This window comes from Triticum aestivum, chromosome 6B, assembly GCF_018294505.1.
Source record: "Triticum aestivum cultivar Chinese Spring chromosome 6B, IWGSC CS RefSeq v2.1, whole genome shotgun sequence".
NCBI lineage: Eukaryota > Viridiplantae > Streptophyta > Magnoliopsida > Poales > Poaceae > Triticum > Triticum aestivum.
Genome location: NC_057810.1, coordinates 571,574,410 through 571,646,498, shown reverse-complemented (window position 1 = coordinate 571,646,498; position 72,089 = coordinate 571,574,410). Strand labels below are relative to the sequence as shown.

Sequence of the window (72,089 nt, the reverse complement as noted above, 5' to 3'; positions counted from 1 at the left end):
GAAAACTGTGAAAGACCTAGCTATATATACACACACATAGAGGAACATCGATTGTTGCGCATGCACGTGAGAGATAAAGAATGCCCGATATGATGGAGAGGGGGAGGTGTGCGCGTGTGCATGCATGGGAGAGCGACCTGAAGAAAAAGATTGCATGTGTGCGATGGATAATGCTGACTGGTAGTGTGTGTGCATGCATGCACGAGAGAAAATTAGTGGTACAATTATAAAGAGAAGACGACTGTGTGGGTGTAAAATACTAGGTGAGGTCATAATCAATGTAAAGTTGAATTCAAATATTTGAATAAGAGATCATGATGTTTGAAACCCATGCATGCATGAATACAACTGAGATATGCGCGGTGTGATTTGGAAACGAGCATGTTGTACTGTATACACACTGAACAAGGTCAGAATGGTTTGAATTTGAGATACCGATGGCAGACATCGTTTGGCAACATTGCATTTGTGCATGGACACTAATTGGAGATGATGGGTGGCTTTCGCATCACATATCTATATCTTTACCCCTATATATATTATATTTTATATTTTTTATATAGTGTATAGAAAACTTTAAATTTGAAAGATGGTCGTTGGATGAGGCCAATCCGATGGTACAGAGATGGCAAATTTGAGCACTACTAGCCGTTGGATATTATCTAGATTCCACCAGATTTTGCCACATGTACAATCTAGAAGACTCCATGGTTGAACTTAAGCATAATGCACAAACCTCAAAACACAAGCACTTCTTCTTTGTTCTAGAATCTTCCGTGTCAGAATTGCCCAAATATTTTTCTACATGATTTGCCATTATTTGTTTTTACTTTATGCCTTACAACGCACAATTCAATGAATCTTAAAATAGATTAGCTTTCTTATAAAAACTAGATGATTTTGAATGAAATGAACTATAAGAATTAAACGAACATCTACATCATGCATATATGACTCAAAGCTTACATGCTATAATGTGGTATTTATTCATAATTTGGTTGCCAAATCTCATGCGTGCAATGCACGTGTACCTTACTAGTCTAAATGGTGTTTGTGTGTGTGTTGTGCGTGTTAAACACATTGTATGTAGTATATCATACATGGTTTAGATTTCGAACATCTAGCTAGAGCATACATGTACTATGATTTTAATTCAACATAAAATGGATGCATATATTTGAATTTGAGATTGTATGTACATGTAGTTCATATTTATATAGGAATTTACTTCTCCTATATTCATGTCATGTGTTGTGAAGATAATATTTAGATGGTTGTATAACTAACCCGAGTACAATCCCATTCAAACAAGGAAAAAGTACTCAAATTTAGTCCATATGCTAGACAGCACACATTGTTTTTTTATTGTTGAGGGAAGTGCAAATTGTTTTCGTACTGTACACGTTATGTTTATTGTCTCTTTTATTAGTTTTTTTGTTGTATTTGAATGCATTTCTAGTAATATAGTAAAATGGGACATGGCTCTCTCTAGTGATGAGGTGTGAATTGTCTTTTTTTGGGTACACGTTAAGCTTGTTCTCCCGAAATGTCAAGTCACGCCTTGTTATGCCGAAATTTCAAGCTAGCGTCTCTGTCTAACATGCTGCGAAACTCCCGCCTCTTCAACCCGTGCCTTGTTACCCCGAAATATTTAAGATATATCTTTGTCTCGTTGTGCTCCAACAACTCCCTCCATCTCAACCTGCGCCTTGCTATTCCAAAATTACAACATGCGCGAAAACTCCCACCTCCTGTGAAATCCCGACACGCGAAATGCCCGTGATACCCCTAAACCGAAAGAACCGCCTCAAATTGGTGGGGGTACTTTCGTAACTTACCCCACATTTTGGACAAGCGCGTCCCTAAGCCATGGTTCTCCACTCCCATCACATCCGCCCACCCATTCTTACACCAAGGCCGCGAAAACCCACAAAGCCCACACCCTCCTCCGTCCCCGGAGCCTCTTCCTCGATGATGTCGTCCACAACAACACCTCGACGTCCCCCATCCACTATACTGGATGAGGATTTGTCGTTGATCTCGTCGTCCCATCGGTTCAGCCACCCCGTCCTCCACCTCCAAGGAGTTGCCCCAACGTTCCCCTCATCTTTTGCGCCACCTCCATTCCCACATCGTCGTCTTCACCTACACCACCGGAAGAGCAGCATCATCACTGTTTCCTCGGATGAAGTTGCAGCCTAATCAGCGCCACCAAAGAGGTTGTACACTAACTGCCGCATTTTCTTCTTGATTCAATCTCACGGTGCTGCCGGCGCTCGGTCCTGAGCCGACACGGCGCGGCTCCATCCACGGCGTCGTCGCCGGCCACTTCCTCCACGGCGTCGCTCCCTCGGCGGCAACGTCCACATAAACCAAGGACTATCTCATACCAGCATGGTGCATAAAAGAAAAGTGAAAACTAAATGCAAAAGATGCTCCAAGAGATTTGCACATATCGCATGAACGAAATGAATCCGACAACATACCGATACTTGTTGAAGAAAGATGGGATGCCTTCCGGGGCATCCCCAAGCTTAGATGCTTGAGTATCCTTGAATATTTACTTGGGGTGCCTTGGGCATACCCAAGCTTGAGCTCTTGCCTCTCTTCCTTTTCCTCATATCGAGACCTCCTCGATCTTCGAACACTTCATCCATACAAAACTCAACAGAAAACTCGGTAAGATCCGTTAGTATAATAAAGCAAATCACTACTCTGGGTACTGTTGCAAACCAATTCCTATTTTGTTTTTGCATTGTAGCTACTGTAATATAACTTTTCCATGGCTTAATCCACTGATAGAAATTGATAGTTTCATCAAAACTAGCAAACTATGCATCAAAAACAGAATCTGTCTTAAACAGGACAGTCTGTAGTAATCTGAACATTCACCATACTTATAGTACCCCAAAAATTCTTCAAAAATTAGGACAAATAAACAACTTGTATAGAAATACAGTGAAAAAAGTTTCAGAACCATTTAACATTCCGGTAAAAAATGTAAAATTGCGCACTACAGACAAAGTTTCTGTCCTGCACCGCACAAACCAACAAGCATTGTAAACATCCTAAAGGCAAGCCTTGGCACATTATTTTTATAATACAACGGAATTGTACAAGGGGATAATTATTTTTGATGAAAAGTTTCTGTAATTAAGATTCACAAAGTTGAGCATGAACAAAGTTCAAGGAGCTCCCCCACTTCAACAATGCTTGTCTTTCTCACTTTCACTTTCCTTTTTGAAAAGTTTTAGGTTCCCCTCTTTATTTATTTTTGTATTTAAACTTTATGAAAGCACTCAACAAAAATAAATGACTCTCTAAAACTTCCGAGTTGTCTCCCTAGCAGCGCTTTAAAGCCATTAAGCTAGGCATATAGTGCTCAAGTAATAGATCCACCCGGATCCCAAGGTATATCAAAGCCAATTTTAATTAACAATGATTTGTGATTTAGTAGTGAGCACAAAGTAACATATATCATGCAACAACGAAGTCTAAATCTCTTCCTATGCATTGGCATGTCATAAAAGAACAATTCATGCACACATAGTAAAGGCCAATGCATAGTATAAACAGTTTCTTGCAATTTCATCGTGTGGGAAACATAGAGAGGTGGAGATATAGTTCCTATCTCATAATAATTGCAAGTAGGAGCAGCAAGCACATGCATATTATATCTATCAAAATCATCATGTGTAGTAGTAAAACGCAACCCATCAATATAATCCTTAATAAGGGCAAACTTCTCTGATATAGTGTAGTAGGGAGAATTCAAAAAGATAATAGGACTATCATGCGTGGATGTAATAGCAATAATTTCGTGTTTAACATAAGGAACTATAGCAAGTTCATCTCCATAAGAATAATTCATATTGGCATCTTGGCCACAAGCATCATCAAAAAGGGATATTTCAAAAGGGTCAATAGGATCATAACAATTATCATAGCATTCATCCTTCGGTAAGCACGAAGGGAAATTAAACAATGTATGAGTTGAAGAGTTACTCTCATTAGAAGGTGGGAACGGGTAGCTAATCCGCTCTTCCTCCTTTTGTTCTTCGCTCTCCTCATCATCGTTTTCATCCAATGAGCTCACAGTTTCATCAATTTCTTCTTCCATAGACTCCTGCAAAATATTAGCCTCTTCTTGGACATCAGAGACTTTCTCAATAAACGCATCAATATCGGCATTCTATTCATAATTCTCATAGCAATATTTGAGTATAGCTAAATTTGCAGGTTTGTAAATAGCATCATAAAGATTTTCACACTCTTAAAACAAAGATTCAATTTCATAAGCACCCATAAAAGCAACGAATTCTTCTATTTGTTCCACATCATAGTAATCATATATACCATTAGCATAAGAAGCTAAGGTTTCATTATCATTAAATTTGCATGAAAAGGGAAGGTGTGGAGCCTCCATCCTAGAGCAACAAGTATAATCATATCTCAAGCATAGTTGCCTAGCATACCAATACAACATATAAATTTGATCCCATAATAGTTTCCCTTTTTGTGTCAAGCGATAATCCCTAAAGTATTCACGTTGATCCAACGTGCCTCCCATAACATAATTGAATGGGGTTTTCTCAGGATTATTAAAGTAGTACATAATATCTTCCACATAATGATCATCAAGGGTTTTAGGAGGTTCCCCATTTCCATATCCATAACTAAAGATAGAGAACAACTTAGAACAGCAAATAAAAATTACTTAGTGATAAAGCAAACAAGCACACACGAGAATATTCACCCTACGCTATGACTCCCCGGCAACGGCGCCAGAAAAAGGTCTTGATAACCCACAAGTACAGGGGATCAATTGTAGCCTCTTTCGATAAGTAAGAGTGTCGAACCCAATGAGGAGCTAAAGGTTGAACAAATATTCCCTCAAGTTCTATCGACCACTGATACAACTCTACGCACGCTTAGCGTTCGCTTTACCTAGAACAAGTATGAAACTAGAAGTACTTTGTAGGTGTTGTAGGCTAGGTTTGCAAGAATATAAAGAGCACGTAAATATAAACTAGGGGCTGTTTAGATAAAGACGCAATAAAGTTAGTATAGCAAGTGTGGAAAAGTGGTGGTAGGAGTTGTGAAATTGTCCCTAAGCAATTGACTACTTTACTAGACCGATAGCAAGTTTTATGTGGGAGAGGCCACTGCTATCATGTCATCCCTGACTTGGAATTCTATGCACGTATGATTGGAACTATTAGCAAGCATCCGCAACTACTAATGATTAAGGTAAACCCAACCATAGCATTAAGATATATTGGTCCCCCTTCAATCCCATATGCATCAATTTCTATGCTAGGTTGAGCTTCTGTCACTCTTGCCCTCCAATACATAGTCCTATCAACATACAACTAACCCTATGGTTTGATCCACGCGCGCGCTCATATGATGGGCACCAAAGGACGGCAACATAACCACAAGCAAATTAAACCAATCATAGCAACTCACCATTACCGATAGGACAACGAAAATCTACTCAGACATCATAGGATGGCAACACATCATTGAATAATAATATGAAGCATAAAGCACCATGTTCAAGTAGAGGGTACAGCGGGTTGTGGGAGATTGGACCATTGAATATAGACGGGGGAAGGTGATGGAGATGTTGGTGAAGATGACGGAGGTGTTGGTGTAGATCGCGGTGATGATGATGGCCCCGGCGGTGTTCCGGCGCCACCGGGAGAGAGGGGGAGAGAGCCCCCCTTCTTCTTCTTCTTCCTTGACCTTCTCCCCAGATGGGAGAAGGGTTTCTCCTCTGGTCCATGGTCTCCATCGCGTGGGAGGGGCGAGAGCCCCTCCGAGATTGGATTTGTCTCTCTGTCTCTCTCTATTTCTATGTTCCCAGATTCTGGCCTTTCATTGTTTCTTATATTCCCCGAGACCCGTAACTCCAATTGGATTGAAACTTTAAACACGATTTTTCTCCAAATATTAGCTTTCTTGCGGCGAAAGAAGGGCAACAACCGCCTTACGGGGTGTCCATGAGGGTCAGGGGCGCGCCCCTGCCTCGTGGGCCCCTCAAGCATCGTCTCACGTTGATTCCACTTCCAAAAATTCAGAAATATTCCAAAATAAATCTCCATCTTTTTTATCCCGTTTGGACTCCGTTTGATATGGATTTTTTGCAAAACAAACAACATGCAACAAACAGGAACTGGCAATGGGCACTGGATCAATATGTTAGTCCCAAAAATAGTATAAAAATTTGCCAAAAGTATATAAAAGTTGTATAATATTGGCATGGAACAATAAAAAATTATAGATATGATGGAGACGTATCAATGTTTACATAGACAGCATGTATCTGAATTATGGCATGCCAACCCATTTTCTAAAGACATAATATAGTTATATCATCTCATCATGTTTACATAGTCATCATATTTTGAATTATGTCATTTTATCCGTGAATTATATCATGCCATCATGTTTCCATCGATGGCATGTTTGTGATTTATGGCATGCCAACCACTTTGATAGACACATCGTATAGTTATATCATGTCATCCTATTTACATGGTCATCATATTTTGAAGTATGTCATTCTATCATGTTTAGTTAGCCATCATACATGTGAAATTGTGTCATGCTATCCTGTTTAATTAGCCATCATATATGTGAAATTATGTCCTGCTATTCTGTTTGGTTAGACAACATAAATGTGAATTTTTCATGCCCTGTTTTCTTCCCTACTATCCATTGCACCTGTCTATCTTACAATGTCTGTACATTCAATTACTTTTCTTGTTTATCAGCCATTTCAATTGGAGGGGGTGATGGCAGTATCTATATGAGTAAAAACACGGTCTTTAGAAAAGATCGTGCTACCTGTCGATGCAGATAGAACCACGGTTGTACTTGCCCAAGAACCAGCCCCACCACACATAACCCAGACTCATGCAGATTGTACCCCTTCCCAGTTGGACAGAGAACAAGCTACACCCCTTCTAACCCCAACCCCAGCAGATAGTAACCCAGTTCCAGTTGACACAACACCGTCTCCACCACAGAGCACCCAAACACGAGCAGTTAGTAAGGCAACTGCAATGCCCAAAGCACGAGGACCGCCACTCCAAACCCCAAGTCAACGCTTAAAGCAGAAGAAGAATTGTTCTCAGGTCAGGTTCCGTAGCTATGGTTCATACTACTTTGCTCTTGCATCATTGTATTTACTCATACCAACTAATTTCAAATTTGAAGGATGCAATTGAAACTCCAATGGCGCAACAGGTATGTTTTAAACATGTTTCTTTAACGTGTTTGCTGTTGTAACTTGCTCTATGTTGATTTAAGTTTCAATTGAATAAACAGTTATGTTCTCATGCCATGCACATTACAAGTGTTGTTATTGCTGTGTAGTTTTCCACACTTATATTTTGTTTATGCTGCTTTGTCTTAAATAGATATGATTTGAACTGTGTCTATCTTGATTTGGCAACATAAACTAGAATGATATAGACCATACAGTGACCATACTACATAGATATATGTTTGTTTCATGTTGTTATCATGTCCACCTTACTACTGAACTGGTTTACCAAAATGATTTTCATATACTACACTGTAAACATGTGATGTGTTTGTTTGTTTCTCTTTTAGAACGCGGATAAAATATTGGAGAAGAGTACCTCGTTATGCAATGGTAAAGGAAGTAATGCAGATAAGGTTCAAGATAGTGAGACATCCCTGTTGGTCTCCAAGAAAGCTGATAAAAACTATATTGAAGACACTGAGACAACCCCAAACTCTTGTCTTGATGTAGTGTTCGAGTTACTGGCTACTACTGCTGGCACCAGCTCTTCGAACACGCTGCCTGAATCAGTTCGGCTTCTTGAGTCTCAACTTCAAGTTGAAAGATATCGATCAGATGTTATGCGACAGGAAGCCGAAGGACTGAGGAAGTCCCTGCAGAATTCAGATGCATACTTTCTGGTGCAACAACAAGTGCTGGAGGATTTAAGCGCCAAACAAGAGAAGGTTAATAAGCTTGCTAAGCATCTTGCCAGCATTATGGGTACCCGGGATATTGTTTCTTGAGCTCTTCTGAAGTGGTTTCAGTTCTGGACTTGTTTTGCTGCGGCGTTTATTTGCACTGGTCGCCAACTTTGACAACCAGTGTATATGATATGCTGCTTTGTTCCCTATATTTGCACTGGTGGCGAACTTTGATGCCCAGTGGATGTAATATGTGTAATAGCCGTGATAGCCTAGCGTAAGTTGCTTGCTTATTTATCTCCTTATTGTCTTGTTTATTTGTTTGCTTGTAGTCAGTGCAGTTCTTTTTCCGCGGTTTGCTAGTGGCCGCAATAACCTATTTTTTAAACTAGGCCACAATAACCATGGGCTACATATTTACTGTAGTTACCATGGGCCTCCTACGGGCCGTAGAAACAATGGGCCTTCTAAGGGCCGCAGAAGCAATGGGCCTTCTATGTGGCGTAGAAACAATGGGCCTTCTACGGGCTATAGACACAATGGGCCTTCTACGGGCCGTACCATCAATGGGTCTTCTACGGGCCGTATGATCGATTGGCCAAACATGGGCCAATAACAGACCGTATTATGGTCGTAAACAGGCTAGAATTGGAATCATCTGTTCATGGGCCGACCATAATGGGCCCTCGTTAATCGGCCATATTTGATGACGCTATGAAAATGGCCCAACGTATTAACAGGCCACAAACGGGCCGACTGTAACCACGGGCTGAATTTGGCCCACAAGAAGAAAATGACAGTAACGGGCCTTAAGTAAACGAATGCTGGAAATGAGCCCAAGAATAAATGGGCCCTGAGAAGGCTGAAAGATAACATGGGCTAGAAACGGCCCAGTGGAATAATGGGCCGTTAATGGGTATAAAGTGATACACTGTTCATTACGGGCCAGTTTCACCACGGGCCGTTAATGGGCCAAGAGTTACAAAGGGCCTCATATGAGACGAAAGACGTCATGGGCCATACATGGGCTGGAAGTTAAGACGGGCTAGAATAATATTGGACGGCCCAGATGGTGCTACTGGGCCTAATTCAGATAGGTCATAACGGGCCTTGGGTTAGCGGCCTGTAAATGGGCTATATGCGAACAGGTCGTTAATAGGCTTTCCGCGGGCCGGCCCGCCACCTTTTAACCAAGTCAAACGGGATGGTCTTTTCACACGAATGGGCCTCTGTTGGGCCATGCCATGTGTCGACGTATCATAGGCGCCTTCGGTCCAATGAGTGGATGACATCTGTCCCAACGGTGAGCCGACACGTGTTTCCTCCAGCCAATGATGATTTTACACGTGGAAAATCCCCATTGGTCGGGGCTGTTAACGGGTTATTGGATCCAAAACCGGACCCGATAGCTTAAAGGCGAGCCGTTACGGTGGATGCCACGTGTCGGTCACCCTTGACGAAAGCACTTCTATGATGCGTGATTTATCATCATGGAAGTGGACACTTCCGTGACGATAATTTTAGTAATGTCATGGAACACTTCTACGACAGCACAGGTATGACTATCTTGATTCTGTCATAAAATCGTCATGGATGTACATGCATGACAGAAAACGTGACCTACTGTGACAAACACGTATCATCACGGAAGTGTATTTTTTTGTAGTGTGTGTAGTGGACATCAGGGCCCTTGTGGGTTCTCTCGTCCTCCCGCGAAGCTTCTAGAGTCTCTTATTATCTAGAAAAATTGTCAAAAAGTTTCATCATGTTTGGTTTTGTAGGTATGGATTTTGTGGAAAACAAAAAACAAGCAAAAAAACAAGAACTGGCTCTGGCACTAAATTAATAGGTTAGTTCAGAAAAACAATATAAAATGGCATATAAAACATACAAAAGTGATAATATAATAGTTGATAACCTCCTTTAGTGATCCAAAATGGAGCAGGAAGTACCCTCGCCTTTTCCCCCCAGAGATGACACTAAGTTATCGAACCCACGGGGTGGAGGCCCCTTTAAGCTAGGGTCTCTAGCAAGCTTTCGTTAAAGAAACAATTCTAGCTTTTCATCGGATCAAAATCAAAACAACCTTGAGTTGAACGCTTATAATAAAAATAGGTATGGGTATGAGGTCTTAGTGCTTACAACCATGTATTTGTGTTGGGACCAAATATGATCTTAATTTGTGCACTGGAAGATACCCATCAAGATGTGCTTATTTCAAACCGAAGTGGGGGATGTGTCCAAATTAGGTCTTGAGGGGCATGCGCCCTGCATCAAGAGTCAGTTGTCCAACCGAAGGCCCTATCCATCTCGCGGGGCCTCGATAATTAAGATTGCATTAATCAGGCAAGATGTAGGAACGAAGTATGTCTACCAGATGGGGGTGAATGGGAGATTTAAAATTTCTTTCGGAAACTCCAAATCTCTTGGAACCCAACAACGGAGTGAATGAAAACAGAGTCCAATGAGCGAACAAAAACCAGGGAATGAGAACTAAAGCATGCATCCAAATGAATTACATGACTAAAACTTAACATGCATCACAGGGCGAATGTAAATAAGGAGGGGCAGATGTAACTAGTGATGCTCGATGGCGACAGGCGATTTTGTAGATGCTACTTCTTGAGTGTGCGTTGGTTTTTCCCTTTGAAGAGGAAAGGGTGATGCAGCAGAGTAGAGATTAGTATTTCCCTCAGTTAGAGAACCAAGGTATCAATCCAGTAGGAGGCACAATCAAGTCCCCAATATATGCACCTACACAAACAATCAAACACTTGCACCCAACGCGATAAAGGGGTTGTCAATCCCTTCACGGTCAATTGCAATGGTGAGATCTGGTAGAGATAGATATAAAATATTACTAAAATGTAAAACAAAATAAAAGTAAATAAATTGCATCAAGGTCTTTTGGATTTTTTTGGTTTATAGATCTGAAAATATATGATGGAAAATAGACCCGGGGGTCATAGCTTTCACTAGAGGCTTCTCTCTTGAAGGAAAATAATACGGTGGGTGAACAAATTACTGTCAAGCAATTGATAGAAAAGCGCAAAGTTATGATGATATCCAAGGCAATGATTATGCATATAGGCATCACATCCGAGTCAAGTAGACCGAAACGATTCTGCATCTACTACTATTACTCCACACATCGACCGACTCCTGCCTGCATCTAGAGTATTAAGTTCATAAGAACAGAGTAACGCATTAAGTAAGATGACATGATGTAGCGGGATAAACTCAAGCAATATGATGAAAACCCCATCTTGTTATCCTCGATGGCAACAATGCAATACGTGTCTCGCTACCCCTACTTTGTCACTGGGTGAAATCACGCAAGATTGAACCCAAAGCTAAGCACCTCTCCCATTGTAAGAAAAACCAATCTAGTTGTCCAAACCAAACTGATAATTCAAAGAGAAATACAAAGATATCAAATCATGCATATAAGAATTCATAGAAGATTCAAATAATATTCATAGATAAGCTGATCATAAATCCACAATTCATCGGATCTTGACAAACACACCGCAAAAGAAGATTACATCGGATAGATCTCCAAGAACATCGAGGAGAACATTGTATTGAAGATCAAAGAGAGAGAAGAAGCCATCTAGCTACTAGCTATGGACCTGTAGGTCTATGGTAAACTACTCACGCTTCATCGGAAGGGCAATAGAGTTGATGTACCCTCCGTGATCGATCCCCCCTCCGGCAGATCGCCGCAAAAGGCCCCAAGATGGGATCTCACGGGAACAGAGGCTTGCGTGGTGGAAAAGTATTTTCGTGGACTCCTCTGATGGTTTGGGAATATTTTAGGATTTATAGAGCTGAGAGGGAGGTTGGTGGACTCCCGTGGGGGCCACAAGCCAGGGAGGCGCCCCCCTAGGGCGCGCCCTGGAGGCTTGTCGCCTCCTCGGGACTCTTCTGACTTGGACTCCAACTTCCGTGGGTGTCTTCTGGTCCAAGAAAAATCATCACGAAAGTTTTATTCTGTTTGGACTCTATTTGATATTACTTTTATGTAAAACTCTAAAACAAGGAAAAAAACAAAAACTGACACTTGGCTCTAGGTTAATGGGTTAGTCCCAAAAATAATATAAAGTAGCATATTAATGCATATAAAACATCCAAAATAGGTAATATAATAGCATGGAACAATCAAAAATTATAGATACATTGGAGACGTATCAGTAGACCAGCTCGCCCTTCTGCAAAAGGACTACGCCTGGTTGGAGGGTGTTGTGATTGAACATGGAAGATAAACTCTCTTCGCCCTATTCTCATCAATAATTGATTCGTCAATCAATGTCAATCACTCGTGGTTGATGCTTGAGGTGATATCGGAACCTTTACAGACTCTTCGAGAACCACAATTACTTGTGGTCTCTAAAGAACTTGATACCTAACTGTCCATAGAGTTCGCGACTCTCAAGAGTAATAGGCGGGGCCTATTGGACTTAGATTCGAGTGATGCTAAACCACAACCTAATTTTTCGGCTTTGAAGTTTCTCTCAGTGGATTTTCAACTCAAATCACCCGGGAGAGAGGGTGCTCACACAATCTTCTTGGAATCACATGGAGCAGCCAACGGACAATGTAATGCTAACTCCTCGGTCTGAATCAAATCTCTCGTAGCAAAGAACAACATCATCTCTGGATGGCGAGTATTTATTCGGAACACAACGAGATTTCTCTCAACTTACATAGGATTTGGGTTTAGCATCAGAGAATCATAAGTTTCAAACACTATACGCCTCTTAATAGTATGATGGTCCTATCACCTACAACTCAATAAAGAGAAATAAGACCAACGAAACAAATGCTACATCTTTGCTTCGTCTTCAACTTCTCAGTTGTAGTCAATTTCTTTCGACAAACATTGAACCAATTGCTTTGCGTTAAAAAAATTGGGGTCACTCTCGACAGGCATAATCTTTGGTGATAACCCTCACTCCCACGCAGGAGATTATCTTTGGAGTTTGTACCAAACTCCACATACTTCAGGGACCTGTTACTTTGTGTGCACTAGCAAAGACATTAGTCCCTCACTTTTTATGATAAAAAACTCCAAAACATAAGAATGCAAATTATTGCACCAACAATCTCCCCCTTTTTGAATGATTGTTGACAAAACAGATAATCATCAAAGTAAGGATAGATAAGCGAACATGAATTGATCGAGAGTGAACAAGTGTTACTTTTCTCAAAGATGAAATAGAGCCCCCCCTAGATGCATGCAGGGATATAGATTTGATGTTCAATTTCCTGCAAGTGTTACTGTACATTTAGGAGGGAAATTTCATTCTATCGAGAATAATTTATTCATAATATCCAAAGATAGCACAGTGCGATCATTCGTAACTTCTTATAACTTTACCACCTGCGAAACAGATTCTTCAAGAGATATTTTCTTATGTTTTTATCTTGTCTCACATGCACTTCATCCAAATCTAGAAGTAGCGAGAACTTCTAGGCATAATTTGTTGACTTAAGTGATTTTCTTAGGTTGATGAACCGATCTTGTTGAGACAAGTATTTTTTATTACTTGTGTTACTAATCCTTTGTGTTACAAACAAAATGAAAAAAACATAAAAGCGCAAAAATATTCCGTTTCCTTTTTAGTTTTTCTCTAGCAGGTTCTATTGGAGGGCAACCACCGGACCACAACAAGGAGACCACATGAAGCAAGATCTACGTCTATTAAAAAAGAGGTCATATATGCACCTCAACGGTAAAAATTTCCAACCCTTGCTTAGACGTAAGCTTGGGGGGTAACCACTTCTCGCGCTCTCTTTTAACAACTGCATTTTCTTTTCACTGTCGCAATTTCCCTTAGTTTAGTATTGCAAAGTTCTAGGCGTGGGGAGATTACTTTTGCATGTGTAGTGTCTTGTGAAATGCTCTTGATCATATGGTTTTTGTGCATTAGTGTGTCCTGCTATTTTGACATGCTTGCTTTGCATTTGTTTTACTTGGATGTGGAAATATTTTTAGTGATGTCAATCACATCAGGAACCTCCACCAAGAATGCATTTGTTGCTCATGAAGCGAATCGTCGTGCTTGGAAGAGCCTCACACCACTCTGCTCTCAAGATGACCTTGTTGCCGATGGCTTCAAGGAAAGCTTCAAGTTTGGGTCCAAGCCCCCAGCAACTGAGAAGTGGTGTGCTATGTCATCTATTGAAGACTCAGATTACTCTTCTCTCGCACCCACAGTTCATGCTCTGGTTATTGATGAAGAGGATGATGCCACTTCTGCAGTATTAACTTCACTGCAACAAGATGCTGCGCCAGACCCTTCTGCACCGCCCAACATCAAAACATCGACCCCGCTGCACCAACATCTTCACAACCGCCTTTCGAGTACGCTTAGACGCTCTATGTCTTCAAACCTTTTTGGTCATTTGATGACAAAGGGGGAGAAGCATACGAGTTGATAGTCTTCAAGCGGGCATATACTGGGCTAGGCCTTGCTTATTTTGTTAAGTCTCCAACTCTCGTTCGTGAACATTTGCTACTTTGGATTGTAAACTTAAGTCCAGATGGATGTTAATTTGCTACATTTGTCACTTTTGTTTCTTGCGTGTTGCCTAAGTTAAATTATTGAAAGTGATAGTTATCGACTAGGGGGGGGGAATAGGTGATAACTAGCATGTTCAATAATTGAACTTAGGCAACATGCAAGAAACAGAAGTGGCAAATGCAGCAGACGAGTTTACAGTCTTCAAGCGGGCATATTGGGTCGGGCCTTGCTTATTTTGTTAAATTTGCAACTCTCATTCGTGAACATTTGCTACTTTGGGTTGTAAACTTAAGTCCTGATGGACGTCTGCAACATTTGGCACTTTTGTTTCTTGCATGTTGCCTAAGTTAAATTGTTAAAACTGCTAGTTATCGACTAGAGGGGGTGAATAGGCAATTTTTATGAAAGTCTTCAAGATAGGCAATGTCTTCGAAGACGCGGAAACAAAACAGTAACTAAACAGGATGCAACGGAAGATAAACTACACTAGTCATGCTAGAATGTCAATGAACAATACAAGTGATGCACGAAGTCAATTAGCAGCTAGGTAGAACAGATCATATTGGGAAGATAGTGTGAAGACAAATATGTAATTAGAGAGAGTGTCTTCACACAATGTCTTCGAATAGAACAAGCATGCAAATACTTCACAAAACTAAACAGTAAGTAAAGGAGTGAAGTGCTAGAAGCAGTTGCTCGGTGAAGACAAAGGATTTGCTAGACTAGTTCCAGTTGCTATGACAACTATACATCTAGTTACGGAGGCTGAGATTGAACTCAGAATACCACGTCTTCACCTTGTTCCCCTTGAGCTAAGACCCACAGATCTCACCCGATCACTTAGGTAAGTCTTCAAGGTAGACTTCCAAACCTTCACAGACTTCGTTCACCGCAGAACACGACGCCTAACCGACTGGAAGATCACAGTCTTCAAGTGTAATAAGCCTTCGGTCCACGCGGAACAGAAAGACTTCAGTGATGCTCAAAACAATTTGGGCTCTGGGTGTTTTGGGTTTGTCCTTGCAAGGATTCTCTCTAAAAGGCTTTAGAGGTGGGTTGCTCTCAAACAATAAAAGTCGTGCACAAAATGAGAGCAGCCACCAACTTATGGTGGAGAGAGTGGGCTATTTATAGCCAGGAGGCAACCCGACATGATATGTCCAAAAAATGACCCTAGGTCAATGGACAACCACCACGCGTCGAACGGTCAGATTTGAAACACACGCGACAGCTTAACTTGGGCTACAAGAAAAGCTGACTCAACCAACTATGGAAGATGTTTTCTCTCATATTCTTCGCTCGAATACATTGCATTTTAGGTTGAGCATCACGCGAGTTTTCTGAATTTGATTACCTCGATCCCACTTAACAATTCGGTGGTTCCTATGACTCAAGCAAGAAGAAAATATAATTACCAAAAGATTATGTCTTCGCGCTCCATTGTCTTCAAGTGAATGTCCTGACAAGTCATTATCTTCAACACGAATGTCTTCGCGAGCCACCATTGACTTCAATGTCTTCATACATTTGTAGGGGTCATCTTTGATGGGTAAACCAAATCAGTAGGGACTTCTACCTGTGTTCTCCTAGGAATCTCACAAAAACATTAGTCCCTCAACCAATTTTGTCGTCAATACTCCAAAACCAACCAGGGGTTGCACTAGATGCACTTACAATGTCCCCCTTTTTGGTGATTGATGACAAACTGGTTGAAGTTTTCAACGGGGATAAAAATATGTGACAGTTAAAGAACATGGTCATTGACTACATAAAAAAGGGGCGCCCCCTGAAGATGTGCACAGAAGTAATTTTCTCCTGAATGCAAATGCACATGGCAGGTTTCCCTTTGTGGAGATCTCCCTCTTCTCATGAAGTCAAATCATAGTGCATGCAAAGAATACTTTGAAGATAATGTCATGCATAATGAGAAATGGGCGTCTCCAGAATGACTTCATGCGCACAAAATTTAACTTAGTAACAAGGGACGTAGAGTTGAGTGTTGAAATCAAATAGGACTAAAGCGTTCCAGGGAGTCTGGATTCCCCACTAGTGTGCGGTGCCTAAACACAATTCTACGTTGGATTCCTAGGCCACTTTGCATATTCTTATTTGTGAGCAGAGTCGATACAGAAACATGCATACACGCGGCAGCCCCATATCACATACACCACCACCGTTCTTCCCCACTCTGGTTACCAAACGATTATTGAGGGGGAAAATGTCCTAGTGGATGCAACCTATGGGTGGTCTCTGCTTACCCCCTGCTGCGATGATCCGTGACAAAGGGAGATAGGCCCTATCACGTACCTACCTTCGTGATCAGCCGGTTCGCCAGCAGTAGCAACCTTCCATCCAAAATTGGCATATGTTGGATGATCGACTTCACCCAACATCAAGAAGACTATTAACATAAACATGCAAAGAGGATATTAAATTCTAATACCAAACGATCTATTACACATTAGAGTTCCTCCATATCCCTAAGAACTATAGGGACTACTCACACATCAAGAGCACGAATGAGATAGTGTGAATAATGATGAACATAGAGATCCCACACAAGCAACACGAGATTGAATCCACTCCAACTAATGTATTACAAATAGATGGGGATGAGATGGTGATGATGATGATGATGATGATGATGAAGCCCTCTTGATGTGGAGTGACGGGGACGAAGCCTTGGATCGGTTCCTCCTCACAAGCCTCTGGAGGCTAGGGTTCTCTCCTCTCGATGTGTTTTGTCCCTATTTGTGTCTCTGATCCCTGATCTGACTTCATGGGGTGGAAGCAGTGGATTAGGCGGCAGTGCTGGCACCCTCATACAACCACTCATATGAGTGGGTGTGCTTGTATGAAAGTCCGTATTTGGCTCCGGAGGCGCCGCATAAGCTTCTCCTTTGGTCCCTTTGCTTCATTCTTTTATGATAGTTGATTATCACATTAAATAACGTGATTCCACCACCATTTCCTAGGATTCCTTCCATATAACCTTATTTGCTCTAGAAGAAGTTTCCTGATAAATACTAACTAAAAGAAGTGCGTGAACACGGTAAAACTCCACAAAGCCTACCATGTAGCCATGAAATAGCTATCACAAACATCACATAAATTGGACTCATCATGTAGTCATTAAATGCCCAATGCTTTTGTCTGATTATTGTTATCTTAATACCAAGGCAACCCCGCGCGACGGATAGGGCCTTCGGTTGGACAACTGACTCTTGATGTAGGACGCGTGCCAGTCAAGATGTAATTTGGACACATGCCCAAGTTTGATATGTAGCAAGCACATCTCGATGGATGAATTTAGGGCACAAATTAAGATCATAATGGTCCCGACACAAATATATGGTTGTAAGCATAATGCTGGGAAACGTAGTAGAAAACAAAAAAAACGCCTTATGATCATGGTCCCGGATCAGTATGAAGATGCATACGTTAGATCGGATCGTTGCCAACTTCGAGATGTAGCAGAAGAAGAGTTGTTGTAGATCATTCTTGAAGTCCCTCAAACTGTCCACGACGATCCTTCAAATAAAAGACCGAAAGCACAACCTCTCTACAGATTGCAAGCGTACAAGTTTCAAGACCCGACAGTGTTTCATCGTCCAGAGCTAATCGTCTCTGAAGAATTGGAGGAGTGAGAAGAAAACCTCATGGGGCTTCTCTATTATGAGGAATAGGGAGAATTGGAACTACTTCAAGTCTAGATCAAAAATTAGAACTAGAGAGAGAGTGGGCGCCTGAGATCAAGGGAGAACTTGTATATCTCAAAGGGGGCGGCCCCCTCACATATATATAGATGGAGGGAGGGGATAGGCTGACTTGGAGGAGGGAAAAACCTCCCTTGGGGCGTGTCCAAGGTGGAGGAGTCCTCCTTCAACTCCCCTGTGCCCCCATCAGCTTGTCCAATAAGCTAAAACGGGCGCCATCCTTACATGGGCATTCAAGGCCCATTAGCTCTCCACTAATAGGCCAATTGATATTTCCCTTAGCCCATTGACTCTAAATAAATTCTAGGGACTCCTATATCATTATATAAATCTTCTATTATTTATATTAGGTCCTCGAAAACAATTTCCGCCTATATATCATTTCCCGGTATTCCCCGAAACTCTCTCGGTAACCCCGAAAATCTTTTGGTTTCTCTCGAAACTATTTCTAATATTCATGAAACTATGAATATTTGCTCATAACTCTTCCCTACTAACACTCAACAGAATATGATTCCCTTAAGCTTGTGACCCAATAGGTTCGGTAAAACATAGACATGAATGGAACTCCCTTTCATTCAATGACCAATAGCGGAACCGTGGACATCCATATTGATCCATATGAATATACAAATGATATTTGAGTGAACCTTCGGTTATCATGTGACATTCCCTTTGCTTACCAGTACTATACAAAACCCGAGGTGAGATATATCGGTATCCTTTTGAGTCATTCTTATGCTCACTATACCAGTCTCCTGTTACTGATTTTGTTCTTCTTTCTCGTTGACATGTTTGGCATCATTGTGACCTAGTCATCTGTGTCTAGCCAGGCTATGATGGATGTCATCACACCGAGAGGGCCCTAAGAATATCTCTCTATCGTCGAATGAGCAAATCCCACTCTTGAGCTATCTAGTCCCTTGTCGAACTTTCCGATTAACCTGTAAGTTGTCGATATGATCACTGTGTTACATATGACGTTTGAGCAACCCCAAAGTCCATCGCACGGTAAGAAGTGACTATGTTACTCTCATGGTCTAAGAAACTAAAGCATATGTTAACTCTTCATGTTATATCGATTGACTTGTGACGATAATATCTCAAAGTATAACAAATAAGTTGGGTCAACTCAATATGATTGTTCTTCTAACGTCATACTCTCAATGTTGTTTTGGGACTACCGTTACACTAAATGATATCCCAAGATCTGAAAAACATACTATAGGACCTTGAAGTATGTCTAGAAGGGGGGTGATTAGACTACTTGACCAATTAAAAACTTATCCTTTTCCCAATTTTAGAGTTTGGCAGATTTTAGCTATCTTAAGACAAGTCAAGCAATCATCACACTATTCAAGCAAGCATGCAAAGAGTATATAGGCAGCGGAAATTAAAGCATGCAACTTGCAAGAAAGTAAAGGGAAGGGTTTGGAGGATTCAAACGCAATTGGAGACACGGATGTTTTTGGCGTGGTTCTGATAGGTGGTGCTATCGTACATCCACGTTGATGGAGACTTCAACCCACGAAGGGTAACGGTTGCGCGAGTCCACGGAGGGCTCCACCCACGAAGGGTCCACGAAGAAGCAACCTTGTCTATCCCACCATGGCCATCACCCACGAAGGACTTGCCTCACTAGCGGTAGATCTTCACAAAGTAGGCGATCTCCTTGCCCTTACAAACTCCTTGGTTCAACTCCACAATCTTGTCGGAGGCTCCTAAGTGACACCTAGCCAATCTAGGAGACACCACTCTCCAAGAAGTAACAAATGGTGCATTGATGATGAACTCCTTGCTTTTGTGCTTCAAATGATAGTCTCCCCAACACTCAACTCTCTCTCATAGGATTTGGATCTGGTGGAAAGAGGGTATGAGTGGAAAGCAACTTGGGGAAGGCTAGAGATCAAGATTCATATGGTAGGAATGGAATATCTTGGCCTCAACACATGAGTAGGTGGTTCTCTCTCAGAAATAGTAAGTTGGAAGTGTAGGTTCAGTCTGATGGCTCTCTCCACGAATGAAGAGGAGGTGGAGGGGTATATATAGCCTCCACACAAAATCTAACCGTTACACACAATTTACCAAACTCGGTGGGACCGATTCAACAGACTCGGCCGGACTGATTTAGTAAACCTAGTGACCGTTAGTGATTTTCGGTGGGACTGACATGCAACTCGGTGAGACCGATTCGGTTAGGGTTAGGGCATAACATAATCTCGGTAAGACCGATTACACAAACTCGGTGAAACCGATTTCGGTAATAAGCTTTCCAGAGAGTTGGTCAGGTAAACTCGGTGGGACCGATTTGCTCTTTTCGGTGAGACCGAAATGTTACAAAAAGGAAACAGAGAGTTTACATTGCAATCTCGGTGGGACCGATCGCTCACTTCGGTTAGACCGAAACGTTACGAAGGGAAACAGAGAGATTACAATCCCATCTCGGTGAGACCGAGATCCCTATCGGTAGGACCGATTTGCTTAGGGTTTGTGGCAGTGGCTATGACATTTGAAATCGGTGGCGCCGGATTGGAAGAATCAGTGTGACCGATTTTGGCTTTGGGTTTAGGTCATTTGTGGATGTGAGAAAGTAGCTGAGGGTTTTGGAGCATATCACTAAGCACATGAAGCAAGAGGCTCATTAAGCAACACCTCATCCCTCCTTGATAGTATTGGATTTTCCTATGGACTCAATGTGATCTTGGATCACTAAAATATAAAATGAAGAGTCTTGACCTTTTGAGCTTGAGCCAATCCTTTGTCCTTAGTATTTTGAGGGATCCACTTTCATCATCCATGCCATGTCATTCATTGAGCTTTCCTGAAATAATAGTCTTGGAATAGCATTAGCTCAATGAGCTATATGTTGTTATGAATTACCAAAACCACCTAGGGATAGTTGCACTTTCACATACAACACTTGAGCTAGTCCTAGAGGTGAGACTAGGAATTAGGTTTTATCGTTTATCATTCCACACATGCTAATGATTTTTTCGCTGAATCACATATTCCAGAATCATAGTAGTCATAACATACAATATAAACTCTTAATTATAAAAGCGGAAATAAATAATACAATATTATTGCCTCTTGGGCATATTTCCAACACATATGTCCTCATACACATGCCTATTTTTATTATAAGTGTTTCTAGTGTCAACTTGATTCTAATCCGATTAAAAGCTAGAATTTATTTTTCTTGCAAAAGTTTGTTAGAAACCCTTGAATTAAAGGGTACCGTCCTCTCATGGGTTCGATAACTCGGGGTCAGGGGAAATGTGACTCCCCACCTCGACCGTGCACTAATCATACACGCAAACATGCACGATCAAGGCCAGAGACTCACGGGGAGAGATCACAACACAACTCTAGACACAAGCGAGAGTCCATTCCTCTCCTTTACCAGATCACTAAAGGGACTAATTACTAGACTATGAGCAACTCTATTTTGACTATATTCTACTTTTAATAGAATAAACACTCGAAAAACTAGCATCTTCTTAATCTCCATAATCAGAAGACCATGCACTGACCGGTTGAGTGAGTCGTTTGTCAAGGTAGCAATGGCATTTTAGCTATCAGAATCATTAATGATAGGCAACTCTGATTGTTGCATGCTCAGTGGGAGACCTTCAAGTCTGGCACTAATATCAACTTCAAGGGCATCTTTGTAGTGGAATAAGTATCAGTATGCCAAGAAAATAATTGTGCCATTGTTGTCCCCGAGGATCATACATGCACCTATTGCACCAGTATCTTGCACGAAAGAACTTCCGATGGACAATTCCACCCATCCGGACTCAGGCCTCGACCATGGGGGGAGGGGTGATGCCTTTGTACTGGCCCAGGTTTGGGCAGCAAGTCACACACCAGAAACTTGCCCTTAAGAGCATCTACATTCGGGTGCCTCAAACCCCCCTCAAACGACCAGGCGGACGACCCCGTCAGTAATCGGTCAAAGAAGTGACCTAAACGGGCGCCTCAAACCGGCCTCAAACGCCTGGGCTAACCGGCACCCCTCATATCAATTCCAAATATAGGGCGGACATGGGGAGGCCCGGGCGCGTTCGCCAAGTCAGACCTGACAACCCGACCCCAACAAAAATTGCACCAAATCCCCCTCCGACCTACCTGATTTCACTTGCTCCTCTCCTCTCCCTCCCCCGCGCCGGCCTTCTCCTAGCTCCACCGCCACCCTTATCCGTTGTCGTTCTCTGCCTCGGCCCCACCAGCACTGGCATAACAGTCCTCCCATCTATGTTCGCTGCCGCAGACATCGTTGTTGGCCCGTACGCCCATGCGGTATGTCCGACAACTCTCGATTGCACCTTGCCCTTTATGTGTTTGACACATTGCCTGACCAGATTTTTCGGTGGTTTTTTCATAGGTAGGACGATGGATGTTGATGGTTCGTCGGACGAGCAATATGGACCGACTGAGCTTGGTGAAATGATTCAAAAAGAGTTCTCGTACTTAAAAACTCTCTCCCATTGAAAGTAGGGGCCATCAATGCTCGCTCTTTGAATGATATGAACTCATGCCCTTCACAATGCGAGCATTGATGGCCATACTAAGAGAGAAGCTTATAGCTTTTGGATGACACAACTATTTAAGCCGGCTGCGTCGCTCCTCACGCGGCAAGGTGGGACTAAATCCCCAACCTGGCTGGCACAACACAGATGTTACATCCACAGTGAAAATCTTAAGTACGAACAACTTGCATTTATGTGCATTGAACTATTTGTATTTTGCACGTGTGCACCGGAACAATTTAACCAAAATGATCGACATGCACGTATCTGCATGTATACCTGGCCATACCTCAGGCCGGGCCGGGCTTTGGGCCGGGCCGGGCTTCGGGCCGGGCCTAGCCAAGCCCAACGCAAAAAACCCAGGCCCGGGCCTGGCCCGGCCCGGCCATCGGGCCTGTTTTCTGGGCCCGAGCCTAGCCCGAACACGTAAAAGCCCATCGGGCTTCGGGCCGGCCTGGCCCGACCTTCAGAAAAACGTGAAAACGACAGGCCCGGGCCCGGCCCGGCCCGGCCTTTGGGCTCAAAATCTAGGCCCGAGCCCGGCCCGGGGGCAGCGTCAGGCCAGGCCGAGTCGGGCTTTTTCGGGCCGAGCCGGGCTTCCCATGACCGGGTCTATCTGCATGTATTTAATATTTTAGAAATATGGTTTATGAGTTGTCGGATTACATGTAGACGCGCCCGCGGACGTATAGGGACCCGGATTTGCAAACCGTGGGTGGGCGTAGTTGTTCTAATAAATCTCTCAACGGTCTGCATCGTAGCTGGTTGAAACGAGGATAGAAAAATACTGTTACTCCCTCCGTCTAGGTGAGTAAGTCATCTTAGGTTGTGCATCGTGGCCAAGGAGGGGAAAACGAGAAAACTTAATGTTCATTTGCTAATTAATAGCATTGCATGCAATGAACTGACCACTGCATGTCGTGTTTGATAGTCTCAAGTCATTAAAAGCATGCACACCTCATATCTCTTATTGGTTGATATGTCAAGAAACAAGAAACGAGGTAGAATTTAATGCACCGTGCCTAAGTATTTTGGGATTATTTGGTTTTCGTAAGATGACTTACACACCTAGACGGAGGGAGTAATTGCAATCACTTCGTGCTCACTTTCTGCAGATCGGTGTCTACTCATTAAAATAACTTACAACCCCCCTCCCCCCAAATGGCCAGATCTACAGCGTACTAGATAGGAAATGCGGCTTGCCGCACCCCAGCAGCAAGCTGCGGGTATATCTATATACAACCACCAAAACATTTCAAGTATAAAAAACCACAAACACAAATCCATAAAAAAGGAGCAAAACAACAATCTTACAGAGAACAATATTGCAAAAAACAATGACCCTACTCATTTAGTTATTGTGAGGAAATCAATCAGACACAGGGAACAAAATGATGACATCCACGCGTGCTAACAAAAGGGACACACCGGGAGTCCAAATGAATAAGATGTCAAAATTTCCACACGCAACAAGCAGTATCAACCATACATGTATAAGGATGAATTAAAGCATGAGCACTGCCAACATAACAGAATTGTAACAAAAGCGATACAAAATATATATATGTGCACGATCATCCCAGACGTAATTAAAGAAATGGACAACAGGCACACATAGACATATTTAAGTCATTTGCCAACAACAGCCATAAGCACCACAAGTTTGTGTCTGCTCATACTCCACTACATCGTCGGCGGCACACATTCAAGCAAACAGGTAATAATAAGGTAGGTTTTGTTCAAATTTAAAAGTACCCGCGGCACATACCCCCTAAAGGAAATAAAGCAGCAGATTATATACTAAGTGATAGGTCTTCATGTAGACAGGTCCGTACGACGAAGGGGCTTCATCGTTGAGCACGTAATGAAGCACCACGGATATCAGCAAATCCAGGTATCGTCGTACGTCCATAGCCAACCGTCATGGACCTGAGACATGAAAAGCCGAAATCAAAATAAGAACAGCACACGCACAACACGAGTGAAAAGACACCAAAGATAAGGACAAGGCATATATACCAAAAGAGTGGATCAATCGGCGTCAGCTGCTCTAGAGCTTATGCTTTTTTCTGGCACTAGGATCCTCGCCTCCCTCCTCTGCATCAACACCCCTTCAAAAACAACCAACAGTTGAACACAACAGAATGGAATCGCATCAACAAACATAACAGCTAATTCAAAATATCTGGAAAAGGGCAAGCACCTTAAAGTAACCCCACCAACATCCTGTGTTTTAGGATCAACAACTGGATCTGTGACCTTAAGAAAGAAAGCCAAACAGGCGTCAATGCTAAATTAAGAATCATCTTGTCAGTCGTAAGATAAGACAGAGCAAGCACCTCATTAGTAGCAGGAGGAAGCAGAGGCACATGCACAACATTCTTTGATGCCTTATTCTTTTCCATCTGCTTTGCACTGGTACTGCAATCCAGAAACATAACATAGATTATCCTGACAAGTTGGAATGTAGTATTTCCAAGGAAGTAGGAAATGTTGATTTTCAGTCCGCTTGCATCACTTACACTTTGTTGACAGATGCTGGAGCTTTTTAGAGTGGATCTTGTTCACTCCCTAAGCACCGCTAAATGGCAAAAGGTATATAACATCTTCTTTGATGTGTTTATTTTGAAACAACCAAAACTCAAAGCTTCCTTGAACACTTCTTAGCCAAGTTAACATGAACAATGCATAAAACAATGGACCATGGGAGGATATAGCTTCCAAGCAAATCTATATTCCGTGAAATGAGATATATTGGACATGAACCTAAACCTGGAATATATCTTGGCTTCCATAGGGTTTAATATAAATCAGTAAATGGTTATGTGCTGACGACTGTTATCCAAAAAATACATTTGCAAGAATTTCTTGAACTCAACTCGCACATATGTACAAATGAGAATAAGCACATGTCATGCAATTTCTAGAGCAAGATTACCCTGGTTGTTTTTGTTGCCTTTTTCTAACTGAATAAGAACTTATGCCATTTAAGCTACCCATGCATGGTTACATAGTAGTCAACAGAGACTGGTATGAAATAAAGAAATGACTACAATGGCAGAGGTAGCTTGTAATTAAAAGAAAACTGGAAGAAAAATAGTACATGAAGAATTAGGAACCACGACGTCTATATCTATCAATTACTCCTCCGAGTATCTATCAATCATCTACTTCCACAAAATCACAGGAAATCTCACCCTGGAACAAACAGGGTACAAAACACATAGTCAACGGACGATGCTAACTATCTAAATGTACCACCGAACGGTAAAAACCATATAGAAACATGACCTTCATTAGAAATAGTGCCCTGGTTGACCTATGACTAAAACTACAATCTTGAGCTTTTGTAATTTCACGCATTCAAATGGAACCATCTTCAGGAGTAATAAATCAGGGGAAAGTGTATTCCAAGGAATGAAACAACACATGAATTATTAAAAAATAAATTCATAAAACATCACACGAATGTAGCCAGTTATTTTCCAATTTAGTACAAGCATAACATTAGTTCTCCGGGCATGTAATGCAAATATTAAGCTGAAACCTAGACATTTATAGCAACTACCATAACTCAGATTTGACCGAGCAGAAGGCCTGACAAAGAATATAAAGGACAATTTTTATAGCTATTTCTCCTTTTAGTTTAAACCTAGTAGAAAAAACAAAAAAGGAAAATAGGTAAGGTAGCATTTGGAAACTACTCTAATAAAATGTCATTCAAAATCTTCAAAGTATGTTTTAAGGAGAAGGGTCAATTACCTAGAACGACTTTCCAATTAAAGGAAAACATCAAGCATCTAACGCAACAGGACACTCTAATTAGTTTTTTTGTAAGAATGCAGCACCATGACAATTTCAGCGGGTCACGCTCGATTCCACTTTATGTGTGTACCACACCTGTGATAGTGACAGGATCAGGAGTGAACATAAGAGCACTATAACATGGCCATTAGTTCACAATGTTGTGAAGTTATACATAGTATCAGTATTGCGCAACCGCCAAGCCAAGAAAGTTGACGTGCCTGATGCATCCCTACATCTCAATATGAACATACTGATCGAAGACACTACAACACTGGATCCTAAGCTACAGTTGAGGCATACAAAACTATAAGTGTCCATTCTTTTCATATATAAACAACCTTTAGTATCTCAACCAGAACCAAATCAAAACAAAAAACATGGTTAAGTAACCAGCAAAGGAAGAATGAACCTTTTGGAATTTTAAAGTAGCAAGACATGAAAAGTTCTTTTTTGCCTTCAATATTACACACATTAGGGGAGGTAGCTGCAGTTTTATTGCATAGTGGGCTCAGATTTTCCTTTCCTTGATCATATAGGCTACCCCCATCATCTCTTATCACCAGATCGATCTGTTTATACAGTAGAGCTGCCCTGGTTATCACTCAACAAGAATGACCATCCAAGGACAACAACAAGTATCACATGATCAAAAAGGATTCTAGAGACAAGAGGGAGGATCCAACTTGATACCCACTGGTGCCTCAATTGCTCAAAGGCACACTAATTCCAGCCAAGGTAATCATCATCGCCCTGGCACGAATAACGTTGAGCATAAATAAGCAACACCTTTAAATACAAATAAAAAATGGTTCAGGGCTCATTGCATGGCCGCCACGGACGCCATCGCCGGCGCCGCTGATATGCCGCCCTCCTCCGTGGCCGCTGCCGCCATCGCCATGGGAACCACCTGCGTGGGAGGGAGGGAGGCAGCTACAGGAGCGAGTGAGAGAGAGGAGGCGGCAGCTAGGTTTTCATCGCAGGAAGCCGCGATCGTTTTATACCCCTGCCCCCCTAAGCGAAATGACCCAGATGCCCTCGTGGGGGCATGGTATTTACATTCTATTGCCATTGGAATTTTATCCGACGGCTCACAACGATTTGGTAAATATCCGACGCCTCACGTGAGCCGAGCCCGAGATCCGACGGCCGAAATCGCATCAGGAAACCGATCGAACGGTCTAGAATCCAAATGAATGGGAGAGCTCCATTTTGCTTCAGACTCTAACAAGGGGATGGGATGGGATTCTCGATTCAGGGTTCATTGCATAGCGGGCTCAGATTCACCTTTCCTCGATCATATAACCTACCCCGTCATCTCTTATCACCAGATCAATCTGTTCATACAGTGGAGCTGCCCTGGTTATCGCTCAACAAATGACCATCCAAGGACAACAACAAGTATCACAGGATCAAAAAGGATTCTAGAGACAAGAGGGAGGATCCAACCTGATACGCACAGGTGCCACGATTTCTCAAAGGCACACTTATTTCAGCCACGATTAATCATCATCGCCCTAGAACGAACGCCACTAATCAATCTAGCAAATCCAGGAGCATAGCTATAGGACCAGGGCATCCACATGTAAACCAGAGCATCACATTAGCTCCTATGATAGCAACTAAACATGAACAACATCCCGCAAACCCTAAAATGGCATGGATCCACAACTACAAGAGCCGATGCATGAGTAGGGCATAGAGCATCAACCAGACGAGCACCACATCAATATAGCCATGGACATGTCCCATAAAGTAGCCGAAGCAGAGGAGCGGGAGGAAGATGGACTTCACCGAGGGAGGCTGTAGCTGAGGCAGTACTCAGTGCATGTCGGGGTTGCGCCTGAATGCCGTCGAACCGGCGAGGAACCGCATCGGAGTTGCGCCTTGCACCGTCCCGCCGACAAGCACGAACACATCAAACAACCTGTGTAAGGACAACATCGTTGTTTATCAGAAATAATTAGTTAGGAATTACTATTTAATAGAAATGCATTTTTTAGCAAAAAGATATACACAGGAAAAATACAGAGCTCAAGTAGAACCCTAACCTCTCACCACTTCTTCTGAACATCAATATAGCCATGGACATGTCCCATACAGTAACGATATACACTGGTTTTTAAAGTGTAAGTAATGGTCCAACTCTTTGGGTAACCAAAGCTTACCCAATCACTTGAAACCAGAAACTGCTCTATTTTTCTACTTTTTCTAAGCCAAGAAGGTGCACAATCAGAACCATGATCATGTAGTGTTTTCTCAAACTAATTAATAACAAAGAGTAAATCAGCGGCTAGCAGGTGATTCACTAACATGGGTTATGCACATGAAAGAGATTTGCTATAGCATAAATGATGAGACTGAGAGCACCAACATAGATCTGCAGATACCCTTCCAAGTCCTCTTCCTAATTTTTTCTTCTGCTAAACCAACACAGAAGAGGAATAGGAGCTTACCCATCTTCTTCTTCTTTCCAACCGCTCTGGAGGACTACATCTTTGCCCCTTAGGATGCATATTAATGATGCATACTCATCTTTTGCATCTGATTATTATTTTCTCCACATTAATCTCTAGAATTGAATCATCCATGATCTTAATGGATCCTTTAAAGGGGACATGAGTGGAGTCATTCTTAAACATATAGACCTAGAAAAAGAGGAATGTTAACTTCAAACGAAACAAAAACACAACAAAATGCTACAACACATGCAAATATGGACTTGTTACTTCAGCAGTGAAGAAAAGAATATTATGGCAGAATTAAATTTGTCAAATTCCAATGCAGTAAATCATCCGACTGAATGATTCTTGTCATGGCACCTAACAGAAAAATAGGAAACCCAATTGCGTAAAATTAGGTGTTAACTAATGCTTCTATGCTCGAAATAAGTGCTACATGGTCTGATGCAATTTTGATACAAAAACGGAAATCAGTAAAGAGAGACCTTTGGCAGGTTGAGCAAGAACCAACGAGATCCAGTCCAGGTCAGAAGCAGGGGCGAGGCAACATCCTGCAGCAGCAACAACAAAAGAGAAGTTAGCAGAAAAAAATTGTGGCCTTTCTTTTTGTCTGGCAACGCTTGAGCCCATCTACCAACCACCATCAGACCTTGCCTCTGCTCCCAATCTCAGTGATTCATCCACTGCCTAGAACTGGATGACTGATGTGAGCAATAGAAAGGAAGGACCTCGTCTCACCAGGAACAGGACGGCGGGGCAAGGCAGAGAGACAGTGGCGGCGGCCGGATCCAGAGGCGAAAGAGAAAGGAGGGGGCGAAGCGAGGGTTGTGAGGGTCAGAGCATCAGCTAGGGTTCTCACCCAATCGCGATGACCTCGACGGAGACGTGCACCTCCTGCGTCCACCACCGCACGGGGAGGGGATGGCCGTGCATCTCCTTTGTATCGGGCTTGGGAACGGCACAGGAGCGTGTCAGCGGAAGCAACGCTGTGGGCATGGCGGATCTGGCCTCCACCTGACCTTCTCGAGAAGGTGAAACGGCAGCGGCGGGCGCCTATGGGAGAGAGGGAGGAGGCGACACCGAGGTTGGGGGAGAGGAGATCGACAATAGGGTGGGGGCGGCAGCTGGCTTGGGATGGGAGGGAGAACGAACCGGGAGAGGAGGAAGGGAGGGGGCAGGACTGCGAACCCACTCCTCGGGTAGGTGCCAGCGATGGCGAGGCGAGCGGAGGCGGCGGCGCGGCAGGGAGCGCAAGGAGAGAGAAAGAGAGGGAGAGAGAGAGAGGCGAGGCGGGAGGAGATGGCCGCGGGGGAGGCGCGAGTGCGGGAGGGAGGCGGCGGCTAGGGTTCTACCACGGGAGCTGCTGCCTTTTATACCCCCACTACGCGAAATGACCGAAATGCCCCGGTGGGGGTAAGGTATTTACATCATGTTGCCATTGGAATTTTATCCAACGGCTCACAACAATTTGGTAAATATCCGACGCCTCACGTGAGCCGAGCCCAAGATCCGACGGCCGGAATCGCATCAGGAAAACGATCGAACGGTCCAGAATCCAAACGCACGGGAGAGCTCCATTTTGCTCCAGACTCTAACAAGGGGATTCGCCAAGAAAAAACAATTAACCCTGTCATCCTTGAAAGGAAACTAGCCTCGCTCGCTGACGGGTGGTGCCCCACTCAGGAGGTGTTTGTTTCCAGGGACTTTTTAGTGTAGGGACTAGAAAAAGTCCCTAACAAACCAAACAGGGTGGGACTTTTTTAAGACTTTTTGCTAAAAGTCCTTAGAAATACCTCCTTAAGAGTCTTTTTAAAAAAGTCTCAGGGACTAGAAAAAGTCCTAGGACTAAAGAAACAAACACCACCTCACAAACACGAGCGGCGAAACAGCACTTGCAAGGTTTCCTTTCGTCATAATTCAGGTGAAGACGGAACTCCAGCTGTCTAGCTGACCGCTACCTCCCTCTAGCGTGGGGTCCCACGGCATCAAGCAACGAAACCCAAACATCACTGACTGCTGGGCCCACGCAAAACGCTCGTCAGTGGGGCCTTCCTTTTCCCCTCCCGCAAGAACAGCCCATAAAACCCGAGACGCTTTCCATTTCCCCCAAACTCTCCAAGCAATTTCCATTTCAGCCGCTCCTCCCTCCCCAGCACGCCCCAGGCCGTCGGCGACTGCCGCAGCACCGCCTCCTCCCCCTCCTCCTTCCCATGGCCGATCCCTCCCACTCCTCCCCCACCGCCGGGGACGCCCTCCTCCCGCCGCCGGCCTCCGACGCGCCGGAGGCGCCCCTCCCCGCCGCGGCCGCCGATCTGGACAAGGAGTTCGGGTTCCAGCGCGAGGAGCTCCACACGGAGAAGCTCGCCGGGACGGTGGGCTTCCACGAGCGCCACGTGTTCCTCTGCTACAAGGGCCCCGAGGAGTGGCCGTCCCACCTCGAGGCCACCGAGTCCGACCGCCTCCCCCGCCTCCTCGCCGCCGCCATCAAGGCCCGCAAGCCCGACCTGAAGAAGAGCGTGAGCATCTCCTCTCCCTCCCCATCTCCCTCTCGGTTCGGTTTGTGAATGGCTGATTTGGTGCTGTGATGTGGTATCCGTATGCTTCTGGTATGCTAGTGTTGTTTTAGCGTGGTTGTTCGCAGTGGAAACTGTTTGCTGGTTGCTCCGAGCTTAGGATTTAGCTGATGACTAGTTTTCGACTAGCTCGAGTTACTTTACTGTATTCTGTAGTTCGATTTGGTTGTCTGCATATGGCGTGCTGGGTTCCTGCAGAGATCGCGACCCTTAAAAGCTAATCAGTCGATCCGATTGTGTTGGGGGACGATGTAGTTCCAATTGCTTTTGCTTCAGTTTATTGTTTCTGATTGGCCACTAGCATCTCGCTTAATTATGGTGGTCAGTGGTGTTGATATGCTTGCAATTTGGTGCCGATTATGTCTGTAGATTGGTGTCTCTCTACTTGATTTTGTTCGCATTTTGTTTTGGTTCTTATTCACGCAAGATCTGGTCGCTTGGTGCTTCCTTTAAGGTTGTTATTGTTTCATCTTTCAACGGGACATGTAAATAGTGCTCTTGGGGTTTGAACTGGTGTCGAATCCCCACATTCTAGCGTGTGTATAACTGTATATGGGCCATGCGTGTCGAATTTTGGTGGTGATTTGGTGTTTATATGATTTGGAGGCGTCTGTATTGTTTGGGTATAATTGGATTACTCTATCCAATTATTTGGCTCACAACGTCCTATTGCTGGATTCTCGCTGCATCCAATGGATTTTGTTCATGAATTTGTGTGATTCCATTTCAGTGCTAATATAGTCGGTGGGTTCTCAGTTTATTTATGATGCACAGTTCCTTGACTCCTTGTAACTGTTTCATATGGTTTTCTGGTCCATTTGGCTCTGATAATATTGCTTTGTTTAAATCCACACACACTGCTTTTTTGGGGGTTTGCTCACATCCAGTTATTCTATCTTTTAAAGGGGTGAGGGATGTAGTTTGTTTCAAATCCAGGCTCTGTTTGTTCATGTTTAGATGTTTTCTCATCATTTGATTATCGTGTCCTTTGCTATGTTATTTGCTTGCCGTCTGTATTGGTTAGTGTTTATAATGCACCTTTGAACCTTTGAAATCATATGGTGGTACTGGTATGTGCAGTAATGTTTCTATTCACCCTTTAGGACTAGGAGCTTACTCCTTTTGTCTTCATCCACATAGTGCAGTACATGGGGTTGATATTATGATTTGTTTGGTCCATTTGAGTGCAGAAGATCCTCTGCCTTATTTCTCTGTGTGGGTCTTGGCCGTCTTTTGCTCCTTGGTGATAGAGGATCTAAGCAACAGAAAGAAAAAAATGTAGTTACCCCATATATTCCCTATGTTGACAAATATAAGATGTTCTAGCTTTTTGTGAATTGGATGTATATAGACACGTTCTAGTGTGTTTGTTCACTCATTTAAGTCTGTATGTAGACCATATTGAAATATCCAAAACATCTTATATTTCTGAGCGTAGGGAGTAATTATATTGGTACATGGCAGTTACAAAGTGAATGAAAAGCTTGCCCAATTACTAGTAAGTGTATGTTCCTCTGAGGGTACTGTCACTGTTGAGCATTTGCACCTTCTGGCAATCTAGAGTGTTACTGCTCAGTGATATTAATCTTCCTAAGTTATGCCTTATGTTCTTTTCTTCATATTCACTTTGCTAGTTACTGCCTTATGTTCTTTTCTTCATATTCACATCTAAATTCAAGCAAGTATTCTTTGATTGGCGTCATTATTATTAGTCTATTGTTGGAAGTTGTCTGATATTTTTTGTTAATTCATGTCGCTTTTCTGCCTTTTTTTATTAGTTTTGTGATGTGCATGTGTGTCTGAACTGATAGCAATGTGATTTGTGCTTACAGACAAGCCACCTTATAATGCTTAGATAGATTAATAGACAAGACTTCCCCATGTGTTATTTTTTATTGCTAATGAGTGGTCTATTCTACTTTTTCAGACCAAACTGACCATTTGTGAAGGAGAAGACGGCACTGAGTCATCTCTTGGAGACGTGTTGATCTTTCCTGATATGATCCGATACAGGTAGCTGAAAGCTGCAAAGAAATAAACATTCAGTCTTTCCATCTCTACTAGTATTTATTAGGTAATGGAATACACAAGTCAACTGATTGTTTTCTTCGATACGTGGTGTAATCTTTGCAGAGGGCTGACCCACTTTGATGTTGACAACTTCGTTGAAGAAGTACTCGTGAAAGATACTGAATGGCTTCCTGGATCTCCTGAGGCTATAAGAGGTTCCTATGTTTTTGTCTGCTGCCATGGAAGCAGGGATAAAAGGTGTGGTGTTTGCGGTCCTGCTTTGATTACAAGGTTCAAGGTAGAGATTGAAGCAGAAGGTCTTGATCGTCACGTGGCTGTTAGTGCATGCTCACATGTGGGAGGTCATAAGTATGCAGGAAATGTCATCATATTCAGTCCAGATGCTAAGGGAGAAGTGACTGGTAATTGGTATGTACCAGGAACTATCATAAAATCTACCTTCTTGTGCCTGCCTAGGAATCTCAATACCTTCCTGTAGCGCCATCTGTTTTAATTTTACTTTGTCAAAACCCAGCCATTGCTTACTGTATTTGTAATTCTAGGTATGGTTATGTTGCCCCTGATGATGTGCCTGAGTTACTGCACAAACAAATTGGACAAGGAGGAGCGATTGTGGACCGTCTATGGAGGTATGCTTCCTCTTTTAATTAATCCATTCCATGTGTTGATTTTACTGAAGAGGATATCTAGTTAGTGTTTCACCAATCATTTGTATCAGTGTTGTGTGTCATGTCATTGAGTACTATTAGCATTTTCAGATCTGCGTCCTTCTCTCTTGCTATTTTATCTGGACTCGCACATGCTTATACATCATACATTCTGAGCCTAAATCAATAATCTGATAATATTACAAAAACTGCCTGGTGTGTGTTCTAGTACTTGTATGCCTATAGCACTGGCTTATCTATTTCCAAATGATTTGATTACTTCAAGTAGCTTAATCTTGAGTTAAGGGAAGATACTGGGATGTAAGTCTGTCACTGATGCTTCTTTTCTTGAGCATTATAGTAAAGTAGGACTACTGTGACTATAAGCATCTAGATAGCATGTTGTAGGTTGTTTGTACTCCTGTGTAGTTTTTGTCAATTATGTTTAAGCACTCATTTGTATGACTTATTCTGTTCTTGTGATGGCATGTAAGAATACTGTGTTGTATTTTCAAATGGCCTTGATTTGTTTATTTGCGGTTGACTTCAGAAATTGAAAACTGACCTTTCTGTGGCCAATCTCATTGCAAGGAAACCGATAACAAAGGATGCAATCTTGTTTTGCAAATGTTGTATAAAGCCCTGATATGTCTTGTTCATGTCTCATTGAACCTTTGCCCTATGTTTGCTCCACAGCCAAATACCCCTCTTTCAAGTGTGATTCTTACACGTGCTATCCTGTTATACAGGGGTCAGTTGGGTATGTCTGAGGAGCAGCAGAAGAAAGCTGTGGAGCTTAGGCACATGACGAATGGCGTGGCTGGGGAAGAATCAAGCGCCAAAGAATCCCCTGAAGCAAATGGAACTGACGGGGCACCTGCAGGTGGATGCTGCCAGGGCAATGGAGGAGGCTTTAGCTGCTGCCAAAGTGATCTGCCAGAAGGAAAACAGGATAAGAGCATTCCAGCTGAGCAGAACCGCAGGATCTCCAAGACAGAAAGTGTCAAAGAAAGTGTTGCTGCCAACAAGGGTCGCATGAGGATTTGCCGGACGCCCACCTGGTTCGATGCCTGGGATAGTTCTGACACCTACACCACTCTTGCTGTTGTTGCAGCTGCTGCAACGGTGTTCATCGCTTTCAGGGCCTACAAGACCATGAACTGAAGCCTGCGATGCAATCCTCAAAACAATGCCTGGTTTTGTGCACCAAGGAGAGTCTACCTCAAGTATTATACTACTTGTCCATAGTGGTAATGCTAGAACTTAAAAAGTAGCTGATCTGGAGATGGCGACGAAAATCTGTTATGCGTAATGTCCTCATGCGAAACTCCTAGGTTTTGAAGTTTTTGACGCCTTGGCTATATGTGTTGTAGCAAGGCTATAGCCCTGGTGTTCTACATGACGATGTTATGCTCGGTTGGTTGGAATTTGGGATGTTCTGGAGCATGTGGGTTTTAAAGATGTGCATTTGAAAAATCGTGCATTTCTGGTATTGCATTTTGGAAGCACAAAAATCTCTCTCACAGCTGTATCTGCTACTTGCGGAATCACACTGCCCCAATAAACTTCTCTGCTAATTGTTCATTTGCACTCGATGTTATTTTGATGTGCTTTCTGAGAGAATAACCTGGTGGCTGTTAAAAAACATTGCATGATTCTGTCCAGAATCCATAATTTGTGGATCTCTTGGCAAGCATCGTAAGTAACAGGTATGCACTGGTCATTGAGTATTTCTGTTAAGAAATATAAGAGTGTTTAGTGATCTAAACAATTTTATATTTCTTTACAGAGGGAGTACTTGTTACTTAGAGGTCAAATGACTAATGAGGACGTGCCTTCCATACTAGCAATGGTATTGGATCAGACCTAGATTCGTTGCGATCTTTTGTTTGAATCTAATCCTGAAGGCACTGTGCCCACCAATGATCATTACAGATTGTAAGTCTAATCCTAAAGGGCTTGAGTTCATCAAGTTTGGGATTGGGTGGAAGCTGTTTTATTATGTGGCATCTAGAGGACTAAATTGGCGTCCGCCTTTGTTAGCAGAAGCGTTTGACCATAGACTCTTGTGGATCATGTGTGCTGTGGTAATCCTGATCTATGTCCCTTAAGACAAGGGCATAGTGAGAGAAGGCGCAATTTCTTGTTTACCTCCAAATAAGACGCTGTAATTGATCTGAAAGTATATCATTATACTGACATCTATCTTCTAGATCTATATATATTGATATAACAGCGCTAAAACATGCTACTCCCTCCGTTTCAAAATATAATACCTTTTAGAGATTTTCTGTATCGTTCCAATTTTATCGGATGTCCCCAAAGGGACAAGACCTTTTAGAGATTTTAATACGGACTATACACATTTTACAGGGCAGATTCACAAATTTTGCTCCATATGTAGTCTATATTAAACTCTCTAATCGGTCTTATATTTATAAACGGATGGCCTACTTCTCATAGGCTTAGCTATGATTGCAATGAATTTATCACATAAAATCTTCGCTATTCCACACTTCTACAGAACCATCTTCTAAAACGAGTAGCACTTTTCTTGGTTGCAAGACTTGCATCTCCCTCATCTGAGCAAAAAACCGACAGAAATGTTACTTATGTAGTCATGTATCAACAGAACTCCAGCTGAGCAAAAAACCGACAGAAGTGTCGCTCACGCATCAATAGAACTTCAGCTGTGTTGCTCAACTTCAGCTGCAGCCAGCACAGAACGATTTGATCAAACACGTGAAAGCCATAGGTTTTTTTTTTGAACTGGGTGAAAGCCATAGGTGCCAATGCATCAATAGAACTTCAGCCCGTAGGTGCCAATGCATCAATAGAACTTCAGCTACAGCCCACACGGAATGATTCTATCAAACATGATAGGTTGCCCAGAACAACATTCAGTAATAGGAACCTCAGTGTCCATGACGACTTCACTGAGAAAAACTACAATGACTGATCATATTCTCTAAACCAATACAGAAACAAAAATATGATAGTGTTTAGATTAGACAATCACCTCCAGCGTACAACAAAATTTCGCTTCACCACAAACTTGTACCGTAGACCAAAATCGAGTGTACAGTCGTTCCTTTTACATTTCTTCATACATAGCACATCAAAGTTTCACTTTAAATCTCCTCTTCTAAGGCTAATTAATGTGGCTCTCTTGAACCACCAATTTTCATACCTTCGTCCTCTTCTCGGACTTCTGTTTTGCCTCCCTGTCAATAGTAAAATAGTTGATTATAAGAATAATCAAACAAAGCAAGAGGAAAAACTGACAATAGGACAAAGATAAGCGCCTCACCAGTCCCGCCTCAGCTTGAATTGCCATTTCCTTTTCCTCTTCTTGCTTCCTTCCTTGGACACCGGTTTCTTCTCTTTGGTCCCTGAGGTGCTCTTGGAACCAGACTTCTTAATTTTATCAGACACATCCTTCTTTTTGTGGCTGGTCTGCTCTGTTTGCTCCTCGGCCACATCTTTCTTCTCTCCATTTATTCCAGCCCTTTTAGGTCCATTACTTCTCTTCGCACCCTTGTGGCTTTTGACATCCTCTGTTTGCTCACTGGGTGTTTCTTTCTCATCTACATCCATTTCAGCATTTTTAGGGCCTTTACTTTTCTTGGAACCCTTCTGACTCTTGACATGCTCTGTTTGTTCATCGCGTGTTTCTTTCTTATCTCCGTTCATTTCAGCACTTTTAGGGCCACTACTTTTCTTCACGCCTTTGTTGCTCTTGAGGTGCTTTGCTGGTCTTTCAGGTGCCTGACTCTGGTCCCCCTCCCCCCCTTCAGGGATGCTTGCTTGTTCATTTTTCTTCTTTCCCTGTTTATGATTCTTCGATTTAGTGGATTGCCCATCAGGAACATCTTTCTCATCTTCCTCATCATGGTTTGGATCAACAACGCCCTCCACTGCTTCTTCGGGCTCTTTAGATGACTCGGACGAGGCTGGAATTGTGTTGCTCAACTTCTTCAGCTGTATGAAATGAAATACCCTATCAGATTTTATTTTATATTTTGCAGTTTTACTTTTATAGAATCAACTGTACATGATAACTTAAATACATTCTAAACAGTCCAAATGTGTAATTGAAATCATCAAACTATTTGCCAACAGAAGTTAGATTTTCACATAAAAGTTGCTGGATTAAAATTCATGCTATGAAAGATAAGACACCTCAAGAAGCTAACATGTGATCATATGGTTCAGTCATCGTCACTCCTGGTAAATAATCCAAACATCATAAAATGTACCTTAGCTACGAAAAAGCCATCCATGTTGTTGACATGAGGATAAAACCTCCTTGTTTTGTCTAAAGACGTATGGAAGCGATGCTCCCGGAACCGGATGAATCTGTACGATAAACAGGGAAACATAAGTAAAGTACCATATCTTGAAAGAGGAGAAGGGGGGAGTAAGATTAACATACCCTGGGCGTCCAAAATCTAATCCACAAGGAACAACCTTTACATCTCTCTTTTTAAGGGCATAGTCGATGACTGCTTCATTCTACACAAAGGGGGAGGGTTTAGTTACTGAAGTTCAATCATTATCCAGCAGACAAGAAAAATGTACTCCCTCCGGTCCTTTTTACTCTGCACATTGGTTTTGCCGAAAGTCAAACTTTGCTAAGTTTGACCAAATTTATATTAAAAATTATTAGCATATATAATATTTAATAAATATAATATGAAAATATATTCCAAGATGAATCTAATGATATTGGTGTTGTTATGTGAATGTCTATAATTTTTTATATAAACTTGGTCAAAGTTGGATGAGATTGACTTCAGACAAACCTAATATGCAGAGTAAAAAGGACCGGAGGGAGTACTTACTTCTGGAATCATCATCGAACAAGTAGAGTAAACAATGTAACCACCAGTTTTGGAGTTGGCGTCAACCAAATCAATAGCAGCCAGAAGCAATTGCTGCAAAACAAGTTTTATCAGTTTCTCGGAGTTGGTATGCTAAAAAATAAGGTAACTGAGGCTCTTACTGGGAATATAGTTTAACCATACTATATCATGAGCCTAAGAACTTCTAATGGAAACCATAAAGTTGAAAGGTTTAAATTATAATCAGACATAACTTTAAAAATACTCCCTCCGTAAAGAAATACAAGAGTGAAGCAGATAGAACATAACAATATATGATACTTACTTGCACGACATCTTTACAATAGATAAGAGACACAGAAATACTAATTGCTTCAAAACCAACTAACAAAAAAAAAATCATGTGGAGGTGAGCAGATTTAATTTGGAGAATTACTGGGTTAATAACTCTCGTTAATTTTAAAGTGGGAATGGGTTTGAATTGGAGAACATGTATTTATTTGTGAATTGTGAATAAAATGCACCTTTTGTACGAAAGCACAATTCCTGATGTCATCGATGTCCTTAGATGTTTTTATTTGTGCATCTTTCCAAACGGTCTGCAGAAACAGAGTGAGATTGACTATCAGATGAAATAGCCAAGACGATGTATAATGAGTACAGAAGAATAATATGAATTTGATTATACTAACTCCGGTGCCTGTGCAGGGTGCATCCAACAGTACTCTGTCAACTGAGTTCATTCCAAGTACTTTGGGGAGCTGAAATAAATTGGATCATCATAAAATAATTGATGTCACTTGAGCATACGATGCAATAAACTGAAGTGTCTGACAATTGCTAGGATTCTAAATTCATTTTCTTATGATTAAAATGGACCAGATAATATTAGCTTGGCATTGAAATGCCTTCATACTAAAAGTTCTCTACAAAGCATTATGTTATATTGGTAATGATTTATTATACTAACTTGTTGCATACAATTAGTTGACTACCCTTTGGTGCTTTGGCCTAAAAAAATGCTCTGTGCCCCTGAGAACATACAATGGTCGTATTTTCTGCTTACCTCTTTACCGTCATAATTACAAACTATGGTATTTGTCACACCCAGGCGATGTATGTTGCCCAACAGTCCATGCAACCTTTTCTCGTTAAGCTCATTTGCATAGATTATTCCTGTAAGACAGGAAGAAAAATACAGGATAAGCTACTAAAAAGAAACAACAGATACTTTGAAGGAAGGAGCGCATAGTCAAAAGGCAAAACAGGCATAATGAACTAACCAGTATTTTTCATCAGAGCTCCAATGTATGTGGTCTTGCCACCTGGGGCAGCTCTGGAACCAAGAAGAAAATCAGTTTCTATCTTTGGAAGTACTGACATGAATAATTCGTTGAAGGTTAATATCAAATGCAGAAGCAAGCATGTGACACAATAGGATAGCATATAAAGGCTTACATGCATGCAAACACAGTTATAAACTAGTTCAAATGAACTATTGCAAAAGGATTATGAGAGTGGGGGGAAATCTTACGCCATATCAACTATTCGCTCCTTTTCCTGCGGAGCAAGAGCCATCACTGGCAAAAAGGAACTTGCGCCTTGTTTCTGTAATCACAGTATTAAAAGATAAGATGAATAGTGAGAAAAACAATCTTAACAAATAATAGGGGAGAGGAAGATACCATGTAATGTCCTGCCATATATTCAACAGTGGCGCCAGACGAAACAGTGGAGTCGTATACAACTAATCCTACCTGAAATTGTCCAAACCACGAGACTTGCTTTAATATTCCATACTATTTAGTTGTAAAAGAAAATACGTTGAAAGAAAGCAAACCTTTGACCATTTTCCAATCGGATCCAGATTAAACCCTCTAGGAATAAGAGCAGCAGCAAGATCCCTCCTACGGGTCTGCAAACCCACAAAGATAAGAGAGACATACTTAATGAAGCAGTGATAAATCTACAGTCAGAGATTAACAGCTATAGAATCTTTGGTGACATACACATACATCAAGAAATTGAGCTAATATGTTATTACCTTTAGTGTATTTGTACGCAAGCACTCAGGGGGTCTTTTTTCAAATGATTCAAGTAGCTCGACAACCTCAACAGCTGGGAACATCTGCACAAATGTAGCACGAAGAATGTTCACACAACGGCAGCTAAACCATTAAAAAATATGAATAATCGTGCCAGACAAACAATTTGCAACTACTAATCTCAGACAGCTGGATCACCACAACTCAAACTGAAAGAAATACTGGTAGCGGATGTATCAGACAATCACTGGACGAGATAGGCAGCTTACCTCAACAAATGCTTCAATGAGAAATTCATTGTATCCATAGTATGCCATCACGTCCGTCTTGAACTGATCGACATAATCTTTTCTGGCAACATTTTCTTGCCTCAGCTTGCTAAAGTTTGAGAGTACCCGTACAACTAGACAGGAGACCAACAAATAGACAGAGAAACCAAGCTCAGAAAGGTCTATAGATTGAAGTGGATCAAACACAGAAAATCAATTCAATGTATACTGAATGGTATATCCTGATCATAGCAATCTGCTAAGGGAAAAAAATTAGAAAATCAGTAGATTACATATGGTCTCTCTGCACTCCTCTTGTTACAATCTGACTTTGCAATTACAGTTTATACGAGCCATAAGAAATGCACCTCAATTACAAAAGCAGGAATCAGTTTTGCTCCAACACCATTTCAGTTGAAGGAAGTTCTGAACTTTAATAACTACAAGATATTGGATAAACTTACTTTCTGAGATCCTCCTTTTAAGATTTGGCAGGTTAGGTGGACCAAGTGCCTCTTCTTCCAGCTCCTGCGGATTTTAAATTAAACCATGGTAAGTCCATGCAACCTACAATGTGCAGTACATAAACAAATACTGAGAAAGAACAAATGCGAACAGAAGAAGGAAAAGCAACCTCCTTGGTGGGCAACCGGAATTCATCAGATTCTGATCTTATGTTGAGTGCAAGGTCCGCAGCTGCATCTTCTTCAGCCTGCTCCTTCTGTCGATCAAGAGCTTCTGACTTTGCCACTAAGTCATCAGACCCATCTGATTCCTCTCCAGAGTCGCCCCCCTCGTCTAAGAAACACAACAAGGCCCATCAAATTCGATTCCCGGGATAGAAAACGCAGCACTAATTTGCATAGCCGTGCATTGAACTAGCAGCCATGAACTCTACAATGGAATGGCTTGATGGAGAAAACTGAAGCTGCTGAAGCTAATTCGACTCAATACTAGTACGTCTCTAATCGTCAAGTAATGTTAGAGTTACCACTGCCGTCGTCACTGCCGGCAAGGAAGTCGCCGGCGAGGGGGTCGTCGTCCTCCTCCTCTTCCTCGTCCTCCTCTTCCTCGCTGCTACCGGCGTCCGAGCCAGAGAGCTCCTCGGCGTCGGAGTCGGAGGGGGCCTCGACGTCTGAATCCTCCTCCTCCTCCTCGTGGAGCGGCTGCTGCTCCGCCTCGGAGTCGTCGTCGGAGGAGGGCTCGGGAAGCTTCTGCTTCTTCGGAGCCGCCCTCTTGGCCGTCCTCGAGGGGACCTTGACCACCTTCTTCGCCGCGGGCGGCGCGGGAGGCGCCGCCGGCCTGCGCTGCGCGACCTTCCTGGCCATGGGTGGGGGGAACGGGAGGGACGGGGGGTGGCTGGCGAATGGTGGAGAGCAGAAACCTAAAACCCTAGAGCGAGAGAAGAGACGCTGGTTTTAACACGGGCCTGGCCGTGGGCGCTGCAAGGTTAGGCAGGCTTGACATAACAGGCCGGTCAGACAGGCTTTGCAAAGGCCGCATCTCTCTACAACGCGATGGTACTGGGCCAGTCCCAGCCACACGACCAGAGCCGCGCGTCTCCTTCTGGATGGCGACACTTTATTTTCGTTTTCTCTACTATTTGCATGTATGTCATTTTGTCGCAAACTGAGAGATTTTCTTTTTTCATAGATCCGTTTATTTAAAATGTTTTATCTCTTAAACCATGCATCCAAATCTTGAATCATTTTCACCGTTAAATTCCTCAGAAGCAAATCGGTGTCTTTTGTGGAAGTTAATAAAAAAGTTTTTTCATTTCCAAAAGGCATGAAAGTGCCTCTCATGGAAGCAAATCCGTGCCTCTCGCAGAAGAAAAAAAATTAAATGAGTTTTTTCTATTTTCGAGAGGCATGAAAATGCCTCTCGCAGAAGCAAATCCGTGCCTCTCACAGAAAGAAAAAATGAGTTTTTTTTTTCTTTTTCAAGAGGCATGGTCGTGCCTCTAACTCGCGTAAGCAAAATCATGCCTCTCATGGAAAGGAAAAAAAGAAGAGAAAATGTATTTTTTTTCAAGAGGTACGAAAGCAAAAACATGCCTCTCACGCAAAGGAAAACACATTTTTTTGGTTTTTGAGAGGCACGGCCGTGCCTCCCACAAAAGGAAAAAAGAAAATGTGTTTCTTGTGCAAAAGATATATTTATTTGTTTTTTGAAAAGCTAAAAAAGACCGATGAAAAACCGAAAGGCCAAAAAAATCAGGAAAAAGATCTAAAATGCCGAAACCCGTGCAGAAAAAAATAAAAAATAAAAAACAGAAGAAACGTCCAGAGTGCGACACGTGGCGGCGACTGAGTGCGCGTTCTTGGCCCACCCCAAGTGACCCTTGTGGAGGCTCCCGAAGATACGCTACTCAATTAGTTGCTCTCCTAGTGAATCCCTCAAAATAAATACTATATCTCTAGTGTAAAAAACACGCGTGTTTTAAAAGAAATGTTCATGAAATCTAAAACGCATTATTCAATTTATTAAAAAATCATGTAATTCAAAAATGTGCACACCACATATTAAAATGTACATACACCCAACTTTTAGAAAATGTTGATGTAATTAAAAAAGTTATTGCAATTAGGAAATGTTCACGCATTTCATAAAATGTTTCTGATATTAAAAATATGTTTATAAAATGCAATAGAAAGTTTGCACAATTCAAGGAAAATGTTTTGTATTGTTCAAAATAAATATGCGTGAAATTTTAATAATGTCCACTTATTTTTACTCTTTTAATTTTTTGTCATTTCTAGCCGATCCCCTAAAATTAGCGAAGCAAAAAATATTACCAAAATCATTTTATTTTCATCCACCAAAATAAACTTCTCTCTTATATTACTTTATTAAATGACATCATGACTACATTCTTCACTAGTTCTTCGCTAAGAGAATTCATCCAGAGAAAACTACCAAAATAATTAGACACTAATAGAAATCCAAGTGCACTAGTTCAATTAATACCTTCTTTATGTCTTTATTGCCAACATTTGTTTTTCTCTATTGGCTTCTTGAACTTGCACACTTGGTTCTTCTCCGCCTCCACACAATTGGACATTTGTGTTGTCTTTGGTCTCAACTATTGTCGTGATGATCTCACGGCAGATGCCATGGGATGGCTAAAAGAGGGGACAGGGACAATGACACGGTGGGCTCCAGAGGCGAGGTTGGCATGCGCAAGTGTGAGACACGAGACGTACCTAGGTTCAGGGTTCTCCGAAGAGATAACACCCCTAGCTAGTCCTACCGAGTATGGTTTATATGAGGTGGATACAATCTTGCTCCTAGAGCTGTTTTGGGGAGGAAGGAAGACATGCCAGTGCATAGGCTGCTCCTTCTCCGCGTGTATGTGAGTGTTCTACTAGATTCCAGCCAGTTCAACCCCTTTGCATGGAGCGGCATCGGGGGGTCTTATAGGCCGCCCCCCGGGGTTACAATGGTAAAGTTACATGTGTGTCGGTTCCCGGTGTCAGCATCTAGGAGCCGGCAGTGGGAGCCGTCGGGCTGTTGGGTGCGGGCCCTATCGAGGCCGCCGGGCGCGGGTATGGCCGGCTGCTGGGAACTGTTGGCATGCCTTGTTGGACGTCACGGGACGGCAACGCCTCCTCGCTACAGGGTTGCGCCTCCGGGACGCCGCCCACCCCAGGCGGTGGCTTGGTCGACACGACTGCCGCGCGCCGCCGGGGCCGGTGTAGAGGAGGGAGCATTGTAGCCATGTTTACTTGTCCCAGAGGCTGGCTTCTTGGGATCGGTCGGCGTGCGCCAGCTAGGTGGCCGGGTTGCACTGGGAAGCCAGCCAGGGGCGAGCCGGATTGAGGGGCGTTGTTGGCCCCGATATTTTTGAAAAGGATCCGGGTTTCATTGCCCGGCCGGGGTCCATCCCCCTGACAGTAGTCCCCGAAGCTGTGAGGGCTCACCGGCTTCAAGCAGGGGGGCCTTCGCAGTTTCACCCCCTTGAGAAGGCGGATGGGTTGATGAAGCTTACAATCACCGGGTCCCGACAACACCCAATGTGTGCCGGCTTCCGAAAGCCGGATCGCGGTACCCCGGCATGGGTGGGAAACCGAAGCGTCCGCCGAGTCTTGAAGGGGAAGGAACGCGCCTCTCTGCGGCGACGCAGGCTTTGCAAAGGCCGCATCTCTCTCTACAACGCGATGGTACTGGGCCAGTCTCAGCAACATGACCAGAGCCGTGCGTCTCCTTCTAGATGGCGACACTTTATTTTCCTTTTCTCTAATATATATTTTTTGAGAATCTTTTCTCTATATATCTCTAGTGTTAAAAACACGCATGTTTTAAAAGAAATGTTCATGAAATATAATATTCGTTAGTGAAATTTATTAAAAAGATCATGCGATTAAAAAAATATACACAGTGCATACCACATTAAAAAATGTACATGCAGTGTAAAAAATGTTCACGCAACTTTTAGAAAAAGTCGATGTAATTAAAAAAATGTTGCGTTTAGAAAATGTTTGCACATTTAAAAAAATGGTCCTGATATTTTCAAAATATTTTTATACAATGTAAAAGAAAGTGTGCACAGTTCAAGGAAAATGTTTCACGCCATTCAAAATAAATATGTGTGAAATTTTAAAAATGATCATTTATTTTACTCTTTTAAATTTTGGTCATTTCTAGCCGATCCCCTAAACTTAGTGGAGTAAAAAATATATTATCAAATTAATTTTATTTCCAGCCACCGAAATAAGCTTCTCTCTTGACATAGTGATTACATACTTCACTAATTCTTCACTAAGAGAATTGATCGAGAGAGAACTACAAAGACAATTATACACTTTAATAGAAAGTCAAGTGCCCTAACTGCTCCCACTAGTTCAATTAATACCCTCTCTATGTCTTTAGGAAAAATTTCCGGTGATACAAAACCTTAGATGCTCCCATGATACAAGCTTTCAGAAACCGTTGGATCAGAGATCCAATGATCGCAGGCCGAGCTCCCGTAAAATTGCAAAAAGGCCCTAAAAATCTGAGAATTACGCAGATATACAACATCTTGTCAGTTGAGTGTTGGATCGGATCCCACGGATTCATAGAAGCTCGTATCATGGGAGGATCTAAGGCTCCGTATCACCATAAATTTCCCCTATGTCTTTATTGCCAACATTGTTGTTTTTCTCTATTGGCTTCTTAAGCTTGTAGTGCACGAACATTGTGTCGTCTCTAGTCTCAACTCTAGCAAGTAGTGCACGAACATCTAGCAATTTTCTCTCTAACAATAGATCAATGTAGTCTTCTTCCCAATATAAAAAATTGCATCCTTCATACATACAATTTAGAGCAAACAATAAGTTCCAACTGCGAGATATTCAAAGAAAGACGTAAATATAGCCACTCACCTCGTCCTTTTCGCACTTGAAGAACACCCATCCGAGATGTTTCGGCGTGCTCAAAACTCGACGCAGCACCAGACACGGGCAGTCGCCACACTTAATGTCCGGCAGCGATGAACCGACGAGACGCTGGGCTAGTGCCGAGCCTGCTCGACAGCCGGTCGTGCTTGTGCCGGTGGTCAGCCGACGAGTGAGATCCGAGCACCGAGAGGAGGATGACATACCTGTTGGGGAACGCGGTAATTTCAAAAAAAATCCTACGATCATGCAAGATCTAACTAGGAGATGCATAGCAACGAGAGGGGAGAGTGTGTCCACGTACCCTCGTAGACCGAAAGCGGAAGCATTTCAATAACGTTGTTGATGTAGTCAAACATCTTCGCGATCCAACCGATCCAAGTACCGAACATACGGCACCTCCGCGTTCAGCACACGTTCAGCTTGATGACGTCCCTCGTATTCTTGATCCAGTTAAGACCGAGGGTGAGTTCCATCACCACGACGGCGTGGCGACGGTGATGATGATGCTACCGGCACAGGGCTTCGCCTAAGCTCCACAACGGTATGATCGAGATGTGTAATTGTGGAGGGGGCACCACACATGGCTAAAAGATCAACTTGTGTGTTCTAGGGTGCCCCCCTGCCCCTGTATATAAAGGAGGGAGGGGAGGCTAGTCAGCCCTCCTTGGTGCGCCCCCAAAGGGGGAATCCTACTAGGACTCCAAGTCCTAGTAGGTTTCCGCCAAGAAGGAGAGGGGGGAAGAAAGGAGAGGGAGAGAGGGAGAAGGAAAGGGGGGGCGCCGCCCCTTTCTCTTGACCTCTTCGGACTCAGGGGGCGGCCAACCCTCATGCAGGCCTCCTCTCTATCCACTAAGGCCCATCGAGGCCCATTAGTTCCCGGGGGGGGGGGTCCGGTAACCCTCCGGCAATCCGGGTTTATCCGAAACTTCTCTGGAACATTTCCTGTGTCCGAATATAGTCGTCCAATATATCAATCTTTATGTCTCAACCATTTCGAGACTCCTTGTCATGTCCGTGATCTCATCCGGGACTCCGAACAAACTCCGGTCATCAAAAACACATAACTCATAATACATATTGTCATCGAACGTTAAGCGTGCGGACCCTATGGGTTCGAGAACTATGTAGACATGACCGAGACACATCTCCAGTCAATAACCAATAGCGCAACCTGGATGCTCATATTGGCTCCTACATATTATACGAATATCTTTATCGGCCAAACTGCATATCAACCTATGTTGTTCCTTTGTCATCGGTATGTTACTTGCCCGAGATTCGATCGTCGGTATCATCATACCTAGCTCAATCTCGTTACTGGTAAGTCTCTTTACTCGTTCCCTAATACTTCATCCTGCAACTAACTCATTAGTCACAATGCTTGCAAGGCTTATCGTGATGAGTATTACCGAGAGGGCCCAGAGATACCTCTCCGAAACACGGAGTGACAAATCCTAATCTCGATATATGCCAACCCAATAAACACCTTCGGAGACACCTGTAGAGCACCTTTATAATCACCCATTTACGTTGTGATGTTTGGTAGCACACAAAGTTGTGACGCCCGGACAATTGGGTTATGGTAATCCCACGCTAACGATGACACGTCACCTGTTACTGTTGCTAACCTCGCGTTGGATCAAAACTGTTAGAATTCAAATTTGAATTTTTGTCAAACATAAAATAAATTCAAACATTAAAACTAAAATGTTCGGAGTGTGCTAATTAATGCTTAGGTATTTATGGTGAAGGAAACACACTTTTACAGAATGTCTAAATATTTTAAAATGAATTAAAACAGAAAAGAAAATAAAAAAAAGAAAAAGAAAATACAAAAGAGAAAACAAAACTAACAAAAAAAAGAAGAACCCCCCCTCACTGGGCTCCGGCCTAGCAGGCCACCAGCCCAACTGGGCAAAGGCCTAACCGGCCAGCCCACCGCACTCCCTTATCCCCTCTCGCCCGAAACCCTAACCCCCACTACTCCCACTCGCAACCACTCCTCAGCCACGTCGCTCTCTCCTCCCCACCCGATCCAGATCTGGATCGGGAAGGGGAATGAACCGCTCCGACCGCCCCCGACCCCACTGGATTGTACCGTCGTCGTCTGCTAAAAGGACCTCGTCGAACCTCCCCGTCGGACTGCCTCCTCCCCCGCGTCGTCTTGTCTCCGTCCTCCTCCTCAACCCCCACTGCCCCGTACCCTACGCCCGCAGTGAGCCGCCGTCCTCCTTTCCTCTCCTCTCCCGGCATATCGAACGCGCCCGCGTCGTCCCCGAGTCACCGCGACCCCTTCGCACGCCCGTGGCCGCCCGCAACCTCGCCACGCCCACACCCTGCCTTGTGCTGGCCGCCTCTGGACGCGCTCGACCACGCGCGCCCACACATACTGGAGCCCGACCGTACCCTGCGCCACTCGCTGTTTCTGCCGTTGCAATGCGCGTGCCCCGCTGCTTGCATGCATTGCGTCTCGTGCAGCCTCGCCCTTGCCATGCTGCTCGCCGCCACGGCCGCCCCCGGCAGGCACCTCGCCGTGCCTCGCGCCAACGTTCCTGCCCGCACAGCCCCGCCGCAGCATCCCCACTGCTCACCGCCGGCCCCGCGCCCTTCGCTCGCTGCCGGAGGCTGCCGACGCTGCCCCGCATGCGCCGACCGCAACCATCGCCCGCGCCCGCTGCCGTGCCCCGGTGCCCCTGCTGCTGCTCCTTCTCCATGCGCCACGCCTCGCGCCCCCCCCCTGCTGCAGCCCCGCCGCCGGCAGGCCACCGCGGCCGCCCTGGCCTCTGGCCTCTCCCCGCCGCTCCCTACGGGCGAGCGCCCACACAGGCGCCCGTTGCCCCCATCCCGTGTGGACTCGGGCGCGTGCCCGCAGCCCGTTACACCCGCTAGGCCCCCCTGGGTCTATGATGAGGGGGCCCCACCCCCTCAAACGTTATTAAAATAATAATAGAATAAATAAAAAGAATTTGTAAAATAATAATAATAATAATAATAATAAACTACTTAAACAATTAATGATGAGGACATTAATACCATTGTTACACCCACAGCCCTACTGCTACATATACTGGACCAATTACTAGAGCTCGCGCACGCCAATTAAATTATCAGGTACTTTCGTTTCTTGGTAATGATTCTAATGTTCATGAGAATATGATGCTACTTAAATTGGATACATTTGTTTTGCTTACAAATGAAGGGCCTAACTTGGAGAAGGATGAACATTGGAGCAAGAACAAGCATGGAGATGATGACATGTGCAAGGGGAACAAGAACGGAGTTACAAGTGATGATTTCAGGACTTTGAAGCCACCATAATGGGTGCATGAAGCCTTGGACGAAATATACAAGATGCCACTTCATAAATTTCGTCCCGAGGCTATTCTAGGTGTTGCGTCACCTTATTATTGGGCTAGGCCCTTGTAATTTCAAAATACATAAGTACAGGCTATTTTTAGAGTCCGTATGTGTGGGGAAACAAGAGATAGGGTTGATTTCGGACCCCTCCACCAAGGGCCAGGAAATCCCCCCCTCTTCCTCCATATATACAACCCTTAGGGCACCGTTTAGACTTTGGGTTTTGTTTAGATTAAAGTTCGCCATAGCTGCAACTTCGCGTACTTCGTTTGTGTTCAACGACCAGACAAAGACGTCACAGAACCCCACCTTGATCAATAAAGCTTTCATCTTATATTCACAATATCCAGATTGCAATCTCAGTTTCTTGCTTGTTCAACGTTTGCTCGCAGGAAACAGACCCTCATGGTCAGGTTGATCGTGCTCCGGCATGGTCAATAACCTCTCAGAGTTGGTTTAGCGATTGCTAAGGTGCGACGTCCTCGCACGTTCATAGTCGGATCGTCAAAGTCGACTTCCACCAAAGCGAAATCCATCATCTCATCAAAAAACGGGACACCTTTGTCTCTATCAAGTGGTATCAGATTTCCGGGTTGCTCGGTGAGATTTTACAGTTTTTCGTAGTTTAGATCGAGTCTGTTCTTCATACCTACAGTCCACAAAAAAGCCAAAAAAAATTAGGGTTAGTTCATCATATCCGAACCAATCTGAGCCTTTGCATAACTTTTTTAGGGTTTTGCTTTGTTGAATTTGCGGTTGCATCGTCGTGTCTAGTTGTTGGTCTTAGCGTTAGTCTTTTAGAGTTTCGAGTTCTGGTCATAAGTTGTCACGCCGCCACCGCACCATCATCATCGCCCCTGTCACCTACCACCACCGCTCTGAATCCGTATCCATATACCACCACCAATCTGTATCCATATACCACCACCGATCCATATCCATATACTACCACCGCTACCACCACCGCTGCCATATACCACCACCATATATCCACCACCAATCCGAGTTCCTTGCATATTAGGTTTATTTTCGAGATCCATCTAGTTTCCGATTCATGTTTCCTTGCCTGAGTAGGTTTCGAAAAAAAAGAGTCCGGAAACCACCCTCCATTTAGACCCAAAATTTTCCAAAAACGCACTAGACAAAAAAAATCTGGCTATCCTATTTTTAGGTGTTTCTAATCGTATTGAGACAGACGCTGTTATAGAAAGTTTTTTTGACCCGTTTCCAGTTTTTGGGTCCGGGCAGTCGAAAAAAAATTGGTCGAAAAAATTTCGTGCCCATCCTGTCAGTTTGACCTGGGAAGAGTTTTGAAACACTCGCCATTATAGTGATTTTTCGCAAAAAAGAAAAAAAAGCAGCGCAAAAAAAAGCGAATTTTTTTTCTTCAGAGTGTGCTTTTCCCTTGTTTACGTGCAGCGCCGTGATTTTGTTAGTGTTCTAGGCTCACGTCTCTAGCATGGTCTAGTCTAGGACCAGCACAGTACCGTCGTTGAGCGTTTATTCAACTTTGCATCTCTGAATTGATTATTGCTGACCCTTTTGCTACCATATTATAAGCCTTCCCAGCTCCACATACATCTACGTCGTGCGTTTGACTCTCCCTGGTAATCGCTCTATCCAAGCTTTGAGAGTTTTGACTACAACAGTTGCCGATCACCGCCTGCTGCTGGGTAAGAACTGGTAAGAATTTGAGTTTTGCTTGACGGATTTGTGACACCCAACACCACCACTTGTTCGTAGTCTGTAGGATCATATTCTTGTTTGTTTCTATTGATGCTAACCATGCCAGGATCACAAGCCGACGAGATTGACTGGGAGAACTTATCGAACAAGGAGCTTCATGATAAGTTTCAGCAAATGATGACTGAACAAGTGCAAGATGTGCTGAACAATTTTGAAGAGGCCATGGAGAAGATCACTGGCCTTGAGAAGACGTTCGAAACAAAGCTCGATAACAGATTTAATGAACTGCTTGCGTGTCTTCCACCACCGGCTGCACCTGCCGCACCTCTGCAACAACAACAACAACAATTACCTTCAGGTCGCGAAACAGCCCTCCGCCGAGTGAGCCGTGTACTTCTTCGGCCTGGCCAAACTGTTGCTGCTGCTGTTGATACTTCTGTGGCTCCTGCTGCTGATGCGGAGGATGATGAGTATGCGGGCGATTATGAGGATGAGGTTGATCAAAATCAGAACTACGTGCAGCCACCAGCACCACCACCACCAGGTCGACCTCAGGTATATATTCGCAATGGTAGGCCTGCACCACCACCTTGGGTACGAGATGATGTCCATATTCCTAAACTGAAATTGAATATTCAACCATTTGAGGGTAGATATGTTCCTGATATATATCTTACTTGGGAGTTAGAAACTGAATAACGATTTACATGTTTACAATATCCTGAGGAGAGACGGGTTGCTGCTACTGTTTGTGCTTTCACTAGTTTTGCATGTGTATGGTGGTCTGAACATTGTAGATTATATCCTATTCCAACTACTTGGGCTGCTTTGAAAACTGCTATGCGTACGCGTTGGGTTCCACCATATTATCAACGTGAATTTCTTCAAAAATTGCAGCATTTAAGACAAGGGAAAAATTCTGTAGAAGAATATTATCAGGAATTACAAACTGGCATGATTAGATGTGGTATTGTTGAGGAGAATGAAGCTATGCTTGCACGTTTTCTGGGTGGATTAAATAGAGAGATTCAGACCATTCTAGACTATAAGGAGTATACTAATATCACTCGTTTATTCCATCTTGCTTGTAAAGCTGAACGTGAAGTGCAGGATCGACAAGCATTGGCGCGAACTAACTTTTCTGCAGGCCGACCTTCATCATGGACACCGCGTGCATCTTCTACTTCAACTGCACCAGCACCTCCATCAGGTGCCACCTCCAGCCGTGATACAAGAAAACAGGCACAACCACCATTATCTGCCAAGAGCGCACCTGCCGGGCCTGCACAGAGTTCTTCTTCTTCCATAACATCAACAGGGCACACAAGTGATATTATTTGTCGTCGTTGTAAGGGAAAAGGTCATTATGCGAGAGAATGCAAATCTCAGCGTGTGATGATTGCTATCGAGGATGGTGGGTATGAGTCCGCTAGTGACTATGATGAGGAGACTTTGGCTCTTATTACACATGAAGAACATGGTGGAGATGATTCTGATCATGAGACGCAATACATGGCTCCTGAAGACGCTGACAGGTATGAATGTTTAGTTGCTCAACGTGTTTTGAGTGTGTAGGTCACACAAGTTGAGCAAAATTAGAGGCACAATTTGTTCCATACCAAGGGAGTTGTGAAGGAACGTTCTGTGTGCGTCATCATAGACGGAGGGAGCTGCAATAACTTGGCTAGAATGGAGATGGTGGAGAAGCTTTCCATCACCACAAGACCACATCCACATCCTTACTACATCCAATGGTTCAACAACAGCGGCAAGGTTAAGGTAACACGTACTGTTCGTGTGCATTTTAGTATCTCTGCATATGCTGATTATGTTGATTTGAAGGAAATATGCCCTAGAGGCAATAATAAAGTTATTATTTATTTCCTTATATCATGATAAATGTTTATTATTCATGCTAGAATTGTATTAACCGGAAACATAATACATGTGTGAATACATGGACAAACATAGTGTCACTAGTATGCCTCTACTTGACTAGCTCGTTTATTAAAGATGGTTATGTTTCCTAGCCATGGACAAATGAGTTGTCATTTGATTAACGGGATCACATCATTAGAAGAATGATGTGATTGACTTGACCCATTCCGTTAGCTTAGCACTTGATCGTTTAGTATGTTGCTATTGCTTTCTTCATGACTTATACATGTTCCTATGACTATGAGATTATGCAACTCCCGTTTACCGGAGGAACACTTTGGGTGCTACCAAACATCACAATGTAACTGGGTGATTATAAAGGAGTACTACAGGTGTCTCCGAAGGTACATGTTGGGTTGGCGTATTTCGAGATTAGGATTTGTCACTCCGATTGTCGGAGAGGTATCTCTGGGCCCTCTCGGTAATGCACATCACTTAAGCCTTGCAAGCATTGCAACTAATGAGTTAGTTGCGGGATGATGTATTACGTAACGAGTAAAGAGACTTGCCGGTAACGAGATTGAACTAGGTATTAGATACCGACGATCGAATCTCGGGCAAGTAACATACCGATGACAAAGGAAACAACGTATGTTGTTATGCGGTCTGACCGATAAAGATCTTCATAGAATATGTGGGAGCCAATATGAGCATCCAGGTTCCGCTATTGGTTATTGACCGAGAATAGTTCTAGGTCATGTCTACATTATTCTTGAACCCGTAGGGTGCGCACGCTTAAGGTTTCGATGACAGTTATATTATGAGTTTATGAGTTTTGATGTACCAAAGGAGTTCGGAGTCCTGGATGAGATCGGGGACATGACGAGGAGTCTCGAAATGGTCGAGATGTAAAGATCGATATATTGGACGACTATATTCGGAGTTCGGAAAGGTTCCGAGTGATTCGGGTATTTTTCGGAGTACCGAGAGTTACGGGAATTCGCCGGGGAGTATATGGGCCTTATTGGGCCATACGGGAATAGAGGAGAGAGGCCAAAAGGAAGGAGGCCTGCGCCCCCCCTCTGGTCCGAATTGGACAAGGGGCGCAGCCCCCCTTTCCTTCTTCCTCTCCCCCTCTTTCCCCTTCTCCTACTCCAACAAGGGAGGTGGAATCCTACTAGGACTAGGGAGTCCTAGTAGGACTCCACACTTGGCGCGCCCCCTCCTAGGGCCGGCCTCCTCCCCCCTTTCTCCTTTATATACGGGGGCAGGGGGCACCCCATGACACACAAGTTGATCTACAGATCGTTCCTTAGCCGTGTGCGGTGCCCCCCTCCACCATATTCCACCTCGGTCATATCGTCGCGGTGTTTAGGCGAAGCCCTGCGCCGGTAGAGCATCATCATTGTCACCACACCGTCATGCTGACGGAACTCATCCCCGACACTTTGCTGGATCAGAGTCCGGGGATCGTCATCGAGCTGAACGTGTGCTAAACTCGGAGGTGCCGTATGTTCGGTACTTGGATCGGTCAGATCGTGAAGACGTACGGCTACATCAACCGCGTTGTCATAACGCTTCCGCTTACGGTCTACGAGGGTACGTGGACAACACTCTCCCCTCTCGTTGCTATGCCATCACCATGATCTTGCGTGTGCGTAGGATTTTTTTTGAAATTACTACGTTCCCCAACATAATTGTGATGTGGTACCTATGCAAGCATGTTCCTTATTACTTGGTATACCATGGCAATTTGATAAAAATTCTGTACACCATGGTAGAAACAATCAGTATACTCTTGTTCATAAGGATAAAACTATTACTTTGCTTCCTGTGACTCCTGATTCCATTTTGAAGGATGATATTAATAGAGCTAATAAAGCAAAACAGGAGAAGAATAAGAGTGAAAATCAGATTGTGGCAAAAGAATTTGAGCAACAAATGAAGCCTAATAATAAACCATCTAGTGTTGCTTCTGAAATTAAATTGAAAAGTGCATGTTCATTTGCCACCAAATCTGATATTGATGAGCTAGATTTCAGCAAATCTGTTTGCTATGCTTTTGTGTGCAAAGAGGCATTATTTTCATTCGAGGACGTGCCTTCCTCTTTGCCTCCTGTTGTCACTAACATTTTGCAGGAGTTCGCTGACGTCTTTCCACAAGACGTGCCACCGGGATTACCGCCTATTCAAGGGATTGAGCATCAGATTGACTTAATTCCTGGTGCTTCACTGCCAAACCGCGCGCCATACCGTACCAATCCAGAGGAGACGAAGGAGATTATGCGTCAAGTACAAGAGCTTCTCGACAAAGGTTATATACGCGAATCCCTTAGTCCTTGTGTTGTTCCTATTATTCTAGTGCCGAAAAAGGATGGTACATCACGTATGTGTGTTGATTGTAGAGGCATTAATAATATTACTATTCGTTATCGTCATCCTATTCCTAGGCTAGACGATATGCTTGATGAATTGAGTGGCTCTACAATATTCTCCAAAGTTGATTTGCGTAGTGGATACCATAAAATTCGTATGAAATTGGGAGATGAATGGAAAATAGCATTTAAAACTAAGTTTTGATTATATGAGTGGTTAGTCATGCCTTTTGGGTTAACTAATGCACCTAGTACTTTCATGAGATTAATGAACGAAGTTTTACGTGCTTTCATTGGACGATTTGTGGTAGTTTACTTTGATGACATATTGATTTATAGCAGATCTTTGGAAGAACATTTGGAACATTTACGTGATGTTCTTATTGCTCTACGTGATGCACGTTTGTTTGGTAACCTTGGGAAGTGCACCTTTTGCACCGACCGAGTATCTTTTCTTGGCTATGTTGTTACTCCACAGGGAATTGAAGTTGATAAAGCCAAGATCAAAGCTATTGAGAGTTGGCCGCAGCCCAAAATGGTCACACAAGTGAGGAGTTTTCTTGGCCTCGCTAGATTCTATAGGCGTTTTGTGAGAGATTTCAGCACCATTGCTGCACCTCTCAATGAGCTTACAAAGAAAGATGTGCCTTTTCTTTGGGGTACCGCACAGGAAGAAGCCTTCACGGTATTGAAAGATAAGTTGACACATGCTCTTTTACTCCAACTTCCTGATTTTAATAAGACTTTTGAGCTTGAATGTGATGCTAGTGGAATTGGATTAGGAGGTGTGTTATTACAAGATGGCAAACCTATTGCATACTTTTCTGAAAAATTGAGTGGGCCTAGTCTGAATTATTCTACTTATGATAAAGAATTATATGCTCTTGTTCGGACTTTAGAAACATGGCAACATTATTTATGGCCCAAAGAATTTGTTATACATTCTGATCATGAATCTTTGAAACATACTAAAAGTCAAGCTAAACTGAATCACAGACATGCTAAATGGGTTGAATTCATTGAGACTTTCCCTTATGTCATTAAACACAAGAAGGGAAAAGAAAATTTTATTGTTGATGCATTGTCTCGTCGCTATACTATGCTTTCACAACTTGACTTCAAAATATTTGGTTTGGAGACCATCAAAGATCAATATGTGCATGATGCTGATTTTAAAGATGTAATGCAGAATTGTAAAGAAGGAAGAATGTGGAACAAGTTTGTCGTTAACGATGGATTTGTGTTTCTTGCTAACAGGCTATGCATTCCAGCTAGCTCCGTTCGTCTTTTGTTGTTGCAGGAGGCGCATGGAGGAGGATTAATGGGACACTTTGGCGTGAAGAAGACGGAGGACGTACTTGCTACACATTTCTTTTGGCCAAAGATGAGACGAGATGTTGAGTGTTTTATTGCTCGCTGCACTACATGTCAAAAAGTTAAGTGACGACTCAATCCTCATGGTTTATATATGCCTTTACCTGTACCTAGTGTTCCTTGGGAGGATATATTTATGGACTTTGTTTTAGGTTTACCTCGAACAAATAAGGGGAGGGATAGCATATTTGTTGTCGTGGATAGATTCTTGAAAATGGCACACTTTATACCATGTCATAAAAGCGATGATGCTGTTAATGTTGCTGATTTGTTCTTTCGTGAAATTATTCGTTTGCATGGTGTGCCAAATACTATTGTTTCATATCGTGATACTAAATTTCTTAGCCACTTTTGGAGATGTTTATGGGCTAAGTTGGGGACTAAGCTGCTTTTTAGTACTACTTGTCACCCCCAAACTGATGGACAAACTGAAGTAGTCAATAGAACTTTGTCTACTATGCTTAGAGCCGTTTTGAAGAATAATAAGAAAATGTGGGAGGAATGCTTGCCTCATATTGAATTTGCTTATAATCGTTCATTGCATTCTACTACTAAGATGTGCCCTTTTGAAGTTGTGTATGGTTTCCTACCTCGTGCACCTATTGATTTGTTGCCTCTTCCATCTTCGGAGAAGGTTAATTTTGATGCTAAACAACGTGCTGAATTGATTTTAAAAATGCATGAGTTAACTAAGGAAAACATTGAGTGTATGAATGCTAAATATAAACTTGCTGGAGATAAGGGTAGAAAACATGTTGTGTTTGCACCTGGAGATCTTGTTTGGTTACATTTGCGTAAGGATAGATTTCCTGATTTGCGCAAATCAAAGCTAATGCCACGTGCTGATGGTCCTTTTAAGGTGTTAGAGAAAATAAATGATAATGCATATAAACTTGAGTTGCCTGCAGATTTTGGGGTTAGTCCCACTTTTAACATTGCAGATTTGAAGCCTTATTTGGGTGAGGATGATGAGCTTCCGTCGAGGACGACTTCATTTCAAGAAGGGGAGGATGATGAGGACATCAATACCATTGTTACACCCACAGCCCCTACTGCTACATATACTGGACCAATTACTAGAGCTCACGCATGCCAATTAAATTATCAGGTACTTTTGTTTCTTGGTAATGATTCTAATGTTCATGAGAATATGCTGCTGCCTAAATTGGATACATTTGTTTTGCTTACAAATGAAGGGCCTAGCTTGGAGAAGGATTAACATTGGAGCAAGAACAAGCATGGAGATGATGCCATGCGCAAGGGGAACAAGAACGGAGTTACAAGTGATGATTTCAGGACTTTGAAGCCACCATAATGGGTGCATGAAGCCTTGGACGAAATATACAAGATGACACTTCATAAATTTCGTCCCGAGGCTATTCCAGGTGTTGCGTCACCTTATTATTGGGCCAGGCCCTTGTAATTCGAAATACATAAGTATAGGCTATTTTTAGAGTCCGTATGTGTGGGGAAACAAGAGATAGGGTTGAGTTTGGACCCCTCCACCAAGGGCCACGAAATTCCCCCCTCTTCCTCCATATATACAGCCCTTAGGGCACCGTTTAGACTTTGGGTTTTGTTTAGATTAAAGTTTGCCATAGCCGCAACTTCGCGTACTTCGTTTGTGTTCAATGACCACACAAAGACGTCACAGAACCCCACCTTGATCAATAAAGCTTTCATCTTATATTCGCAATATCCAGATTGCAATCTCAGTTTCTTGCTTGTTCTTCATTTGCTCGCAGGAAACAGACCCTCGTGGTCAGGTTGATCATGCTCCGGCGTGGTCAATAACCTCTCGGAGTTGGTTTAGCGATTGCTAAGGCGCGACGTCCTCGCACGTTTGTAGTCGGATCATCAAAGTCGACTTCCACCAAAGCGAAATCCATCATCTCATCGAAAGACGGGACACCTTTGTCTCTATCAATTAACTTAATTAATCACGTTTAAATAAACCTAATAACTAATTAACCTAATTAAATAGTGTTAATTAACCTTGGACAATGACATGCGGGGCCCTTCTGTTAGGTTGACCAGGTCAACGGTTAGAGTTGACCGCTGACATCACGTTGACGTCATGATGACGCAATAAACATTTTCAAATTAAATTAATTCTGTTAATTCTAAAAATGATTTAAAACTTTAAAAATTAATATAAAATAATTCTAACTCGGATGAAAAAACTTTGTACATGAAAGTTGCTCAGATCGACAAGACGAATCTGAATACGCAGCCCGTTCGTCAGCCACGCATCCCTAGCATAGCGAACCTGCAATATTTCACCTCTGGTTCATCTGTCCGAAAACGCGAAACACCGGGGATACTTTCCTGGATGTTTCTCCCCTTCGCCGGTACCACCTACTACCACGTTAGGGCACACCTAACACTGCTCATTATCATGTCATGCATCATCATGATTATGTTTGCATTGTATTTACTGTTTCTCCCTCCTCTTCTCTCCGGTAGACTACGAGACCGACACTGATGCTGCCCCGTTCAACTACGGAGTTGACGACCCCTCCTTCTTGCCAGAGCAACCAGGCAAGCCCCCCCCCTTGATCACCAGATATCGCCTATTCTTCCCTCTACTGCTTGCATTAGAGTAATGTAGCATGTTACTGTTCGGTTAATCCTATTCTGTTGCATTTATCATTGTTGCTACAGTGTTGATACCTTACCTGCAATCCTAAATGCTTAGTATAGGATGCTAGTTACTACATTCTTGTTAGTCTGCCTTGCTATACTTTAGGGCCGTGATCACTCGGGAGGTGATCACGGGTATATACTTACATACATACATACTATACAGGTGGTGACTAAAGTCGGGTCGGCTCGTAGAGTACCCGCAAGTAATTACTGGAAGGACAGGTGGCTCCATCTCAGTAGAGGTGGGCTTGGGTTCTCGACGGCCCCCGACTATTACTTTGTGGCGGTGCGACAGGGCAGGTTGAGGCCACCTAGGTGAGAGGTGGGCTTGGCCCTGGTCGGTGTCCGCGGTTACTTCAAAATAGCACGCTTAATGAGATCTTGGTATTTGACCTGAGTCTGGCCACTGGCCTATACGCACTAACCAACTACACGGGAATAGTTATGGGCACTCGATCTTGTGGTATCAGCCGAAGCCTTCTTGACATCAACAACTGAGCGGCGCGCGCCGGGTTGGACCGCGTAACACGCCTTTGTAACGGAGGTTGCTAGGTCTGCTCACCGGCCGCGTACACAATGTGCATGTGTGCAATGGGCGATGGGCCCAGACCCCTGCGCGCATAGGATTTAGACCGGCATGCTAACCTCTCTATTGGGCTTAGGTAGGGCGACGACATGTTGATCTTCCGAGGCCGGGCATGACCTAGGAAAGTGTGTCCGGCCAGAGGGATCAAGCGTGTTGGGTTATGTGGTTCACCCCTGCAGGGAAGTTTATCTATTCGAATAGCCGTGTCCCTCGGTAAAAGGACGACCCGGAGTTTTACCTTGACCTTATGACAACTAGAACCGGATACTTAATAAAACACACCCAGACAAGTTCCAGAGATAACCCGGTGATCGCTTTCCCACAGGGCGACGAGGGAAGGATCGCCGGGTAGGATTATGCTATGCGATGCTACTTGGAGGACTTCAATCTACTCTCTTCTACATGCTGCAAGATGGAGGCTGCCAGAAGTGTAGTCTTTGATACGACTAGCTATCCCCCTCTTATTCTGGCATTCTGAAGTTCAGTCCACTGATATTGCCTCTTTACACATATACCCATGCATATGTAGTGTAGATCCTTGCTTGCGAGTACTTTGGATGAGTACTCACTGTTGCTTTGCTCCCTCTTTTCCCCCTCTTTCCTTTTCTTGTCGGATGCCGCAACTAGACGTTGGAGCCTTGGATCCAGATGCCACCGTCGATGATGACTCCTACTACACTAGAGGTGCATACTACTATGTGCAGGCCGCTAACAACGACCAGGAGTAGTTTAGGAGGATCCCAGGCAGGAGGCATGCGCCTCTTTTAATCTGTATCCCAGTTTGTGCTAGCCATCTTATGGCAACTTGTTTAACTTATGTCTGTACTTAGATATTGTTGCTTCCGCTGACTCATTTATGATCGAGCACTTGTATTCGAGCCCTCGAGGCCCCTGGCTTATAATATGATGCTTGTATGACTTATTTTTACTTTTAGAGTTGTGTTGTGATATCTTCCCGTGAGTCCTTGATCTTGATCGTACACATTTGCGTGCATGATTAGTGTACGATTGAATTGGGGGCGTCACAAGTTGGTTTCAGAGCCGACTGCCTGTAGGAATCCCCCTTTCCAACTCCTTGGACAAAGTTGAGTCTAGTCACACAAAAAAACTTTTACTAACATGGCCGTGTGGCTTATGGGCCCACGTTGCCATTGGGTGGTGTTAGGATCTTTTATTCCTCGTCCTTACTCTGGGATTCTGACATCTCTTCTATTCGGGTTAAATGATTTTGCTAACTCTAACTCTAGGTTCTCGTAACTACTTCCTCCCGGAGAGCCCCTTCATTCCAGATGACCGCCTGCTTCACTAGAAGATTCTGAAGATACTCTTTGATGTTTTCCTGAGACCTTTGTGCTCATCGCCTTTGCAATTCCCTACCACCGATAAGTCCCTATGGTTAACTACATACACTTGCCATTCATACTATCTTCCCGATTGCTCTTGTTATTACAAGTTACATCAAATTAATTCTCCGACTTTTAAGAATCTCTTGTGCCACTGCTTTTTAGTCCTTTGCCATATGAATACCCCTACGAATAATTCCTCATGCTTACCGAGTACCCGTTCATCTCCAGTTGTTCATGTGTTTCACAAAATTCTTTGGAATACTATTTGATCTTCCAAAAATCCTTAGTAGCATATTGCTCTTGAAGTTCTTGCTTGCTTGCATTATGGTTAATCCCATAAGTCTAGTAATCTTATTAGCATCCTTTGTCACTATCATTTTGAGTTCGTTGATTCAATATGTTGTGTATGCTCGCAATCCTCAGTCGAATCCTAGAATTCATCCTTTCGGTCGAGACATCATTTTGAACAGGAGCTAGTTCTTGGCCACTCAAGTTGCCGTCAATTGTACCCCTAAGTCTATTCAACCTATTCATCTTCTGATCAGAGCTTCTACTTCTAGTCCTTCATTTTTAAACCATAACTCCTTTGTACTTAAGCGTCGGATTATTCCAATGTGTCATAATTTGATGCTGTTACCTTCCTTCTTCTTCTGGTTGAGTACCATTACTCACCTTATATCCTTTGCGGGCCGTCAGATCGTTTGTTGGATTTTATCCAACAACGTCCTTGATATTCAATAGCCTTTTGAGTCTTCCCTCGGATACATAATGCCTTTCGGTAAATTGTATCCTCTACTTGGCCAACCATGCTCTGCTTTCGAGCTTGTGTATTTACTTTTGAAACTTGTGGTATATGTTACTAAGATGCCCGATGGGTTGAACCTATGCCTTCCCCTAATCTGTGAGAATCGGAAAGTTTTCACAATTCATACTCTTTCAGTGTTCTACCAAATAAAATTCCAACACTACAGTTTTATCAAAGCGAGAGGTGAATGAAATGTTATGCATTAAAAAAGTGGGAGTCAACCTTGAACTTTGTGTTCATGCCCATGAAAATGATGTAGACCGTGTCGAAAGCTTCTTGCAAAATGATTATCCAGCTGTATGATTCTTTTGGTATTCTTGAATTGATTCCTTACAGTTATGGTTCCGACCATGCTATCCTGATCTGATATATCTAATGGGAATTCATACTAGTGCCTCGTCTATTTTTGGCAAGGCTGAAGTATCTACTATCATAAGTCAATGACCCGGTTCTACTTCTATCATGTTCTACCTTCGAGTATTACCCCCTGGTATCTCGAAGATGTCTGGCCATTGCACCACATCTTACTAACTTTGTTGAAGTAATGTCTTCCTTATCGTAATCACTCTATGGGTTCTGGATTGTTGTCAACCGAGGACACCGACTAGTGAAATTATTCCCCACTACAAATCAAATACCCCTAGTATTTTTACTGGGAAATTCTGAACCCAATCTGGTCTTTGCTAGACTATCGGCTGCATCCTAGTCTTGCTATCTTTAACTGTGCTACCTCGTCCTTCTCTGGTGCACGAATTCTTCAGTGTTTGAGCACGACTTACGTCGAGCTTTCAACATCATGTTGCTTGTCTTGAAAGGCAACTTTGGTTCTGAGCTTGCATCTTATATATTGATCCTATAACTTGCCACTTCGTCATTTCCTTTCTTGTTGCCGTTGTTGTTTGATTGCATCCTCTTGAAACCTCCCGGCAAATGTGTCAGATCACCTTCAACACTTTTACTTCTTCCGAGATGTCAATTGTGTTCATGATGAGAAATACCCTCCTTTCCCTCGATGATTTTTATTATCATCGACAACACCCTTGACTTCCTTTCGTCGCGAACTTGTCCACACTATGAATACAACTTGCTCTCCAGCTAGTGTTGTGTTCTGCCTTAAAGTATTACTGTCCTTTATGTCGAGAATGTTGTGGGGATTGCTCCACCTCTTAGAAATTCTCAGTATGATGATACTTCTCACCATCACCATTCTTCCTTGGTCCCCTTGTTGTTTTTAACCAGGATACAAATATGCTAATGATGCTGCTTGAGTTTTGTACTTCTGGCAACCCTATTGCTTTGAAGTTAACAATCGACAGTTCGTTCTTAGACTGTTGGTTATTGAATCGTCACTCTAACATTGATCTTGTCGCCTAAGGTCATGTTTCGGGCACAACTTTCAACTAATGATTGATGGTGTATGTTTTACTCGAGCATACAACATTATATCATTTGAATTGACAAGTGTCATCTTCTTGTTCACATTATTGTGGAAATCCATCCACGATGAACTGTCATTGAGCCCAACAGCCACCTCCTCATCCTCTCCTTGGTTTAATGATGAACTATTGTTTCAGGGACCCGCTCCCATAGTTCATTTCCCGAGAATCAATGTCATTTCATCGATTTGTGTTGCACCTTTTATTCTCGGACATCCTGAGTCTGAGGTATCATGACACCAATCGGATCTGAATCTCGGTCATATATGATGGTTGGGACAACTTTCCAGGAGTTATGATGTTGGTCCTTTGATGACCCGGTAATATGATGTCATGCCTAGCACCCCTAGCTGGAGGACCTATCATTATAATTTCTTTTACAAGGATAACCATTCTTCCTGGAGTAAATTGTAGGACTTATTTTATAAGTTGCTCCTGATGGATCATTCGTGGTATCCAATGTACAACCCATGATTGAAACACCATATCATTGCTACCTCGAAGCATGACTATGATACCCCGCTCATCAACAAGAACATTGGAGGCGCGATGCTAAATGTTTCTCGGTCAGTTATCCAAACACCGTTGTATGGGTAACATCTTGATTAATCCTTGCCTCTTATCTGAATGGTTGGGTACTTGCTCTCCTACCCTGTATGCCATGTTCTGCTTGTACATGGGAAGGATATACTCCTAATAATTGTGTGTAGTCACAATTTTCCTTTCCATTGTTCTATTTAATCTGATAATCGTGTTCTCCTTTCCATTCTTTTACTTAACCTTTCCTGAATCTGACTTAACTAAGTGGAGATAATTCCCTGCTTAGGCAGGCACCTTGTTGTACCACTCTGTCTATAAAACCCTGTTACTATTGTTGATGACATTCCGGTAACCACCGATGGGTGATAGCTTTGCCTATTGGTTCACCTTGTTCAACAAACAGGAAAATTGCTCTCTTCGTTCCCCGTCCTTGGTACCGACATTGTTGCCAGCATAGCTGACAAGCTATGCACTGACATGCCTCCCTGTCGCGGCTGTGCAAGATGACACTATCCTTCCTACTTTCAACCCAGATGGTGGCCCCATAACCCACAGTTCCACAGGACCGAAACCTGACTCTCCTGTACACCCCTATTGCCAAAGTTATTCCTCGCACTTGATTTCGTACGTAATTCACGGGCCACCTTCCTAGTGATCTATTCTGGTATCTGACACATACTTATTCCCATTGCTCTGAACCCCTTTCACTCTGTTTCAGGCATCGAACGATTGCCTATCCGCTTGTAACTACTCATGGTACCTCCTTAATTTGCTCTCGATATTTTCTTAAATTTCAATTCGAGAGTTACTTTCCGCGACCATCCCCGATGTTATCGACCAGATAGTCGACCTTGTAGAGGTCCATTCTCCTGGAATACCCACCCTTTTTCTTTCGTAAGTATAATGGAGTTCCCGAAGAAAGGATGTCGACTTCACCATGATGACCTAAGGTAGAGGAATGAAGACATCAACGTAAGGGGTCAACCTCTTCGAAAGAGCAGCCAAGACCGACAAGACACGTTAGAATTTCGTAACAAGACCTTTCCCCCTTATCCCACCTCTTAAATCTCGGGACGAGATTTCTTGTAGTGGAGGAGAATTGTGACGCCCGGACAATTAGGCTACGGTAATCCCATGCTAACGATGCCACATCACCTCGGTTACTGTTGCTAATCTCCCGTTGGATCAAAACTATTAAAATGCAAATTTGAATTTTTGTCAAACATCAAAAATTTTCAAACATTAAAACTAAAATGTTTGGAGTATGCTAATTAATGCTTAGGTATTTATGGTGAAGGAAACACACTTTACAGAATGTCTAAATATTTTAAAGTGAATTAAAACAGAAAAAAGAAAATAAATAAAAGAAAAAGAAAAATACAAAACAGAAAACAAAACTAACAAAAAAAGAAAAGAAAAAGAAGAACCCCCCCTCACTAGGCTCCGGCCCAGCAGGCCACCAGTCCAACTAGGCAAAGGCCCAACCGGCTAGCCCACCCCCACTCCCTTATCCCCTCTTGCCCGAAACCCTAACCCCCACTACTCCCACTCGCAACCACTCCTCACCCATGTCGCTCTCTCCTCCCCCCGATCCAGATCTGGATCGGGAAGGGGAATGAACCGCGCCGACCGCCCCCGACCCTGCTGGATTGCACCGCCGCCGTCCGCTCAAAGGACCTCGCCGAACCTCCCCGCCGGACTGCCTCCTCCCCCGCGTCGCCTCATCTCTGTCCTCCTCCTCAACCCCCACTGCCCCGTACCCTACGCCCGCAGTGAGCCGTCGTCCTCCTTTCCTCTACTCTCCCGGCAGATCAAACGTGCCCACGTCGTCCCCGAGTCACCGTGACCCCTCCACGCGCACGCGCGCCCGTGGCTGCCCGCAGCCCCGCCACGCCCACACCCTGCCTTGCGCTGGCCGCCTTTGGACGCGCTCGACCAGGCGCGCCCACACATACTGGAGCCCGCCATTTCTGCCGCTGTAGCACGTGCCCCATTGCTTGCACGCATTGCGTCTCGTGTAGCCTCGCCCTTGCCACGTTGCTCGCCGCCGCGGCCGCCCCCTGCGGACACCTCGTCTGCCTCATGCCAACGCTCCTGCCCGCACAGCCCCGTTGCAGCCTCCCCACTGCTCACCACCGGCCCCGTGCACTTCACTCGCTGCCGAAGGCCGCCGACACTGCCCCGCACGCGCGGGCCGGACCCTGCCTGGTGCCCGCCTCCTGCAACCATCGCCAGCGCCCGCCGCCGCGCCCTGGTGTAACATCCCAAATTTTCAATTTGGAATGTTATACATTAGATCATCATTGCATATCATATTTTATTGCATTTTGGCTTGACCCTAGAAATTCTACGCAACTTAAGGACCCACGGAGAGAGTTGGGGATTTCGTTATTTTCATATTTGGGTTTTCTCAAATTTTGAAAATAGGATCATTTGATTTTTATTATTTTATCTTTAATTATTTCAATTATAAAAATATGAGAGAGGGAATAAAATGACTTTCCCAAAATAAAGAAATATTGAGGATTTAATAAAAAAATCAAATAAGATTTTATTTTGGAGTTTTTCGCTATTTTATTTGAATTTAGGAAAAATGCGTATTTTTCAAAATTGCATTTAGGCCCCAAATAAATGTCATCTTATCCGGCTTAATTTTAGAGGACGGGGAAAATTTATTTCGGGATTTTTGGAGTCTGTTTAGTATTTCTTTTATTTGTTTTTCTGCATGTAATTATTAAAAAAAAGTTACCTACCTAACCGGGCTGTGTCCGACTAGGACCCCAGCCCGGCCGGCCCTTTAAGAGGCAAGGCCCGAGCCGCCCAAAAACCCTAGCCGCCCCGCCCTATCCGCTGCCGCCGCCAGTCGCCGCCGCTGCCGCCGGTTGCCGCCCGACTCCGCCTCCGCCGCCCGCACCCCACCGCCGCCGACCCCGCGCTGTCGGAGCCGCCTGACCCCGCCACCGCCCGACCCCGCCGCCGCCGCCCCACGCCACCGGAGCTGCCGGAGCCCCGCCGCCGCCGGTCCCGCCGTCGAGGTAGCCGCCGGAACCGCCGCCGCTTTTTTACGGTTAACCGTCGGTTTTTTTAGAACCCCGATTTTTTATTTAGATCTGGTTCGGTTTATTTATTTTCGGTTTAGTCTATTTTGCGGACGTTCGTCCGTACATTTGTTTTTACAAACGGTTTTCGTTGTTTAGCCGTTGGCAGCGAACGTTCGTTTGTTAGCCGTTCGTCCGTTTTTTTCTCGGATTTTCCGCGATTATTCCATATCGCGATTTCTGATCCGATTTTCATTTTAGTATAACTTTTCGCTCGTTTATCGAAATGAGGCGATTCAAGCGCCTAGAGTTTCGTCTCGAAACCCTCTTTCTGTTTAACCTACTCAAACAAGTTTAGCTACTGTAAAATTTGACTTAGGTTCAGATTAGTAAACAAAGCCTGTTTCTTTCGCCGTTTGACTTTTGTTGCTTCATTTGATTTGATTCTTCTTGCAAAACTGGAGTTCTTAAGTTGAACTTTCTGGTTAGATCTTTTATTTGAGTTTTACCTGTGCATTAGATGAGTGCTTATTGTATGCTTGTTTGTTTGCGATAGAGTACCCGGAGTGCGCCACTTGTTACTTCGAATCTCTAGGTTTCACGGATCATCAGCAAGGCAGGTAACACTTTGATCATACCTCTTTACTACCCATTTTTATTGCATTAGATCAATCCTCAAACAATTGCATGATTAGGATCTATTTAATATGTGGGTTTGGGGAATTAGATGAGGTAGTACCTATTACCTGTTTTATGATCAAACCTTTGGGAGTTACTTCTATGTTTGCTCATATTGCTATGCTATGCTAGTAGACGTGGATTGGGTGAGTGAATCCATGACAGATGTGAGATTGTTATTTAATGGTTTATTTAAGGTGGCAACTTTAATACACATCTAGGTGGATTGAGGCACCTGGGGAACCCAGTGATTGCCTGTTCTTTTATGGACCGCCACCCAGGCTCAAAGGGATCATGAGATTATTCATGCTAGAAACTTCCGTGTGCACCCGCAAGCTACTATGGGCTCTAGCATAGTTGATTAAGTCGTGTGAACTCTTACAGTGGTAGACTAGCAGATGTAGAGGAAAGTAGGTGTAACTGTCTACCCAATCGTAAGGTGCAAACGCTTCTGAAAGACTATGTCTCGGTCATCCGTTTCTCAAACACCATGTAGTGCGAGAATTCCAACGGAGGAGATCGAGTCTTGTGGGGAAAAGTGCACAAACCTCTGTAGAGTGTATAAACTAATCATGGTTAGCCATGTCCCCGGTTATGGACGTTTTGAGTATCTAGTACTTGAATTATCATGTGAATCTCATCATGTTACTTTAACTAACTTTGCTGGGTTTAATGATGATGCTTAATTGGGATTGAGTTGGGTGAACCTTCTCAATGTTTAACAAGCACCATGATAGTTAAATAAAATTTATTCCTTTGCAGTAGGGAAAAATTGGCTTTATGCAAAACTGTAACCATAGAGCTTTCCACCAGCCATATATGCATGTAGTGATAGCATTATTCTGTTCATTACTCTCTATGTGTTACATTGCCAGCATATTCCATGTGCTGACCCGTTTTCGGGCTGCAACATTCATGTTGCAGACTTCTCAGACAACGAGTAAGGTGCCTTAGGTCATGGTCTTATAGTCAGTGATGCCGTTGGAGTTGATGGACTCGCTTATCTTCCAAGTCTTCCGCTGTTATCGTTATTAGATGGCCTTAAGCCATATTTATTGTAATAAGTTCTCTTTTGAGACATTCGATGTAATAAGTGTGTGATTGCTACTCTGTTATAAATCCTTCAAGTACTGTGCATGTCAGCATTACCGATCCAGGGATGACACTGATGCACAGAGATCAGACTGTTTGAGGTCTTGTCGCTACAAGATGGTATTAGAGCACACGTTGACTGTAGGACACGACCACTAAGCTAAAGCCCTAGATCACTACTCTCTCTCTCTCTCTTCTCATTTCTGACTCCTCACCTTTTCTACTCTTTTAGGAATGGCGGATGCAAGGAACAAGTTCATGCAACCGGATGAAGATACACCTTTTGGACGCCACTTGAAGGAAGTCACTAAGTACCTGAACATCGGAGTACCGAGCTTCACCAGGACCTACATCGCCACTTTACCAGAAGAGGAGCGTTGGATGATTCAAGTTCAAGTTCCAGGAAGGACGTTCATGCCAGTCACTGAGCCCATAGAGTTTTCCTTTGATGCACCAACCTGGAGTCTAGGAAAGAGCATGGCAGCCCACATCACAAGGGGACGCATTGGAGAAGTTTACCACAAAGATCTCAAGGATACTATCTGCCAGATTTGTGGGCGCCGAGATGAGCAATGGGAGATGATCAGCACCAGGAAGGATAGATCAATTGCAGCTTTCATCCAGGAGTTAAACCAGCACATTCGTAGCCAGATGTGCGCAGGCATGATAGATCTGAAGAAGGCTATGACCAAGATCACGGAGCTGGAGGAAGAACTTAAGTCTACACGCGATGGTTATGAGGAGGAAATGACAACACTCGTGGAGAAGAATGAAGATCTGAAGAAGAAGCTAAAGGTGTTTATGGGATTTCCCGCGACTAGAGAAGAAGACGATGATTGCACTTGCCCGGAGAACTACATCATCATCGACGACACCGACTCGGACCCGGACAATAGCGATGATGACTTTGTTGATGAAGCTGGAGCAGATATCATGGAGTCTTCGACCGATCAATTTTTCTAGTCGACCACCATAAATAGTAGTAGTATTCCCCCATGTATATAGTATAGTCCGAGCACCACTGTAATGATAGCTAGACCATTGTATGCCCTTGTTTGAATTGATTGGAGTGATATTGTTTGCATTTGTCTCATGAGCATATGGGTAGTGTTATTCTCTCTAGACCTCATTCTATTATGTATTCTCATCTTTTCTAAACCCTCAGATGCCTCCGAGACGTGACAATGGATTTGCTTTCCCACCGTAGCTCACCCAGTTGATCCAGCAGAAGAATGCATTGATGCAGATACTAGTTCAGAATCAGAATCAGGGGAACAACAACAACAACAACAACCCACCACCACCACCTGTTGATCACTTAACCCGTTTCTTAAGACTGAATCCACCGGTGTTCTCCAGTAGCACTGAGCTGATAGTTGCAGATGATTGGCTCCGCAAGAAGGGAAGGGAGTTGACCACTACAGGATGCAATGATGCGGAGAAGGTGCATTTTGCCGCACATCAGCTGGATGGACCCGCATCATCATGGTGGGAGAATTTCACAGCCACTTATCCTATCGACACTGTCACATGGGACCAGTTTCAGCAGGCTTTCCGTACTGCCCATGTTTCAGCAGGAGCTATGGCCATGAAGAAGCGTGAGTTTCACAACTTACGCCAAGGAGGAGGTACTGTTGGCCAGTATGTGGACGATTTTAGTAAGCTAGCACGTTATGCCCCAGACGACGTCGCTACGGATGCAACTAAGCAGGAGAAGTTTCTGGAAGGACTAAATGATGAGCTGAGCATGCAGTTGATGATAGCAACCTTCAACAACTACCAGGAGTTGGTAGATAGAGCTCTCATGATTGAAGGGAAGCAGCAGCAGATTGACAACCGCAAGAGGAAGTATGGACAAGGGAAATACAATTCTGGAGCTCAACAGAAGCCTTGTTTTACCCCGAATTCGAGAGGACCTTTTCAACATACCCATGGAGGAGGGAGCTCGCACAACCATAGTGGCCCCAAGAATGGTAATGGGAATGGAGGAAGCAACGGCCATAACCGTACCAACCCATCAACCCCAGCCAAGAGGGATCTGAGCCAAGTCACTTGCTATAAGTGTCAAAAGACTGGACATTATGCTAATGAATGTCTTGAAGCTAAGAATGGAAATGGCAATGGAAGCTCTGGGAAGAAGCCGAACTCATTCAATAGGGGATAGGTGAACCACGTTAACGTGGAGGAGGTTGAAGCCCAGCCAGATGCAGTAATAGGTATGTTTTTGGTTAAGTCATTTACTGCAATCGTTCTTTTTGATACTGGTGCATCGCATTCATACATATCAAGGGGATTTGTGGATAAGTATAAACTGCCCACCAAGGTTCTTAGAACACCCATGTTAGTAAGCTCACCGGGAGCGGAGTATATGGCCAGTCAAGAATGTTTTCAAGTGCCATTGAGCATAGGTAGGCATGTTTTCCCCTCGGATTTGATAATTTGGGAGTCTCAAGGTTTGGATG

General features: G+C 43.4%; 2 protein-coding genes and 2 long non-coding RNA genes across 4 annotated transcripts; 1 reads left to right on the top strand and 3 right to left on the bottom strand.

The window, feature by feature from the left end:
• Positions 1–24,424: 24,424 nt before the first annotated feature.
• LOC123138082 (uncharacterized) lies at positions 24,425–25,915 on the bottom strand. The gene is made up of 5 exons (XR_006468856.1): positions 25,257–25,915; positions 25,074–25,155; positions 24,938–24,993; positions 24,754–24,845; positions 24,425–24,663 (listed from the first exon to the last, which is right to left on the bottom strand). It is a non-coding gene; the product is annotated as an uncharacterized lncRNA (long non-coding RNA).
• A 1,121-nt stretch (positions 25,916–27,036) lies between these two features.
• On the bottom strand, positions 27,037–30,235 carry LOC123138081 (uncharacterized). The gene is made up of 4 exons (XR_006468855.1): positions 29,650–30,235; positions 29,486–29,551; positions 28,995–29,186; positions 27,037–28,465 (listed from the first exon to the last, which is right to left on the bottom strand). It is a non-coding gene; the product is annotated as an uncharacterized lncRNA (long non-coding RNA).
• An 872-nt stretch (positions 30,236–31,107) lies between these two features.
• On the top strand, positions 31,108–35,743 carry LOC123138080 (uncharacterized). Its single transcript, XM_044557992.1, has 5 exons — positions 31,108–31,516; positions 33,501–33,586; positions 33,707–34,012; positions 34,147–34,233; positions 35,001–35,743. The coding sequence occupies exons 1-5, from the start codon at positions 31,211–31,213 to the stop codon at positions 35,413–35,415; spliced, it is 1,200 nt and encodes a 399-aa protein (XP_044413927.1). The 5' UTR covers positions 31,108–31,210; the 3' UTR covers positions 35,416–35,743.
• A 1,445-nt stretch (positions 35,744–37,188) lies between these two features.
• Positions 37,189–42,795, bottom strand: LOC123138078 (26S rRNA (cytosine-C(5))-methyltransferase NOP2B). Its single transcript, XM_044557991.1, has 17 exons — positions 42,401–42,795; positions 42,044–42,207; positions 41,874–41,937; positions 41,410–41,543; positions 41,140–41,223; positions 40,936–41,010; positions 40,781–40,852; positions 40,630–40,703; positions 40,379–40,431; positions 40,162–40,271; positions 39,788–39,856; positions 39,620–39,694; positions 39,096–39,188; positions 38,687–38,766; positions 38,511–38,610; positions 37,562–38,232; positions 37,189–37,475 (listed from the first exon to the last, which is right to left on the bottom strand). The coding sequence occupies exons 1-17, from the start codon at positions 42,735–42,737 to the stop codon at positions 37,436–37,438; spliced, it is 2,295 nt and encodes a 764-aa protein (XP_044413926.1). The 5' UTR covers positions 42,738–42,795; the 3' UTR covers positions 37,189–37,435.
• Positions 42,796–72,089: the final 29,294 nt, after the last annotated feature.

Excerpts from the sequence above, each read along its gene's own strand:
- LOC123138080 (XM_044557992.1), top strand. The coding sequence starts at position 31,211 with ATGGCCGATCCCTCCCACTCCTCCCCCACCGCCGGGGACGCCCTCCTC. Across the intron at positions 31,517-33,500 it reads AGCCCGACCTGAAGAAGAGC|ACCAAACTGACCATTTGTGA; the intron begins GTGAGCATCTCC and ends CTACTTTTTCAG. Across the intron at positions 33,587-33,706 it reads CCTGATATGATCCGATACAG|AGGGCTGACCCACTTTGATG; the intron begins GTAGCTGAAAGC and ends TAATCTTTGCAG.
- LOC123138078 (XM_044557991.1), bottom strand. The coding sequence starts at position 42,737 with ATGGCCAGGAAGGTCGCGCAGCGCAGGCCGGCGGCGCCTCCCGCGCCG. Across the intron at positions 39,857-40,161 it reads GTAATTATGACGGTAAAGAG|CTCCCCAAAGTACTTGGAAT; the intron begins GTAAGCAGAAAA and ends AATTTATTTCAG. Across the intron at positions 38,233-38,510 it reads ATGGCTTTTTCGTAGCTAAG|CTGAAGAAGTTGAGCAACAC; the intron begins GTACATTTTATG and ends CATTTCATACAG.